At 32.3% G+C, this 72,089-nt stretch overlaps 1 protein-coding gene and 1 long non-coding RNA gene across 2 annotated transcripts; one reads left to right on the forward strand and one right to left on the reverse strand.

Annotated features, from left to right (window-relative positions):
* Positions 1-2,744: 2,744 nt before the first annotated feature.
* LOC123659867 lies at positions 2,745-8,536 on the forward strand. Its single transcript, XM_045595032.1, has 2 exons — positions 2,745-4,028; positions 8,426-8,536. Exons 1-2 carry the CDS (start codon positions 2,745-2,747, stop codon positions 8,534-8,536), a joined length of 1,395 nt encoding a protein of 464 aa, XP_045450988.1.
* Positions 8,537-11,567: 3,031 nt separating this feature from the next.
* On the reverse strand, positions 11,568-27,914 carry LOC123659992. Its single transcript, XR_006744115.1, has 3 exons — positions 27,837-27,914; positions 15,670-15,673; positions 11,568-11,578 (listed from the first exon to the last, which is right to left on the reverse strand). It is a non-coding gene; the product is annotated as an uncharacterized LOC123659992 (long non-coding RNA).
* Positions 27,915-72,089: the final 44,175 nt, after the last annotated feature.

Raw genomic sequence — 72,089 nt, forward strand, 5'->3', positions numbered from 1 at the left:
CAGTTGCTTTTACAGTTTACAAATTTAAGACTAAAGGGAGAAATTTAATCGTTTTTTCTTTATTAATAGTACTCAACGAATTCACATAGATGCTAATTACATTCAGATAAACTCGGCTTTGGCTTACCAACCACGTGTCGAAGAAAATTAATGTTTTCGTCATGAAAAAATAATATAACTTAAGGACATATTTGGTTATAAAAAAGTGACAAATTTAATACTATATTAGAGTGTATAGGTTCGTAGATTACATTCAAATTCGCTCTAAAAGCCAAATATAATAATGCTGTCGCAAGTTTTTTTTTCGTAATGAACGAACAAAATAGATAAAAACACAAGAAAATTATAAGAGAAACTAGAGGTATTATGGCCAGAGCTTCTAAGAATGGGTTGTGTTAACAGCACGAGTAGAGTCGGGCGTGCTTTTGACAATCCTGATATTGCAGCGGTAAATAGGTTACAGTAACCGCTTACCATCACATCCTTAGTGGCTTAAGCTTAGTGGTATAAAAAAAAATTAAAAAAAATATTCTCGTAGAATTTATTTTGTTCAGTATATTCTGTAATGTTTTCCCAAAATATATTTCAGTTGGAGTGCAATAAAACAGCGTGTCATTATGCAAGCAGAGCCCTCGCTTTCTATACGGACAAAATAATTCAATTAGATTGGCGGGTAGGTGTGAAAAGCGATAACTTCATCTCCGTTTTGAAATAGTATTTTTTATTTAATTAAATAAGTTACAGTGCCCAAAAAGTAAATATTATGTACTGACAGTTCACAATACTTCCCAGCAAATATTATCCTGTGTTAATTTACAACATAACAGGCATCTAATACTTTCGAAACTTTTCTTCTGTGGCCCTTTTCGAAATGGAGTCAATAAAAGATTTACTGGCCTCTATGTCTGAGCAATTTAACAGGACAATGAGGGACTTCCAACAAGATTTACAAAAGGCGAATTCACCGGTCACTGCGTCCTCTATTGCTACAGACTTCGCTGCTTTTAAAAGCTTCGTCATCACAGCTTTAAATACTCTCCAACGTCAGGTAGAACTATTTACCTGTGAATTTGACCGACTCGAAATGCGTTCTCGTAGAAAGATGTTGCTGCTTCATGGTGTGCCTGAAGAAAAATCGGAAGACACCTCGGCGCGAGTAACCAGCCTTGTCGCGGAACATCTCGACATTGATCAGTTTTCCACAACCGCTATCAAAACATCTTATCGACTGGGTCGTAGAACTGAAAAGAAACCTCGCCCGATTGTTGTGAAATTCGCAGATGTTCTTGTGCGGAATAGGGTGTGGTTCGCAAAAACCAAGTTCAAAGGTACCGGCATTACGCAGTCCGAGTTCTTGACCAAATCCCGACACAGTGTGTTTATAGCGGCGAGACAGCATTTCGGAGTTGACAAATGCTGGACGCGTGATGGAGTTATTCATGTTATTGCTCCGGATGGATCACGACATAAGATCGAAAGAATGTTGGATCTCGACAACATTATCGCGTCATCGAACACAAAATCGCCAGTTCAAAGTGTTGCAGCCACCAGTAACACGTCGGACAGTAAGGCCCCACCTCTAAGATCTAAAAGAGTGGCTAAAAAGTAGTTGTTCACTTTTAATTTGAGTAAATTTTTAATTTAATATATAATCATAATTGGCTATTTTTAGAACTCACACTTTATTAGATACTACATATAGCTTATAATGTGTTGATAGTTTTTTACATTCACTTTATATTTCATACAAATAAACAAATCTAGTTGTAGTTAGTTTATAACTTTACTTTTATATTTTTTATTTATTATTGTTGTTCTTTTTGTCCCTGTTTCAATGTGTAAGCGAATAACAAAACCATAACAAAACATTTTTTACCACAGACTATCTTAACATATAGATAATAATAAACTATGTTGTAACAAATTGTTGTTGTGAACGTAAGGCTTTTAAGACTTTGTAAAATATTAATTTTAATCATAATTCGTTTTCGTAGGCTTAGAAGTAAAATCTTTTTTTTTTGCCTATTGGTATTTATTAATTGTTTAATTTTAATAATTTAACTCTAGTTAAAAGATAAAAAGTAACTAAAATTATTTCATTTTGCAAATGTTCTCTTGCCTGTTATTATTGTTTTGAATTTTTGTCTTTTATTTTTACGTTTTTTTTTTCTTTCTTTTTATTGTTGCTTATCTACTATTCCATTGTAAGCCTTAGTTGCCGTAATACAACTCCTTCTGTAGCTGGTGAGTATGTGAATTGAGCTTAATAGTATTTGTATTTCTTTTTATTACATAGTATTTTTGTTGTTATAAATATTTTTTTAAATATATATATCGTAACTATATATATTATCTTATTGTATATATATATATATATATATTTTTTATTTTTGTAATATCTTTAGATGACTATGATTCATAACAAGGACGATCCATCTGACACCTTTTATTCTATTTCATCTTCTAATGAAACGGATAGCGATGACAGTTTTCTCAGTATACCCTCACTCAGTGATGACTTATGGCCAGTTTCAATACTCTATCTATCTCTAAATTTGCTTACTAGAGATAGAATTTTGACGTTAACTCCATATAAATTGTGTCAAAAATCTATCGCTAGTAAGCAAATTTAGAGATAGATAGAGTATTGAAACTGGCCATTAGATGCACATTTTTGTGACGCGTCAGGGCCTTTTAACCTGGTTCACATCAATGCCCAGAGTATACCCGCTCATTTTCCTGACATGTTGGCCTCCTTTCAAAATAAAAACTTACATGCTATTTTAGTCTCAGAATCCTGGTTGAAACCATGTCTCCCTTCGTCATCATTCTGCTTACCAGGTTTTCACTTGATTCGAAATGACCGTTTAGGACGACCTGGCGGAGGTGTTGCCATTTATTTACGATCTCATATTCCTTTTACTGTTATAGAATTTTCGCAACAACATAATAGTCCTGGAGCAGAATACCTTTTTATCGAAGTCCTATTCTTCAACACTAAGCTCCTTCTTGGTGTTTTTTATAATCCTAGCCTCACCATTGACTATTTTATGTCTTTTGAAGATCTTCTTGAAAAGTTTACTCCTTTGTTTTCACACACAATTATTATGGGTGACTTTAATACTTGCCTTCTTAAAAATGACTCTCGAACTTCACGCTTTACATCTATAGTAAAGGCAGCTAATTTGAATATATTGCCATTATCTGCGACTCACGCATTTCCTAACTGCTCACCTTCTCTTCTCGATTTAATTCTTGTCTCTTCTACTACTCATGTCGAAAAATTTGGTCAATGTGTAGCTACTGCCTTTTCCTATCACGACCTTCTCTTCTTATCTTATAAACTAAGACCTCCTAAAGCTAAACGAAAAATTCTTATGAGGCGCAATTTTAGTGGAATTGACTTTGATAGTCTAGCCGAGGATGTATCTAAGATTGACTGGTCCGGAGTGCTTAATGCTTCTTCAATTGATGAGAAGTTAAATTATTTTAATTCCCTTATAACACAACTTTATGACAAGCATGCCCCTATTCGACCAGTGCGATTAAAACATCTACCGGCCCCATGGTTGACTGACGAAGTTAAACGCCTACAAAAGATAAGGAATATAGCCAAAGCTAAATACAGAGTCGATCCCAACGAAACAAATCGTGAGAAGTACAGGAAAGCTCGGAATCGCTGTAACAGGTTGTGTAGGGATGAACATCGACGCTACATCTTTAAGTCTGTCATAGAGGAAGATGACTCAGCCCGAGTTTGGAATTTCCTCAAATCACTAGGAGTTGGCAAGCAGCAACGAGATATTAACTCCCAGAACTTAAATTTAAATTCACTTAATCAGCATTTCTCATCTTCTGTTACATTTGATAACATAACAAAATTAAATACAATTTCTCAAATTTCAGCTTCTCCAACTCCTGATACTCCCTTTTTTCAATTTAGTCAATTCACGAATAGTGATGTTAAGAAGAATATTTTAGCGGTATCATCTAACAGTGTTGGTTCTGATTGCATTAGTCGTCAAATGGTAATTCCTATTATAGATTATTTAGTTCCTATAATAACAAATATTTTCAATTTTTCTATTAGTAGCGGTACATTTCCATCTTATTGGAAAGATGCTATAATCATCCCATTGCCTAAAAAACCCAATTCTACCTCTTTCTCCGATCTTCGCCCTATTTCTATCCTACCGTTCCTTTCTAAAGTTCTCGAGCGCCTTACTTATAATCAATTTAACCTTTTCCTCTGCAGATACAACCTTTTAAACCCATTTCAATCAGGATTCCGCGCAGGCCACAGTACGACTACTGCATTAGTTAAAATCACTGATGATATTCGCATGGCAAAAGATAACCGAAAGCTCACTGTTTTGACATTGCTTGATTTTAGTAATGCTTTCAATAGTGTAGACTTCGACATTTTGCTTGCCATATTGAATTCTCTTAACATATCTCCTATAGCGATTGACTGGTTTCACTCTTACTTGCATGGGCGCCGGCAACGTGTGCGACTTAACGACACTTTTTCTGACTGGGCTAATATCAATGCCGGTGTACCGCAAGGTGGCGTGATGTCTCCACTCCTCTTTTCAATCTTCATAAATGCTATTACTCAATATATTTTTTCTCCCTACCACCTGTATGCTGACGATCTCCAAATTTACTTACACACAAGCTTAACAGACCTACCTAATACGATTAACGCTTTAAATCAGGAACTCGAACGTATCAATGGCTGGAGCAAAGACTTTGGTCTGAAGGTTAACCCATCAAAATCGCAGGCTATAATTATCGGAAGCCAACAGCTTATTTCACGAATTGATTGGCCGAATTTGACACAAATAACTTTTGCCGGTGTAGTAATTCCTTTCAGTGAAAAAGTAAAAAACCTGGGTATAATGTTTGACAAATTTATGTCGTGGGATCCACAGATCTGTGAAGTTAGCAAAAAAATGTTTGCGTCTGTCGGTTCATTAAGAAGGTTGCGTAATTTTCTTCCTACTCCTACTAAAATTGTTCTTGCCCAATCTCTTCTTCATCCTATCCTTGATTACGCTGACACTTGCTATCTAGACCTAAGGGAGGATCAACTAAATAAACTTGAGCGACTCCAAAACCTCTGTATTCGGTTCATATTTGGTCTTCGCAAGTATGACCGTGTCTCTGAGTTCCGTGCGAAGCTCAAATGGCTTCCTATACGTTTGCGCAGGAATACTCATATATTATCTCTCCTATATTCTATATTATTTAATCCCTTCCTTCCTTCTTATTTGAAAGAACGCTTTGAATTTCTCTGTGACTCACACAATAGATCACTTCGTTCTAGTGAAAATCTAACTCTGAAGATCTGTAATCACTCTACTGCCTTCTACAGCAAGTCTTTTAGCATTGAGGCTGCACGACTATGGAATGCTTTGCCATTGCATATTAGACGTGCTACATCACTGGATTCCTTTAAAAAGATGGTTAAAAAACACTACTTAAGACTTTGAAATACTGTCGTCCAGTTCGTCATTAGTCACTGATATTTGTATATATTTATATATTCTTATTTGTTCTACGACTGTTACTTAATAATACTTAGTTATGTATAATATTATGTATGTATGTGTGTGTATATATGTGCTTATGTTGACATGTATTTATATGCGTAGTGTGTGTACATATTATTATGTAATGTGTTCTGTATTTTTTTTTTGTATAGTTAATATATTTTTAATATGTGTATGTATGTATATGGATGCATGTATGTGTGTATATTTGGTTTTCTTCCTGTTCTATTAATTTTAATTCTGTACACCCTTTCCGCTTTTTTTCACATTATCTCCTCCAAGCTGGTTGTCTGGAAGAGATCGCTGTTTAGCGATAAGACCGCCTGTTGTACATTTCTTTTTGTGAATCGTTTTGTAAATTGTAACCTTTTTTATGTGTACAATAAAGAGTAAATTAAATTAAATTAAATTAAATTAGATTTGAAATGAATCGATTTACATGAGTTACTACTTTTTTAACGTAAATTAATCAAATGTGCATTCATTTTCAGCAAATTGATTGAGTGACGCATTTAACGTGACGTTGACCACTTCACGAGTCTCCCAACAATATTTTAATTACTAAAGTAAAATTTAATTATGAAATTTTGTACGCGAGACTTCTTTAAAAACAATTTGACTGAAAAAATAATATTGAATTTCGTATAAATTACGTATTTATTTAGTAAATTCTTAATAAGTTTATATCTATTATATGTTTTACTAAGCATTTATAATAATAACTTTGTTATAGATCGTTGCTGTGTGGTTACGACAGTAAGAATATAGCCACCCCCTCTCTTCCCGTGGGTGTCGTAGAAGGCGACTAAGGGAAAACGCAGTTCCACTACCACCTTGGAACTTAAAAAGTCGACCGATGGCGAGATTGCCATCCAACTACTGGCTTCAAGTACACAGACCGAAGACGGGCAGCAGCGTCTTCGGTGCGACAAAGCCAGCTCTGCGGTCACCAACCCGCCTGCCCAGCGTGGTGACTATGGGCAACATACACGATTTTTGGCGCGAGAATTGTGAAGGCCTATGTCCAGCAGTGGACTGTATTAGGCTGAAGTGAGTGATGATGAGATTGCGCTGTCACGTGTCATGTTTAAAGTGAATATTGTGTCATGACTTTGTTATTGAAGTATAAAATTTTCAAGTACAATCGAATTAAGAATATATTTATTTTTTAATAACAGTTTATCATTAGAAAAAAATAATAAATTAATTGCGTTTATATTTATCAAACGAAATATTTAACTTTTTATATTTTTATATTCCTAGAAACAATATTGTAAAAAATATTCATCAAATCATAATAATTTTAATACTATATACATAATTAAGTGTACGAATGTGTACTAACTAAAAAATATACAGAATTAAAACCATTAACATGATACATAATTAACAAGTTTTAAAGAAAAAATGCTTACATCATCTATTAAGGAAATGTGCATTCATTAGTTTAATCGCAAAATGCCTCCTGCAATGCTAAACCAGTTACAATAAACAACGAACTAAACAACAATAAATTTACTTAATGCTTATAAGCTTAAACTGTGAAAGTGGGTTAGTTTGACCGATATGAAAGGAATGTAGAAAAATGTGATTATTTAGAGTCCAGACAATATTTACTTGCAGTTTATGATTATTCCCCTTTAAAAAATACATGCTGATTTTTATTTTATTTTAGAGATCCTTCGACAAATGGTCTTTACTACGTCCTATCTTATTCACACATTTAAATAATTCTCAAGAATCGTAGAATTAATCTTAAAATAATCTGTCATGAGGTGATCAAGCATTGATATAATTGAAAGGCTATGTCTGTCGTGACACTATAGATTAGCTAAGTCTGGTAATTATTTAAATAAAATACATTTAATTATTTATTTATTCATAATTTATTGTACACCACAACTACATTTTAAACACTAAACACATTTAAAAACATTTACAAACTCTGAAGTACAATGGGCGGAATTATGGTATTTAGCCATTTTTTTCCAGACAACCCAATTAAAGAAAAGATAAATTTAATATAATCTCGAGACAGGGTAGGTGGTGCAGTTATATGATAAACTTACATGCTAATACATACACACTACTACTTATACAGAATACACATATAAATACATATATACATACATAATACTTAACCTTATTATATACTTATAAATAAATAAGAAATAATCATTATTATTATAATTGACAAAATTAATATATTAATAATATGTGTATATTACATATTAATGAAATTATAGTTCCTGATTAACATTGGAGACCAATGCGTAAATTTATAATCTACCTAATGTTAAAATACAGCGGTTTTTAAATTGTATGTTGATTTTTTACCATGACTTGTTGTTCTCACCTGATGATAAGAGCGCTTACCGTAGTCTATAGAAGCCTGCAACACCGTAAGCATCGCAAGCGCGTTGTCGACCCTATCCCTAATTCTCCCCAGGAGCTGTGGTCACCTTACTCACCAACAGGAACACAACACTGCTTGAAAGCAGTATTATTTAGCTGTGATCTTCTGTAAGGTCGAGAACCCCAGTCGGTCTGCTGCATATTTTGAACAGGAAATTTCCTGCTGTACCCTACCCGAGTTAAAAGCAGATATTAGAGTACTCTTAGTAATATAATATGAATAAAATATATATGTACTTATTTACTCCCTTCAAAATCAAGAATCACAAGAAATGTAAATTCTTTTATCCTATAAACAAATGATTGTGTTTCATGCTCACCTTCAACCTAAGGGATCAAGTCACCCATCCCTTATGTCGTTACGGTGATGAAGGAACTGGGCATTATAATAGCATACATTTATTTCAAGTCATCGTATACGATATTTTACCATCGAAGAATATTTGCTTATACAGGGTGTCCCAGAAAGAATGGATAACCCTGAAGCGCCTAATAGTACGGCTATCAAGCGCTCTAATAAAAATACACAAAACATTCTAAGTGGTGCCAAAAATATGAGATATTAAAAAAAAAATACATATTTATTGACCTTACTCTACTTTCATGTCCACCACGGCCGCAAATTAATGAAATTTGTTGTGTTTTTGGTGTTATCTTTTTCCTCATAGACTATACTATTAGAAATGCAGTAAAGAGTATGAGTATCTATTGTACTTTTTCGGAAAAAAAATATCAACTTCAATTTTTAACATAAAATTTGATAAGAAAATAATTTTGACAAAGTTTGAGAGCCTTTCGTGAAAAAAAAAGTACGAAGACCTAAGCGGCCAACTATTTCAAAAATATGCGCAGTTAATACAGATTACAAAATGGTATAATACATGATTTTATCTAAATACAGAAAATTAATAAAAATCTTATCTTGTCTTAAATGGTGACAATGACAAGGACGTTTTAAAAAGAGAACTTTTTATCGTAGTAAAGATCGTATAATATCGGTATTTACTGCCTGAGTGTGGCCCACGCGACCCATCTTTTGTTTATGAAACAGGGACAGGTAGAGTGTGAGCGAGCGAGAGAAGAGTATAATGTTAATACATTGTACCTTTTGTCTCTCGAGGGCATATAATAAAGGCAATTATTTAGTGCGTCTCTCGACTTGTTCGGTATCGCATGTGTATTCCTTTTGGAGTTCTCTGTGATTTTAAAATCAGTGTTATAACGACGGCTTCTGGCTATTTTATTGGACTCTCAGTTTTAATAAGTGATTTGGAATTTTTTTGGTGATTTTACGACGACTTGGCTTGTATCTAGACTGGTATTGTTTATTAAGATGCCACGTATTCAATATACGGCACAAGAATACGCAAACATGCACTTTATTTATGGTGAATGCAGAAGCAACGCAAGTGCTGCTGCAGCCCTTTATAGGGAAAGATATCCTACCGCGCGTCATCCAGATTACCGCCTATTTATCAGAGTCCACATGTGTTATTCGGAAGGCAGAATACCTGGCAGCGGCATTGGTGGTATGAGCGCTGGAAGAATAGCTAATATCAATACACAAGACATTGTGCTTGACGAAATTGAGCAAGACCCGCCCACCTCTACTAGAGTAATAGCACGACGTACTGGAATCTCGAAGACGACCGTGCACCGTGTACTTAAAATAAATAAATTTCATCCCTACCATATTAGACGCGTCCAAGCTCTACAACCGAGAGATTACAATGCAAGGTTGTTTTTTTGTCGACAAATGCTTGCAAAAATAGAACAAGATCCACAATTCTTCGACAACATTCTGTGGAGCGATGAATCCACTCTTAAAAAAGACGGATACTTCAATATACATAATCTTCACAGCTGGCAAGTCTCGAACCCGCATTTAATGCGAGAACAGAGATCACAATACCAGTTCAAAATAAATTATTGGACTGGTATATTAAACGGAAAAATCATTGGTCCATTTGAACTGACCGGAAACTTATCTGGACAAAGTTATTTAAATTTTCTACAAAATGACCTGCCAAATTTAATGGAAGACGTGCCTGAGGAAGTGAGACAATCCCACTGGCTACAAAATGATGGTTGTCCTGCACATTATGCTGCAAACGTCCGTGTGTATTTAAATGCCACGTATCCAAATAGATGGATTGGTGGTTTGGGTCCCATTTTGTGGCCTCCGCGATCCCCGGACTTAAATCCACTAGATTTTTTTTACTGGGGCTGTCTAAAAGAACAGGTGTACTTCAAGCCTATTTCAAGTTTGGAGGAATTACGATGTCGTGTGCAGGAAGCCGCTTCAATAATAACTGAACGGCGCTACGCACGACTTCTTAGAAGAGCATTTATTAGAAGATGTCGAGCTTGTATCAGAGTCGGTGGCAGACAATTCGAACACCTTTTATAAAATAAAGATTGATTTATGTACAACTTAACGCTTTTATTTTAACAATTTAAGACAACATTATTTTTTTATTTCTTCAGTCGAGTTTACTCTTTTTGCATCTTAACGTTAAATAAAATCATGTATTATACCATTTTGTAATCTGTATTAACTGCGCATATTTTTGAAATAGTTGGCCGCTTAGGTCTTCATACTTTTTTTTTTCACGAAAGGCTCTCAAACTTTGTCAAAATTATTTTCTTATCAAATTTTATGCTAAAAATTGAAGTTGATATTTTTTTTTCCGAAAAAGTACAATAGATACTCATACTCTTTACTGCATTTCTAATAGTATAGTCTATGAGGAAAAAGATAACACCAAAAACACAACAAATTTCATTAATTTGCGGCCGTGGTGTACATGAAAGTAGAGTAAGGTCAATAAATATGTATTTTTTTTAAAAACCTCATATTTTTGGCACCACTTGGAATTTTTTGTTTTGTGTATTTTTATTAGAGCGCTTGATAGCCGTACTATTAGGCGCTTCAGGGTTATCCATTCTTTCTGGGACACCCTGTATACTAGTATCTTATTGGTTTGTATTTATCAAACGAAATATTCAACTTATAACATTATATTCCTAGAAATAATATTAAAAAAAAATTCTTTAAATCATAATAATTTGAATACTATGTACTCTGCATTTAAAATTAAATAGCTAGGTTCACTTTCCTACACGAAACATTGTTCTACCTGTTTGTCTTTTCAAATAAATTAATGATTATTAGTAATACAAAGTTGAAAAAATTTTGGTCGATTTAAATATCTATCTATACAAATAAATAAAATTGGAGTGTCTGTTAAAATATTAAAATAACCGATTTTTTCTAAATGCATACGGATGTATACACGGTACATATACAAAATAACATTTTGTACAATTTTTGTCTGCCTGTCTGTCTATCTATCTGATGACTGGGCCCATTTTTACGGGACATTAGTGTGTAGTAAGGAGTGACTTAGGCTACTTTTATTTTAGAAAGTCATTTGTTTTATAACTCTTCTAACTGAACAATAACTTTTTTTGACAAATTCCACGCGGACGATGTCGCGGGTACAGCTAGTTCATATATAAAATCGCGCTTTCAACATAGTGCTTAACACTTTAGGAAAAAAATTAAACAATTTAATTTTATTATTTTATTTTATTCATTTATTTAACTTCATTATACAAATCACTACATAGTATTAAACAAAGTCGCTTCCAGCTGTCTGTATGTTTAGATCTTTAAAACTATGCAACGGATTGTATGGATAATACATGCATAATATAGTAGAGGAGCACTGATAGTTTTAGAGGCTTCTAATGTGATGTCATAAATAAACACAACATTTGCACTTACATTGCATATATTTTTCAGCCGGGGCAGGGCGCTAGTATATACATAATTACGCAATAAGTATATACATAATTAAGTCTGCACTTAAAAGTATACATCATTATCTACAAGACTTTTAGAATTGTTAGTAATATAGTTGAGGTATCTCTATATAAGTGTCCCTTTTATTTATTATCGACTCGTTCTTAACTAATTTTTTTCATTCTCGCATGACTAAAAGCAGTTGATTTTCAATTCGTGACCACTCTGACAGGTGTGTTTACGGAACGCGCTTCCAACTGTTAAAGTTAGATTGAGTACAGATGTCTTTACAGACCAAAATGTTGGATTCAATTACAGTTCTTATGCCTTATGTTACAAGAACTGTTTTATATTTCATGTTAAAACTACTTGTAGTCGCACTGCGAACTGTTACGTCTATACGCTTTGTTCTTTCATGTCAACGTACTCTATATAACTGTGAAGATGTTAACTTTCTGGTGTGAGACTATCTTTCAGATAGTGAAATTACACGATGCTGTAAAAGTGATTATTTTTGTATTTATGGTAGATCAATAATTAATCACTATCATCACAATGGTGGAATTCTCAATGATCGCCGTAAAACAAGCAATGTGTTATAATTGAAAAGCATTGTTTATCGTTATATCTGAATTTGAAAATAATTTTAACGGCATTTCTATTAGAAGGATAAAAAATAATAAATTCCAAACAATTTTTACAATTATTATTTATTAAGAAAATATGTAATTTTCTTTCAGTAAAGCTGAAATTCGAATATTATGTGGTTCTAAAAAAAAGATATTGTATTATTTTCACGAAAATAGATGGTTAATTATTATATTTTAAACAGTTGAAATTATTGTATGATTATTATTACTTATTATATTCAAGCAAATGAAAAAAATCCAACACCTATTTGTTTTTACTACTTAAGGGTTTTATCCTAGTAATGAGAATAAAGCGTTGATATTATCTACTCTACTAAAATAGCGGTAACTTGATTAAATCCTTAAATCTTGTAGAGAAACAGTTCTATTTAAAGTAGTATATTTCAAATGGTAGTATTTTTATTGACATAGAATTATCCTGTAAAAACCAATTGCTCGAAATAGCTAAATAAGCTAAAGCTAAGTTTACATTTCTGAACTAGACTAGCCAAACCACCAAAAGTTAAACGTTAAACGTTAAAAAATTTTCGTAATACTGAATATAATATAAAAATAGTTTTGTTTTTGTAATGAAATTTTATACGAAAATAAAATCAACCATTTACCGTAAGTTATGCCACGAGTATCGTTAACCTATTAGCTATTTATGCACTCAAGGTTATTCAAACAAGTACTTAGAATAGGAAATTGATTGTTATGCATGCATGCTATCATGCACTTATACACGCTAGAGTTGAGTTGAACCTCAATATCCTGGCAGGGTTAATAGACTGTAAATAAAATGAACTAAAAAAAAATGTTTAAAAATCAAATTTCTTCCAAATGGAACGCTTCGTTATTCCTTTTTTAAATATCATCCCAAGATCCAAAATACGCTTACGCTTCAGCCTGTAATATCCTACTACTGGGCATAGGCCTCTTTCCCCATGTAGGGGAAGGATTGGAGCTTAATCCACCACGCTGCTCTAATGTGGGTTGGCGGATATATTCCTTACTATGAGTAACGATCGCTATCAGGTGTAAATGATAACAACTGGGACCGACGGCTTAACGTGCTCCCCGAGGCACGGTGAGGAGACCCACTTGAACTGCACAAACACCCAGACCACGGCAAACACCTGTATGGCCAATACAAATGTTTGTCACGTGTCACAAGATCCAAAATATGATTCATTAAATAAGGGTACTCGTAAGTGACCACGTAAGTAGTAATTGTAGGAACCACAAATACAAAACAAATGAAGTTAATAAAAAATAGTCTTCAAAATATTTCTACATTACGTTATATATTATTTTGCGGCATTGTCTTTGTCAAGTCGTAGACGTGGACAAACTTATAACTTCCATCGTATTTAAAAATATATAAATATTTACAACTACATTGCTATAAAATAAATAAAGGATTACTTGCGACTATAAACTGTCTCGGGAATACAAGAATGTACGAGGATTCCAAATTTACGTAGATATTTTGATAAACAATTGTTTGCTGTAATGACTTAGGACCAGACTTACCAGTCAGGTAACAGTTGATAACATTGTCACTTGAATTTACAGCTGTTTTATTATATCGTAAAATACTCTTGAAGTTTTATTACAATTGCACTACTTTCTGTTACTTAGTTGCTTCTTTAATTAAAATATATAACTGGACTTAATATTTGTACTGCAGAGTTAAGTTATCAATTATGTACCTCAGCAGACTGTAAATATTTCATTGCTGGACTAAGGTCACTCGTAACAAGGTGAAGGATGTACACTATACTACTCTGTTACTATATCCCTATATATATGGGATATATATGTATAGGGATGTCTGGCGCGAACTTGGGGAGGCCTATGTCCAGCAGTGGACTGCCATAGGTTGAAGTGATGATATATATATATATATATATATATATATATATATATATATATATATATATATATATATATATATATATATATATTAGTGAATATGTCTGTGAATCTGTGTTGTCTCAGACTTTCAGAATATATATTTGTACTCGTAGTTTTGTTTTCACTTTTAAAAACTAATATTTATTATACAAAAGCTAAAAATAAAATAAAAAAACTAAAACATTTAATAAATTGGATGAATTACTAATGTTTGGTAGTTATTACATTAAACGATGTGAGAAGAAACAAATATTCCAAAATTTTAGATGGTATTAACATAACCTATACAAATAAATAAAATTGGTGTCTGTTTGTAATATTAAAATAACCGCTTTTTACTAAATGCGTATAGATGTATGTATACACGTTATATATACCAAAATAACATTTTTAACAATTTTTGTCGTCTGTCTGTCTATCTGTTTGTTCCGGCTAATCTCTGAGACGGCTGGACTGATTTTCACTAGCAGATAACTGATGTAATAAGGAGTAACTTGGCTAATTTTATTTTATAAATTTATTTATTTTGTAACTCTACGAACTGAACAATATTTCTTTTTTAATTCCAAGCGGACGAAGTCGCGGGCACAGCTAATATTTTATATTAAATACTTTATAAAATATAGGACATGTTCAATTTATCTACTTTTGCAGAATAAAAGATGCACAATAATCTTGATTTAAACGCTGGCTGTAGATGATTAATCCAGAAAGCCACGACAAGATGGCGGGTGGTATAAACACCTGTGTACTACGCGTCAGAAAGAGTCGCGGTGGACAAAAGCATGACGTTGATATATGTATTTCTAATTAATTCTTTTTAGCGCCGTTATATATAGCTGTATGTTTAATTGTTGTCATATATATACGCTACGCTATATATAGGTACGTTAAGGTTAAGATGTTTGCCCCCCTTTTTAGAAAATACCTTACAATTACTCCACATAAAAAAAAAAATATTTTTTTATTGATAATTGCTTGTTCTACCGGCATCTACAGCTAAAACAGTATTTATTGGTTTTGTTTTTGTAAATTAATTAATTATTAAAATTATATATACCTACCTATATGACGGCTTTAATTTTGAAACAACGGCAACATGATTGATGGTCGGTAAATTTTTTGTTCAATTTTAAATCAACTCAAGTATAAATACTTTTTTGTAATTTTGTAAAGTGATAATTATTATACATATTATTATACTTATTTATTGCAAATTATTCTCACGGGTATCTCTAGTTAATTTTATTGTATGTCAAACAGTATTATGATAACTTAGAAAGATAGAAGAGATTATCTCGTTAAATATCTGATTGCTTAAAACCTTAGCACAGGCAAAAACAACACTATTTAAGATTGTATATTTTTTGGTTACAGCGTAATAAGATGTCTACCATTTCGTTATTTTTGCGGCGACGTTAAAGGAGCTAGGCCAAAAGGAGGCTGGCTAGCCTAAATAAATCCTCTTGACAAGTCAGTCTAGTATTAAGCGTTTATTATGTTTATGTATATACCTCTCAACTGGATTAGTCTTCTTGGGTCAACTCGAGTATGACATGCCTGAACGAACTCACGGAGAAGTAAGGTCATTATGTGTGAACGATTGAAATGAGGATTTAATTCAACGCTAGTAAGTATTGGTACGGCTAATTACTGTTTATATTTGAATTACTTTGTTTTTTGTATTTTATCAACGGTTTATGTAACGAAAATAGAGTGGGCTTCGATAAAATTTTACGTTACAATTTATAAATATCTTAATAGTTATAAATATTTTGTTTTGGTCTTTCAAGATACTTATACTATATACTTTGAAAAAAAAATAATGAAATCGGTAAAATTATAACGTAAGAATGTATTTTTATATATTTATATCTACTACTACTTTACATGTATACTACTATCTATACATGTATTCTCTTTATTTCTCAAGTCAATTTACAATCATATTCTTAATGAATATGTAAGTATATAATTACCTATAATATTATATCATGTACTTGTATTAATGTATGTATGTAGTGTATGTGTGTATGTATGTGTATGATGTGTGTATGTGTCTATGTAAAGGTATGTATTTATACTTGTAAGCATGTAATATATTACAGTTATTTAGCTATTACGTTGTTATTTTTTACACTGTGTTCCCCGCTATATGACACTCCCTCATGACCATTGGTTCACTGGAAGAGATCTCTTCTAGAGATAAGTCCACCTTTGCTATCAACTTTATGTGTAATTTTTCTGTCCATTATTTTTAGTGCAATAAATTATATAATAATAATAATATATGTATATAAGATAAAATATCTCATTCATTTACGACTAAATGTCTTACGACAAAGAGACTACGTTTTGACAAAATTATTCATGCTACTAAGAAAGACGATCCTTCAAAATAATAGATGGCCCTTTGTCTTACCTCAAGCATCTTTAAAGTACGGAGCATTGGAATTTCGTAGAATTAATAAGCCGTTTATTGTACTTTAGCAAAGACTTCGAGTTTACCGCAAGAATAGTCTAAGGAACTCAATCTTGGGTATCTAAAGCGTGCATTCGTGGGATCTTTGACTATGCAAATTTGTTATCCTAACGTAGTATTCATGATTCATAATTGATAAACGAGAATAATGAATTCAAATTGAAATTATAATCTTCTAAAAATTTCAAAAATGTATTCGTGACCGATGAAATTCGGTGTTCAAATTTGTTTCTTTAGAGTTATTGTTAAGGATTTAATCGGCATATTATTTAGAGGTTCTTAAAATTTTGTATGTAATAATAATGTATATTGTAATTGGATTATATAATTGGTCTGATGTTCCGAGGAATTTACACGGTCTCAGACCTAAAACTAAACAAAGACAATTTTCAAGCTTAAAAGCCGTAAAAGTTAAAAGGGTATTAATGTTTTCATTTTAATAAGACATTCATAAATTGTTTCAAGTTCTTTACGAAAAGTTGAATACAAAAGGCCTTACAAGTAGGCAACAATATTAAAATAATATACGACGAAATCAGAAACGATCTTAATTATTTAAACTTTTAATTTTAAAGGAAGATTTTCTGTATCGGTATCAGTATACGCTTCAGCCTGTAATAGGCCTCTTTCCCCATGTAGTAGAAGCATAATTATCACAACACAGAAGCATACACACACACAAAAGAAAAAATAATGCTAATAGCATTATTTTTTTATTTTGTGGAACTTAAATCTCCTAAAAGTAAGGTATTTTGCCATTTTCTAAGTACAGCCTTCTTTTACACTTGAATCGAGTTAAAAATGAAATTGAATCCAAGTAAATTAACTACTAACTAGATAATTTTGCGACAACACATCGCTTTCAAATGCTCTCTTACTTTAAAACATTAGAAAGTTTGAAATGGATTGCTCGCTGATTGTATACTTATCGCTTCTTAATAGTCTAGTATAAAATGCAGTGTTATTATATATTAGATTAGATATATAATATTAGATTAGCAATGATAGAGAGGTAATTAAATTATATATTATGTTGTTGCAATTAACAACAGTAAATACTGTTACAAATGTAAAATTCCGGTTAGCTTTCGGTACCGAAATTTATGAAATATACATACCCTAATTCCTCGATTAGTCTTAAAGACGTCTAACGAACAAAGTAACATATTTACATTTCAAGAATATCGCCTTTTATAAATTTAATACATATTTTCTCTTACATAGTTGACTTTTATGTAGCTAATGGAACCGGTTAATTAAAAATGATTTGATTACTTTTTCAATAATCTTTTAATGAAAGGATTCACCTTTTAATGCTATTACATTAATGAATTATACATTAACGAAGGATTTGAAAGGAAACAACCCAGATTTACAGTAACAATCCGAGTAGACGAAATGGCTGGGTGCTATCGGGAATGTAATTAACTGCTTACAAAATACAAAATGTAATTTTTACCGTGGATTTCGATATTCATTGATTATTATTTTTCAAACGTCATTTGATTAATTATGTTTGTTGATGTTTTCATTCCATTTTTATTAGTTTAAATTAAAAAGGAATTAAAATTGATACTATTGGAAGGTGAAAAGAATTTGCGTTGTTTTTACCTGTAGTTTTTCAGTATTAAAATGATAACTCTATATCTATCAATATAAATAAAAATAAACACACTCAACGGCCCCCAGTAGCATTTTGTCCTGTTTTGGGAGTCCGGAAACACACACACAATACACAATCACATCGCTAAGACCATGACAAACATCTATATGGCCGATACAAATGTCTGTCGTGAGCGGGGATCGAACCCGCGACCGCCAGCGCAACAGCCAGTGCTATGACCGCTGCACCAACGCGTCGTCAATTGACCTTCGGAATGTATATACGCGCATAACTTCATACTAAATTAGATAATTTCTTTTTATGATTATTATTATCAAAATGAGGTTAATAAAGTGTGCATGAAAGAAAGTTTAAAAAATCTATACATGTACAAAAAAAAAAAAAAAAAAAATAACGCTGTAAAGTTCACAGAATAGAGTCGAGTGCTTTTAAAATGAAGTTTGGAAGTTTCCGAAAACTGTACACATTGTAATTTTATCCTTATTAATTAGTACTTATCCTTATAAAATAAAAAAATAAATAAAAAGAAATATCCTTGTCCTATATATAGTAAAATATACATCTCATTAAAAATGCCCGTAATTAAAAATAAAAATTAAATAATACATTGAGTAAAAAATTTAAAAGCCATCAAAATTGGATGATTAAGAAAAATATGTAAACTTTAATAGTAATTGTCTTTCTCTCTCTCTCTCTCTCTCTCTCTTATATAATTTTTTGACACAATCGTAATAAAAACTATAATAAATCGGAGATAAATTAATACGAGATCACGAATATTTATCATTAAAGCGCTACAATACTTTTTGTTAGATATTCCTCAGAAATCCAAGAGATTAATGAAGGTGGCAATAACGTCCAACCATCCGATAAATAACGAAATAACGCACGCTCTCTAACGACTAAGATTAATAAGGAACATCATGCCACGCCAGAGGAAATAGAATTATAACAAGTGGTCTACGTTAAAAATAACGAGTTAAATTTTAAAAATATAATTTCGTTGACATAATAACAAAAGTGAAGAAATTTTCTTGAGCGGTTTTTGAGATTCGTGTTTCAATTTTACCAGATTCACTTCGCAGTGTAATACTTCATTTATATTTTTTATTATTTTTTGCTTTGAAGAGAAGATTATAGATATTTTTATTTATTAAAATTCTCGGTCAGATATATTTTTCTGAGAAATATATCGCTTTAATTATGAGTGTGTTTCGTAATTTAATAATTATATTATAAATAATATAAGTGTCGAATTTAAAATTATTTTAGCTAAAATAAAAAAATAAATAAAAAAAGTTTCATTTTTAAATTTCAATTAAAAAAGTTGGCATCATTTTTGTAATTTTCATGTCTCAAATGTTTAAGCATCTCAAATATTTATAATTAATTTATGTCTCCTCGAAAACGATAAATAACCGATATTAATTACACCGATAAGTAATACAACATAGGTAGACGAAAAAATTAGTCAAGTAAACAAGTCAATTATTATTGTTTAAATTATAATTTAAACGAGACCACATGATAAGCACCACCTTTCGTTTGAAAAAGAATTAGCAAAATTGTTTCATCTAGTAACACGTTATGAGATATCTATAAGAACAACGTAGATCGACGAAAAAATAGAAAAGTAAATTCCCATTATTAACGATAACACAAAAAATAGAAAATCGTCAGATCTTAATTAAATTTAAATGGGACCACATGACCCGCACCACCTATCGATACAAAAAAATCGAAATCGGTTCAACCATTCAAAACTTCTGAGTTTAAAATACATTAAAAAAAATACAGTCGAATTGATAACCTCTTCCTTTTTTGAAAGTAAGTTAAAAACTGGAATATTAGTTGTTCATGCTATTCGAACACCCGAGTAACACCCAGTCGTAAATAATAATAAAATGGTGTTATTATCAAAAATCAAGCTATAACAGCTTGTAAGCAAAGAGTTGCTGTAAACAGCTGTTACTATAAATCATCTAACACGTATTTATGATTGATTACCTTCGTTCGCGACTGAATTAACTTTTATATGTTGTTTACGAAAACAAACATTTTTTGTGTTACTCATTTTTGTTAACATGCAAAGCAGTTACGGAATTAGGGCGCTGAAAAATACCTTCAAAGGTATTTAGGGCACTATAGATTGCCTATTGGATATAACAGATCCAAGTCTGAGGTTAATTTTTATTACATCTATAGTGTATAGTTAGTTACACCGCGTTCCTATTTGGTGAAAGTAAAGTATCTGAAAAAAAATGCGCGTTAAAAAACAAAAATGTTTTCCAACAAAATCTCAGTACTTTTCGTTCACGTTTAAATTGAAACAACATTGTTTAAGTCTTCATATTCAGAACATCACATTTAATAATGAATAATAATAAATATCTTATATCATCACATCCAGACTCAGCCGGGAATCTACCCACAACGCGCGGAGCAGAAAGCAGGGACACTACAAACTGCGTCAACGTGCCACTCAAACATGTCGATAACCTTTTCCCATATAAATTCCCTATACTCTACGTGACATTATATTATAGCTAGAATTCTTTTGAAAGGTTCGACGGATATGAGTCTGGGATTAGAGAATGTTGTACTCCGATCTTTTTTAAGGTTCACCGCTCATGCAACTGAAGTGAACGGAGTGCATTAGCTCATGCATTTTTCACGTAGCCGTCGACTGAGAGACTAAGAGAAGGGGTATTTTCGAATTTCTACAGTCAGAGTTCGCTCCGTTATGCCATTACCGGTAATCCGATGCCTTGGGCCGCGTGAAAAAATTATGTGAGAACGCTTCACATTAAATCTGATTTTAGGTTTGTATTTCGAGGTGTATTCGTTTTGCATGATTGAGTTCGTGTTCCGTTTTTTGTTGTTTCGTCTAACGTATTTTAATTTAATTTGCTTTATTTTTAAGAATGGCGACGAAAAAAGAGATCAGACGTATTCGCGATTAGGATTTACATTTGTGTATTTTTTTTATATAATTAAATTTTATTTGTTATAATATATAATATGGTACAAAGGTCTAATTTCTATACTAATTGTAGTGTTTTCAAAATAGTTTCTAATCAGATTGCGAATTTCTTAAAGCATTAAACCTCTAACAATCTTCGTATTCATTACATTGGGTATTTCATGCTTATATATATATATTATACATACATTAAGCTAACACTACTAAGATAGATTTCTTTTTGTTTTGTTCCTAACAAAACAAATACCTTGGCTTCTATTATATTAAATATATAAAAGGCCTAAGTGAAATATTTCGTTTATATTCAACATATTTTCTTAGTCTGCATTAGGGAACTCGACGACCCTCATAACTCATAGTTAGATTATTGAAACAGCCAAAATACGAGTATTTATATAGGTTGGAATGACATAAAAATATTTGTCAGTTAGGTATTATTTGTAACTAGTCTTTTCCCGTAGTTCAATATTTATAAAACCGCATAATAAGTATATTATAATAAAAAGTTAAGAAATATTAACAATATTCGGTAAATAATTCCAATATTTCAAATAATTCTACAACTTGGGGAGACCCATGTCCAGCAGTGGACTACAACAGGCTGAACTGACTGACTGACTGAAATAAGTCTACATGGTACTTACACCATAACACGGCTATTTTAATTTCTTCGTAGCCTTAAATATTACACCAGTAAAAAGCATGATAAACAAAGTTGTCTTATACATCATTCATATGAAACTGATTAATTTTACAGGAAAAGTATTTGTAAAATATACAATTCATAATGAGAAAAATAACCTACTTAAGACTTACATAACTTAACCTATAACATAGATATCGGTATGTGTTCAAAATAACAGCAAAAAAGTATAAGTATGCTTAATTCATAAAAATATTTTCGCGTTGACGAAAATTTGACTTATATTAAATATTGAACAAACAACAAAATGAGTAACATTTTCTCTTTTTTCAATATTTAACATTTTACTGACTTAGGTAACCAATTTAAATAAATACTCAACTTTTGCTTACGGTTCTCATTAAACGCCTAAAAATACACTGTAATGAATCGTTAAGTATAAGCGATTGCTTTTAATAATTATCAGGCGTTTGTTATAGAAAATTGTTATGACAACAACAAATACATTTTCTGTTTAAAATTTTATATAAACATTAATATTTTTATTAAAATATAGTCGCTTCAGGCTATAATATCCCACTGCTGGGCATAGGCCTCTTTTCCCATGTAGGAAAAGGGTCAGAGCTTAATCCACCACGCTGCTCTGCTGCGGATTGGCGGATATACTCCCACCCAATGAGTCACTATCGCTTTTTTTTTTTATATGTCACTAGGTCGGCAAACAAGCTTACGGCTCACCTGATGGTAAGCGATTACCGTAGCCTATAGACACCTGCAACACCAGAAGCATCGCAAGCGCGTTGCCGACCCAATCCCCAATCCCCCCAGGAGCTCTGGTCACCTTACTCACCAACAGGAACACAATACTGCTTGAAAACAGTATTATTTTGCTGTGATCTTCTGTAAGGTCGAGGTACTACCCCAGTCGGGCTGCTCCGTATTTTGAGCAGGAAATTCCTGCTGTGCCCTACCTCAGTTAAGTAGCTATCAGGTATACACGATAACAACTGGGACCGAAAGCTTAACGTACTCTCCGAGGCATGGTGGGGAGACTCCCAGGGACTAACAACCAAACCGGAAATAAATCTACTACGAGCGCGAATGGAACTAGCGACCGTCGACATTTAGGCCCGCCGATACGACACATGCACTATTACACCAGAGCGGTTATCAAAAAAAAAAAAAAAAAAAAACGATTTGGTATCAAATATTAATTATTTTCTAAGCCAGAATAATATTTATGTTTGTACGAGACAATGATTGAAGGTTTAAAAAAATAAAAAATAAAAATGAGTTGATCTATGATAATAATAAAACGTTTATTTCGGACAAAAATTCCATAAAATTCAACAGTATCTTACAGTAATCACAGAACAAGCAAAGAGAAAATAAACAGAAATAAAAAACTGAAACATTATAATACAAGAAAGCAAAGACCACGAAAAAAAATGTAATTAAATAAATAGTTTATTAAAACAACAATGCTTGTACGAGACTTTTAAACATTTCAAAATAAAAAAAAATCAAAATCAAAATATTTTATTTAACTGTCATACACTGCTATTAAGCAGTTACTATTTGACATTAATCATATATATTAGTAGGTAGGTTAGTTAATTATTCAATTGTTTTTATACTTAATTCGCAATACTGTCACTGTTTAGATTGGTGTGATATTTGAATAAAAATGAGTAAACGAATATAATAATAGTAATAATAATAATAATGATTTATTTTCCATCACAGTCATGTTGATATAATGAAACCTTATCTTATTAATAATATAACTACAATACAAAGTTTGACAACAGTTTTCTTTGTTTCCCTACTCACATGGAACACTAAAAAGCTAAGTTAAACAAATAAATACCCCAAAGTAATTAAAGTATCAAATTCCAATCAATTTTGTATTAATATTAAATTGCGTTTTATTCGAGTGTTATTAAATGGTTGTCCGCATATAATAGAGCTATTATCGATACAAATATGAACATTCGTAATTACTCTGGTAACGTTCGTTTAATGGTATTGTTTGAATAAAATTATTTTTTGAAATTAAATGTTAATTTGTATAGGTTTAGGCATTTGATTTTATTGTGATTTCTTGTATGTATAATTGTTTAATCATTTTATAGTACATTTTATTTATTAATAGAAATAGTAAAAGATGATTTGAGTGTGTCACATTTTTAAAACAAAATCGAATTTTAAACCAAGTTCAAAAAAAAATACGAAAAGCTAAAAACCGTTAGCAAACAAGCATACGGTTCGCGTGATTATAAGCAGTTACTTTTTTTTTATTTGTTCAAAAATACAAAAAACACATACTTAACACTTATACATAAGCCTGCCACGAAAACTCACAAGAGCTTATCCACATATAGCAGCATTAGAACATTGTAGCCTATGAAGTCTTGCGACTCCCACTTTCTACGCAGCGCACAACTAGAAATAACTCATCACAAGAAAAACAAAACTTCTTGAGAACAAAAAAAAAAAGACTCCAGAATAAGTTAAATAGCATAGGACACTACTTGATGGATGGATTCCTGTTAAATATTGTAAGGGTAAAATGATTATTGACCTATTATTTTTAGTATGTACTGATATAAATGTCTATTGGTCTTAAAAATATAAACGATGTCAGTGCATCGAAAATAAATTTATTATTTTATTAAAATACGAAGTTTTAAATACGATCCAGCCTGTAACATAATGACAAAAACCTTTAAAGAACTAAAAATCGTAAAAAATTACATGTAAAAAAAAATGCTGGAGCTGGGTCAAGTAAGTATACTCGTATTTCTTATGTATTTCGCTATATTCAACATACGCTGAATCTCAATCACAAGTTCATTGAGCCAGTAGACCCTCCTAATTCTACTTAAAAACCGGTTCATACCGCGAAAAATTGCAACGAAAAAATTGTTTTTACAGAACACTTACAGAGATTTTTTTCGTCGACCTGTATAATTGCAATGAAAGCCGTAGTTAATACATTGCGCCGTTAATTCAATGAAATAAAAAATGTATAATAAACAAGTTTAAGAAAACAGTTTACGCCTTTTACACGAAAATAAAATCGGATAATAATGTTGTTTTATACAATGTAATGCCGATAATCCTAAAGTAATAAAAAAAAAAAAAAACAATCTAGACATAATTCCCAGCGACCAAATGACTGTTGACAGATTTAACGTTGTTAAATATTTAACTGTAAGAAAAATGTAACGAAACAGCAGAAAGATGGCCGAAACTTTTAATCCCATGTTGATGGACATTAATGGACGTATTATAACATTCTTTAGAAAATGTCTGCTTTGATACGAATTCTGGAAATATTTTCGACGCTCTGCAGTTGTTTTATTTCATATCATTTAATTCTATGACTACAAATAATATTTTAACTGTTTTTTCTTGTATGATCAATTTAAGACAGATTTGTGGTCAATATTTATATCACATATAATTTAGATTAAAAAGTTAAATAACTTCTAAAAAAATGTCTAATAGTTTTAATGGACGTGAAATTGGACTTAAAATCAATCCATAGAATTTGTTAGTTTGACGTGACAGTTTCGGTAGATAGATTTTGTCATTTATCAGTTATTTATTAATCATCAATCTTATCTTAATATATATAAATCTCGTGTCACAATGTTTGTCCTCAATGGACTCCTAAACCACTTAACCGATTATAATAAAATTCGCACACCATGTGCAGTTCGATCCAACTTGAAAGATAGGCTATATTTTATTTTGATATATTAATTATTATATTTAAGAAAAAAATAAAGAAGCGCTACAAAGTTCGCCAGGTCAGCTAGTAATATATATAAATCTCGTGTCACAATGTTTGTCCTCAATGGACTCCTAAGCTACTTAACCGATTTTAGTCAAATTTGCACACCGTGTGCAGTTTGATCCAACTTAAAAGATAGGCTATATTTTATTTTGATATATTATGTTATTATTATATTTCAGAAAAAAATAAGGTAATACGAAGTTCGCCAGGTCAGCTAGTTTTATTATAGATATACTGGTTGACCCAGGAAAAGTTGTTTTACCATACGGATAGGGAACCATTTGATAATGGTTTACCTAGATCCCAGGTGTATAAAAAGTAGCCTCCGATCTATTCTCAGAATTAAAGTCATAAAAATCCGTGAAACCGTTTCGTAGGAGTTCGATCACAAACTCTGGGATACGAGATTTTATATATATTATTAGATTTATTTACAATAACCATCTTTGTTTAGTCGTTGACTGTAATATCATTTATTATATAACATAAAATTCCCTTACAACAGTGGAAATGTCACGTCTAACGCACAATGCTGACCTTTTGTTTCTGTCATTTGCAAAGTTATAAGAAAGGAGACGTTTTATCGTACTTTTTTGAAATTCTTTATCCTAATTATTAAGCAAAGAAAGAAATTCTCGTCAAAAGTATGTAAGCTTTATCCCTTTACATTTGTTAAACGGCTTTTAAAATAAAAATATAATCATATTTTTTATAATATTTAAAAGAGAATGGTAAAGTAAGGATTATATTTAATGGATGACATCTGTGGTTATTGCTTAGTCCACTGCTTTATTGTTAAGCTTTACTGAAAACAGAATATTTAAAACATTTTTTTTTTGTTCAAACGAATATTTCCCGAGCTAGTGTTCAAATAAAATAATTTAATATATGAATTATATCATTGAGAATAAAAATATCGTTAATTAAAAGCTTTATATATGTTTTAAGCTTCTGCAGTAACATTAGGTGTGTTTGATAGAAAAACTTTAATGTGATCTCAAATCTTATGCTATTCTGTAGTACCTAACTTGGCTTTATTTCTATTCTATTAGTACATAATTATGAGTAGAGTTTCTTTTTACATTGTTAAATTGTGAAAATCAAATATCTTGAAATATGATTTTTCATTTTGCTCGTAATGAAGGGCTTATAAACACGTTTTAAGTAATTTTAGTAAATAACTTTCAACTTCAAAATGTTATTCTTATGATAAAGCTGGAAACTCTTTACTTCTAATCAATATATTATAGTACAAATGGCGTTAATTTAATCGTCATGAATTGAGATACAAACCAGATCTAATTCAATAAATGATTCATTAAATGATCTAGGTTAATTTATCACTCTAATAGTATTACCATATGGAAAAAATGGATATTAAGTAAATAAGGCGCAACCTAAATACTCACAATATTATTTAAGATTATTTTTATATAGCCATTGTTTTAATTTAACATGAAATGTTTGTTTATTGACTGCCAAGCAAATGTTGACATTTATCCATTCAAGCGATTCCTGGACAAATTATTCACATCAAAACAAGATATTTCATTAATAATTCAATACGTCGGATAGGTACTCAAGTATGTATAAGGAAAACAAGTAAATATTTCTAGTTCTAGAACTTTCATCTCATGTCTGAATTGCAAACGATGAGTATTCGGAAGTTTGAAGTTACAACAAACATTATAAAGTCAGCTTATGAATTGGGCTTAGATATGAATAATACATGAAATGATGCGAAGTCTTATTGATGTTACCTGACATCTTATCGTATTATTGAGACGTAAAATGAGATGGTAAATACTATGTTTGTCTTTGGGAAATTGAATTTTAAGTAGGTAATGTAATATTATAGTAAGTATATTTCATATACGCTCGGTCGTCACTTCCTAAGGTAACAATTTAATGTGTATGTTTTTTTCTCATTGTAGGTAAATTCAATTTGTAAAAATCATAAAGTTCCCGCAACATCACTTGATGATATATATAGACGGCACCACAGTTGCTTAAACCGAATATAAAACCATCATATCAAAAATTTCAATCTAGTGGTTACATCGTTCCATAGCTTAATTGGCTAAAGCACCGACACGGTAAGTCGGAGATGAAGGTTCGATCCCCGCTGGAACGGTCGATTTTTGATATGATATTAAAAATTGTTTAGAATCACCTGATGAGTCATAAGAGCCTGAAAATTATTATGTTTTGAACGATTCTGTAAATGCTGCAGTAGAATTTTGGATACGCTGCTTAAATAAACGGTTAGAAAAAAAAAAACAAAGTTGTAAGGCGAAATCTTTGGATCTGAATAACCAGAGTTTGTAATCAAACAACAATTTAAAAAAAATTAAAATACTCATCTCCGCATCTTCGTGCCCACCACCAATGAGCTCACAGGTACACTCTGATAGAACCAGAAACATTTATAAATATTATCACCTACTACTTTTTTATAAACGATAATAATACGACAATTCATGAATTCACATTAAACATATACAATCCGACAAATTGAAATTTAGTATTCTAAAATCACATAAGGTGTGAGAGAAAGGGAGACAGAAAGAAACAGAGAATGAAATATTGTTATAATATTTATTGTTTTATACCTTGTATATGTAAAACGAATACTTGTTCTACCAATTCAGTAAGGATTAACAAGGATTTCATAGGATAAATAAATTCAATAACAACATACCGCGAGTTAAATATTTTATAAAACCTCAAATAACGAAATTGATTTTCGTATTTGAATTTTAATTAGCCTTACTTCTCGTTTGTTTGATCGCTTAATCTACTTTTGTTTGTTTGTTGATCGTTCGTTTCTCTGTTTTTTCATTTCTATTTCGTTAAATTTTTAAATTTATGATTTAAAGAATAATTGTAAGCATGCGTGTATCCAGAAATAAATATAGAATTTAAATAAGTACTTGTTACGTAGTAGAAAATTATTATTATTATTTTTTACCATCACTAACTACACTATTTCAACAATAGCTTGGAAACATTTTGTCTATTCTAAAATTTAAATTATACATCTAAAAATTCTATTACTAGCCTCGAGTCGTTGTGCCACAAATGCTCCATTTTGCCCCACTGTGGTGCCCCACGGTGTACGGTCATGGGTGTAAGAATTCATACAGCAAAAATGGAAACACAGCTTCCGTAGAACGGAAAAATGTATAACACTAAGTAAGCATATAATTATAACGATGCGTTTTACGTCAGCAGTCGGTGTATTTTTCTGCTTTGTTCGTATAAAGCATTTACATAGCTCTATTTTGTCAATTTTGTATATTTTTTTTTTACAAGTGATATACATCCACGGGCTTATGAACCCATGTCCTTTTTTATTCTAAAAACATGCAATTTTTATTTTTATTTTTTTCTATTTCAAGGTAGGCGTTACTCAGCAACATCGCTGTTCAAGTTAGACTATATTTTTAATGTCTCCAAAAGAGACGTGAGTCCACCGACCGGTTCTTAATCTAATGTATGGTACAATTTGTTTTTTTTTTGTATTATTATTATTTCCTTATAATACTACACTTATATTTAGCTTAGCTTATATACTACTTTTGTATACTAATTTTGTATACTACTCTAGTTCTATAGACTTTGACTCTCTAAATTATTTTACGAATACGATAATTTCTTACCAATGTGTCCCAATGACCGTAGGTAATTAAGAATTTTATCGCCCAGTTACAAAAATTTTCGGACAATGGCAACTGCGTCTCCTCTTGTATTTGTGGCCAGTGCCACTTTTCGTATTGTCTTAAAGAGCTTTTAACAACAAATCACGCGAAATTCACTTACTGGAATAGAATTAAATCTAAATATAAATATTAAAGAAATATGAGGGTCTCAAATCCCATAGTCACATATAAATGTCCATACCCACCTAAATCTTTAGAGAAATCCAGCAAAGGGACCTTAATAGATCGTGTTCAAACAATGATAAACCAATATTATATTTAACGTCTTATCCTTAAATAAAATAAGCCTTTTTTTGTTTCATATTTTTCTCTAGACAGAAGCCGCTTTATATAAGCCACTATTCCTTTTTTATAAAAGAGAAATGTTAAGTTTTTTATTTTTCAACTAAGTATACAATATATTTATTTTCTTTTCAGTCTACACTTGACCTTTTTATTCACCAACCATTTTTGTCAGTTCTTTTAAAGTTGTTCTATTCTATATCTTTATCTAAAACACATTTTATAACCTGCGTGACACACATACAGATGAATAATAGATACGTTTATTAACAGTTAAAAAAATCTTATTGTAAAATAGGTACGTATAATTAATTTCTAGTAAGTAAGTACATCAAAAAAATTAAATAAGGATTTAACAAATAATTTTATATTTGCTTAAGATTACTTATTAATACTGGCTGTATGAAGTGTTCCTTGCGCGATCGCCGTTTAATTATACTTATAAAAAAAAACGGAATGACGCTAGAGGACTCGAGTTTGAGTCACTCAACAAGACGGCGCGGGAGAGGAAGAACGCGCCGAGAGACTTGCCAAGATGGCGTCGAAGAAGACAGACGGAGTTCGTTAAAAGAAAAAGTTTTTTAATGAATTTTCATTCATCGCATCATTTCGACTTTAATTAACACACTCAATTCGACTGTACTTTTTTATGTATGTTACATCAGAACTTTAGACCGTGTGGACCGATTTCGACAATTCTTTTTTAATCGAAAGGTGGTATGTGTCAATTGGTCCCATTTAAATTTATTTGAGATCTAACAACTACTTTTCGAGTTATATCTAATAATGCGTTTTTACTTGACGCTTTTTTCGTCGACCTACGTTGTATTATACCGCATAACTTTCTACTGGATGTACCGATTTGAATAATTATTGTGTTAATATTTGTGTGTGCAGGCAAACGAAAACAAACCGACTTCAATTGTATCGACAAGTAATACAACGTAGGTAGACGACAAAATAGTCAAGTAAATATGCCAAGACAAACCCAATAAGGGTTTAATGGCATTGTTACTGTTAAAATAAAAATATGTAAAAAAAATACGCATTATCAAAGATCACTCCAAAATTTGAAATCAGATCTCAATAAAATTTAAATGTGACCACATGATAAACATCGGCTTTCGATTAAATTAAAAATCATCAAAATCGGGACACCCAGTAAAAAGTTATGGGGATTTTCGAGGGTTTCCCTCGATTTATTTTCGATTTCTCTATTTTCCAACAAAAAAAGAATTGTCAAAATCGGTTCATAAACGACGAAGTTATCCCCGAATATACCTTAAAAAATATATATATTTATATATATACACTCAAATTGAGTAATCTATTCCTTTTTTGAAATCGTTTAAATAAAATATGTTAAATCCAAGATAAAAAGGCGATTAACGAGATGGTTAAGAGTGTGTAGGTCCGATATCAGTAAACTATTGTGAAAATCAAAATTTCATCAAAACTCGGACCAGCCCAATTGAAGAAGTACGTTAACCTTAGAGAAGTTTGCAGGCAAATGGTATTATAATACTCTCAAGTACTACTACGCCATATTATCATTCTAATATTATAAAATAACAATTGAACTTATTCTATTTAACCCGGCGTCAGTATGTTAGAAAACTGTAGCTCTAACAGTCAGATTGGGTCTAGGAGACCCGAATTAAAAACCATCGCAATATCAATAATTAAAAGGGTTTCTTTGTAAAATATTAAATACTTAAAACGATTATAAAAGAAGTAATTTTAGGCAAAATACACACGTTAAATTATTATTATTATTATAAATGATAAATCTACACATGTGTAACCAAAGCGTAATAAAATACTCGTGTCCAGTACCCAAAGGTTATCTAGAAGAAATCGCTATTTAGCGATAAGATCGTCTTTGTACATCTTGTATTGTATCTTTCTTTATATACATACATACATATAATCACGCCTCTTTCCCGTAGGGGTAGGCAGAGACCACTTCTTTCCACTTGCTACGATCCTTACATACTTGTTTCGCTTCATCCATTTTCATTATTCCCTTCATACATGCTCGTCGGTTTAGGGTACTCTTGACCTGGCCTTTTTTCAAGACGTCCCCGATTTGGTCTTGAAATGTCCGCCTAGGTCTACCCCTTCCAACACTTCCACTCACACTCGCCTTATACACTTTTTTCGTCAGTCGTTCTTCATTCATTCTCTCGACATGACCAAACCATCTCAGCATACCTTTCTCAATTTTTGTCACTACATCTTCTTTCAGACCACACCGTTTCTTTATCTCACTATTTCTCATCCTGTCACTCAGTTTAACTCCTATCATACTTCTTAACGCTCTCATCTCAACTGCATTTATTCTGCTTTCATGTCTCTTCTGCCATACCCAACTTTCACTTCCGTACATGAGTGTCGGAAGCAACACCCCCTCATGCACAGCCAAACGAGCCTTTTTAGACACCTTCCGACTGCTCATAAAGGAGTTCAAAGCTCCGTTCACCATGTTTCCTGCATTCACTCTTCTTTCAATATCACTCTCACACTTTCCATCTCTTGTAAACTTCGAACCCAGATACACAAACTCATTCACCTGTTCAATTTGTTCATCTCCAATCACGATATTACAGTCTGTCACTACCTCATCTCTTTCAAACACCATCACTTTCGTCTTCTTTACATTCATCTTCATTCCCTTTCTAACAAAAGCTCCACTCATAGCAGTTACCATCTCCTGTAACTCCTCGGCCGAGGACGCAAGTAGTACTTGGTCATCAGCATAGAGAAGACATTTGACGAGTAACTCACCCATTCTCAACCCACTTTCATTCTCTTTTAACTCTGTCAAGCAATTGTTCATGAACAAGTTAAACAGCCACGGTGACGCTACACATCCCTACTTTCTTTATATGTGTCTGTATTTTGGTGTACATTAAGAATAAATAAAATAAATAAATAAAATAAATAAAATAGATGGCATCTGACTCATATACACAAAATCTAAATTAAAAAAAAACCTTTCTATGAGAGCTATAGTGCAGCTAAAAAATACACCGTATTTGTTTTATAATTCATTATTATCACTCTAGACTATCCGCGTCGTCTTTGCAGTATAATATTACGTGCTTAGTAAATGCATATTTTTTACAGTATTTGACGTAGATAAATCAGAGGCTCATTGTCACTATCATCGAATTCATCTCAATCGTTGTCACTTTCTTAGCTGGAAACACTCAGGCAAACTTCGTCGTGTTTGTTTTTGACAAAAAAATGTTCGTATTTCGACTTGAATTTCTTCAAAATAGATAAAATCTGCCGTCATTCGCTATAAATGTAATGTGTATAATGTAATTCGGTCTATAAATGTAAAATTTCTGAAAATGTCAAATGAAACGATATAAAAAAGTGTGGCGCGAAATTACGTCATCAATTGATGGTTGGGTCATATACACCTTTCTGGTTTTTAGCCACGTTCATCCACCGCTGAAGGTGTAATACAACTGAATGGTAACGTGAGGAGCAGAACCTATATTCCAACTAATGAGAAGCAGGGAAACCGCACATAGCCATTTTACGAAATACGCACGTTATAAAATGTTGCGGGTCAAATTGACCTAATTGTGCGCTCGCCGGATTTATGTATTTTGACATTATGTTTAAGTTAGTAATAAACAGTATTAGAATACGTCAATCTAAAAGAAAAGATTTGAAGTCATTCGGAATAATATTACTACACAGAACTTATCTCATATAAAGTTAATGTCAAGGTAGTTAGATTACGAATGTTAATGGACGGCATAAACGTAGAAATTTGTTTATAGTCATTGTAATCATTAAAAAACCCCCAACTCTTCCCGTGGGTATCGTAAGAGGCGACTAAGGGATAACATAGTTCCACTACTACTACCTTGGAACTTAAAAAGCCGACCGATGGGGGGATAACCATCCAATTGCTGGCTTTGAAATACACAGACCGAAGACGTGCAGCAGCGTCTTCGGTGCGACAAAGCCAGCCCTGCGGTCACCAACCCGCCTGCTCAGCGTGGTGACTATGGGCAACACACATGAGTTCACGTCATTTTTGGCGCGAACTTTTGGAGGCCTATGTCCAGCAGTGGACTGCGATAGGCTGAAATGATGATGATGATAATGATGATGAATCATTAAAAAAAACATATGTGAACAGAGCCTAAAACAGAAAAAATATGTGATAATATTTCATATACAATATTGTATTTACATTTCTAAATACTATTTATAACAACAGAGGTACTCTGTTTTGCGGACTGAGAAATAGGTCAGCATCGTTTAATAATAGTGAAAGACAGTTAAAGGCGATTTTCATGAATGTTGCAAAAGGTTTTTTAAAACTTTTCTTTCATTAAAACTTTAATGGCTAATTTTAATTACATTACACGTTATATATCTTTTATAACATTATTCACTTTTATTTAGCAGAATCAAATAAATGTGAAAAGGTGGATTGTATATAAAAAGCTGTGTGGTTACGGCAGTACATAATATAGCCACCACCTCTATTCCCGTGGGTGTCGTAAGAGGTTACTACGTGATACCACAATTCCACTACTACCTTGGAACTTACAAAGCCAACCGATGGCGGGATAACCATCCAACTGCTGGCTTTGAAATACGCAGGCTGAAAATAGGCAGCAGCGTCTTCAGTGCGACAAAGCCAGCCCTGCGGTTACCAGCGTGGTGACTATGGGCAATACACGTGAGTTAATATTTCTTTTTGGTTTTGCTGTCTGTCCTTGTGGGTCTCCCCACCGTGCCTCGAAGAGCACGTTAAGCTATCGGTCTCGTTGATCGTTACTCATATTATAAAATACATCTGCCAACTCACAGTGGAGCAGCGTGGTTAATTAAACCCCGACCCTTCTCCTACACCGAGAAAGAAGCCTATGACCAGCTGTGGGATATTAAAGGCTCAATCGATCATTCAAAACAGAGTCAGAGAGATAGGAAACACGATTGTAAGATCGATTGTAATATTGGTGATTGGATGTGTCGAAGAAATTTGAAATTTATTGAATTTCTAATCACGTGTCAGAGGTTGTTTAAAATAGGATTGTATTTAATTCTACAGCATTGTATTTTCAATGTTTAAATAGTAAACGTGGCAAAGTAAATATGACTTTTTATTAGGGTTATAAATACAAACTCAAACGTATCTGCGCAAATCAAACAGACAACTTTGTGTAACTTTAAGTAAACCACTAAACGATTGTTCTCTCATAAAATTTTGAAATAATATGTATGAAAAGTTTGCTGTGTGTTTTTATTTTAAACATAAACTATTCATATTATACGTGGCCTTTTACACGCGCTATACACATATTATATCGGTTATATCGGGTCGAAATTTCTTTTCACCTATCTGCCAGTGAAAGTCCCGTCAAAATCGGTCCAGCCGTTTCAGAGACTAGTCGGAAAAAACAGACAGACAGACAGACAAAAATTGTAAAAAATGTTATTTTCGTATATTAACCGTGTGTAAATCCCTATGAATATAGTAAAAAGCGGCTATTTTAATATTACAAACAGACACTCCAATTCTATTTATTTGTGTAGATTTAAGTTGACCCCTGAGAAAGCGCGCTATAAGCATTTGCTCATCACGCACCTATCCGTGTTCGAAATTTTTTTCTTAGTAAGAAAATCTTTTGCAGTTTCTTTATTTCATATTCATTTGAATAATCATAAATTAAGTTATAATAATGTACATTATTAATCAACAAAAATTAGTATATTTTATGTGGCCAATAATGGGTGTCGAGAAGGATTTGGTTGAAATAAAAATTAGACCTTATATCCTCAACACAAAACACTTAGAAGACCCTGAGAGCCTTTTAATATACGCAGCCCTTTTATAAGATAATCATAGAACAATATTCAGATGAAACAGGCGATGTATTGCATATACGTATTAAATAGTATATTAAAATTCAATTACCTACTGTTGCAAATCGTAAAACTAAAATATAAAATATTTTTTCCACTGAGAACAAAATAGGATCTTAGAAAACGTCGGAAAGTTAAGTTCGACGTGAATTGTTATACATTTAATGTAAAAGCTCTCTACAAGTTATTAAATATTTTCTAGCGCTACAAAATATAAAATTAGTGATTTATCAATAATATTTTTGTAACGACTTTCCCTTTTTCTTAAAAAAAAATCTTCTATATTGGACAGCACCTCTTTTAAACCGTATATAAAATTTGAATTCAGTTTCATTTTTATTTATTGATTTAATTATTAATTACGATGCAGCCTTTAACATCCCACTGCTTGACACGGGGCTCTTTTTCCATGTAGGAGAGGGCAATATATTTCCTACTATGAGTTACGATCGCTTTTGGGTGGGATCGCTACGATGCCAACCGTGACCAAACGCTACTTGGTCTCTGAGGCACGATGAAGATACCCATCCACAAGGACCACCAGACCGAAAACAAATATTTGCACAAATAAAGATATTCAACCCGAGCGCGAATAGAACACGTGACCGCTGTTTAAGCGCCTACACAGACTACTACACCAGAATGATTGCCACTCAGTTCATTCACGCTTTGCAGTATTAAAACCATTTATTGTGCCTTAGTCGAAATATAAGGTTTTCATTATTTATGCTTCCAAATGACACATTGTTACGTTTTACACACTTATCTCCCTCATTAAACATTAGTAATGAAAATAAAGGGAAACTTTATTTGAATTTATTAGTTATTGACCTAATTTACTTTAAAAAGGAATAACTGTTTGTTGTAAATGGTTGTTGTAATTTGTTTTATTACCAATGATAAAGTATCAAAATTTCTACGTTTTAACTTTTTTGGTAAAATTACACATGTTTGAAACATTTTTTTCTTGTAGAAGCTCATTACTCATTGAATAACTGTTTCTGTATTCGGTTCAGAACCAAGCGTAAGGTGACAAAGTTTAATTTTTAACAGGGTAACGGCAATGAAACGCCTCGAGAAATTTGTTTTTGACATAGTTTTATAATTCAACGGTCGCATTTTTTGCACTACTTTATTTCTCACTAACGTAAACTTGATTTTTTTCAGGATTCTTAAAAAAAACATTTAATTAGTATTAATAAATACTACTTAGTAAATATTTGTAAAAACTTTTTTTTTAAATTTAAATCGAATAAAATTGTATTTAGTTTTATTAAAGAATTAAGAGTCACTACTGTTTCCGTTTTTTTATTTTTTCAAATGCAGACAACACTATATAATCAAAAAGAAACTTTAAGCATGCATGTGAAAAAATAATTTGTGCTAAAGAGTCATATTAAACTCGGACTCGATCGGTTTCCTACATGAGCATTAAAAAGTAAAATTGACATACATTTTTTATGCTTTATCTGTTTAATATACATGATTCGTTCCACCACTTGTCGTAAATTTTCCCCTCGGCAATAACGTCTTAAATGATTTAAAAATATTTTATAAACTTCAGTCCCTCGATAATTTATTGATGGCGATGTAAAAACCTTTTTTTAAGGACGATAGCAAGAAATTACTTTGTTGTTTCCATAATGTTACGTAATGACTCTTACATTATGTATTAATAATTTCTCATGTAATAGCTATAAGATATATATATAAGATTTTAGATTAACATGGTTACTACTATTACTAAAACTTTTCAAAAACGGGATATTTCCTATGTTTTTTATCTTCATTTTAACGTGTTAAATTTTATTCAAATATGTAGTTGGAGTGTGATGTTTTGTTCTCGAATAAATAATTGTGTTTGCTCGCAAATGAAAAAAACAACGAAAAAATAGTAAAGTAAATAAGCGCTATCAAAGATTACTCAAAAAGTCATATACATGTCGAAATATCGAGCTTCGCAAAACAAAAATATAAAAAATGTTCAATATCCCTTTTTTGAATAGTTTTAGCTATTTACTAGCCGGGAAACGAACACAGAGAGAATGATGGATCAATAGGAAACTGACTTTTGCATTTCTGACTCTAGTAGTCACTCTGCGCTTTTCTCTGTGAGAAGGTGGTTAAACGCCGGTTTTTTTTTTAGTTAGTAGAATTAGTATTAGATTTAATTACGAATTAACTGTAGTCAATAAAGTTAAGTTCTTCCACAATAATTAGTATTCACTATAAAATACATGTATTATTAATATCTATAATCAGAATCTTTGTAAATGGTTCTTGAAAACATCTACTCATATAACTCATATATAACGTAAATTAAATGAAATATGAAAATTTCAAAGGTTAAGTAATTTTACATCCGACGAGACATAATACGTCTTGTTATTATGATGGCTGCTTTTTGTATATACCTTCGACATTCACTATTATTCATACTCCACACTTAATATTTATTATTTATACGATAATACGGTAGGTATCTGTTTAAGAATGCAAAGCATGTATTTCCCTGAAGGTAAATATGAAAATGTAATAGAAACTAGATTTTTATTCAAGCGTAACTCACCATCAGCAACTCAATTTATAAGGTAACTTCGTTTCGAGCCGCATTCTAAAGGGTATTTTATTTTGAATGTCAATGTTGTAAGATACTGGTTCCTATATTGGGCCCGTCTTGGGATATTATAGAAGGCAATGGCAACGATTTTATTTTCCTCTAGATCCGCTCCCGTATTGCAATTTCCCCTAAGGGCTTCCCCTACCTGCGGCAAATATTCAGAAACGAATGATGTCGTGAACCTGTTTCGGCGGCAGTTTAGCATTTCGGATGAAAATTCGCTTTCTAAGTTTAAAGTGAAATACTGAATTGAGTTCGAGAAATTCAATCGCGTGGTCGGCGCCATCACCATTTCACGTCTATTGCTATATTTATTGTTCAATCTAAGTTTTGTTGTTTGCAATTGAACGTACAAGCAGTTGGTGAAATAATGGTTTCAATGTGCCAAAATCTAATGCAAACATTTTGTTTATTTTACTACATTCAATTGATAAAAGATCATTAAATTTGCCATGAGGCTATATATTATACGATTACTGTATCTATATATTAATGTGTATGTAAATGTTTATATTTATTTATTTTTACTGCGTACGTATGTGTATAATGTATATGTATATATAATTGTCATATATTCTAATTTTTTTTCTTTTACTTATTTAATTTTATTTACCACCTGCCCATCTGAAAAGCAATATCCCTTTCATTATCAGGTTGTTTGGAAGAGATTACTTTTTAGCAATAAGATCGCCTGGTTGTACAATTTGTTACTATAATTGTTTGTAATGTAAATTTTGTTCTTTATTTAAATGTCTAATAAAGTATATTATTATTATTATTTGTTACGCATCAACCTTTATTATTGTATATTCTACGAAATTATAGAAATTAATGTATAAAATTATTGAATTATTATAAAATATCTAACACACACACACACAATCTACTAATCTACTAACTAAATCACATGACAAACATTTGTATTGGCCTTACAGGTGTTTGTCGTGGTTTGGGTGCTTGTGCAGTCCTTGTGGGTCTCCCCACCGTGCCTCGGAGAGCACGTTAAGCCGTCGGTCCCGGTTGTTATTATGATAGGGATCGTTACTCATAGTAGGGAATATACCCGACAACCCGCATTGGAGCAGCGTGGTGGATTACGCTCTGATCCTTCTCCTACATGGGGAAAGAGGCCTATGCCCAGTAGTGGGATATTACAGGCTGAAGCGAAAATATCTAATGATTTAGTTACATTGATATCTACGTCTATTGTTACTCCGTTGTGACGAATAGCGTGATGATTATAATTATGATTCAGTGAGTGAGCGATATAGATTGTGTGTAGTCAAATATACAATGGTTGGTCGCAGTTTCGATTCTGCTCGGGGCGGATATTTGTACATTTTTTTTTCTGGTTGGGGTGTATGTCCTAATGGGTCTCTTGACCGTATCCCTAAGATGCCTTGAAGCTGTCGTTCCGGGTTATTGTCATAGACAACCTATAGCTATCGTTACTTATATTAGAATATATCCGCCGAAGTTTGTATTTTAACGATAATTATTCAAAATTGTGCTTTATCAAAAACTAACACAAAAGCCTTCGAATATTATTATTAAATACATCGAGCTTTAAAGCATCTTAAGTAATTTTAACAAGACAAAGCTTTAAACGACCACTTGATTGTTAATTAACGGTGAATGAGTTATCGAGTGGTTGATTGAGTATTTGTATTGTAAACATCAATTGTAGTTAGCAAATTTCTTCTTTATTATATTTGCGCCGTCCTTTGTGTTGATTTTAAAAGTGAGGGAGTCAAACGCTTCACGTTGGACGATGAATTATTCAGAGTAGAACGGAACCTGCGTATTTACATAAGCAAATTGGGTACGGAGCTACCGGGCCAACTAAGCGGCGGCAACGTCTTAGCAATATTCAAAAAACTAAAAAATGTATTCATTTTTAAACTTACCAACTCTTTGAAGAAATTATGACTTGAAACTTTTCTGTTCTTACTAATTGTTATTAGTTTTTTTTTTTTTTTTTTTTATAAAGGAACTTATGATGTCGTGAATAATAAAGTTAAGTTAAGGTAAGTTTATTTTTAACCGACTTCAAAAAAGGAGGATGTTACTCAATTCGACCGTATATATATGTGTGTGTGTGTGTGTGTGTATGTTCGGGGTTAACTCCATCGCTTATGAACCGATTATGATGATTTTTTTATTGGATTGGAAACATCCCTAGTTTAGTACCATAGTAAGGAAACTAGGATCTGATGATGGGATTCTAGAGAAATCGAGGGTAACTCTTGAAAACCCGCGTAACTTTTTACTGGGTGGACCGATTTTGATGATTTTTAATTTAATAGAAAGCCAATATTTATCATGTGGTCAAATTTAAATTTCATAGAGATCTGATAACAAATTTTGGAGTAATCTTTGATAATGCGTACCTATTCACTTGACTATTTTTTCGTCTACCTACGTTGTATTACGTGTCGATACAATTGAAGTCGGTTTTTCTTCGTTTGCCTGCAAACACAATTATTATAACAAATATTTGATAATAAAATATATTCTCGTTTAGGAATTTCGATATTACGAATCTATATAAGTAGACTCCACATAACTAAGTGATACGTTTATTTTATATCGAAAATATTATGCTCTCGCTTTATCTTTTTTATTTTTTTTTGTTACACTAATCTTAGTCTAGTCGTGTAAATCATATTATGAAATATAATAATCATTGAGTTCCAGACATTATGTTTATTTAAATTATAAAAATACTAGCTGACCCCGCAAACGTTGTTTTGCCATATATGTTATTAACCCCCTTATAACTTAGGTGTATGAAAAATAGATGTAGGCTGATTTCAAGATCTACCCGATATGCACACAAAATTTCATAACAATCGGTCCAGCCGTTTCGGAGGAGTATTTTAACTAACATTGTGACACGAGAATTTTATAAATATAATATATATAAAATAATTAAGAATGCCGATTTATGAAAAATGATGTGGTTCATTTTAATCCAGGCACGTTTGGTTTTCGTTGGACCTCCACATTAAGCCATTTCCTCAAATAGCTTTTGTCGACAAGCTGAAGCACTCCTTACCGGCCATCGATCTTCGAGATCAGGCCGTTGCGTGCGAACTCACTTAAAACGGCCCTCGATTGTGAGTCAACACTTTTATAAAACCCTTAAAACTTAATCAGTGTCAAAAAAGACACAATGCCATAATACAAAAGCTTTTAATAATGTATTTTTTATATAATTATTCGTGAAGGGTGTGGTATTTTCGCGTGTATATTATTGTGATAAAGCAAAAATTTTATTTCTTGCGCTAGTCTTATTAATAACAAAAACATACAATTCTGACGGTAGCTTTTCAAAATATTCTATTTAATTAAAAAAGGGTTGTGTGTAATGACGTTTTTCACATCTTACACATGACAATCGATAGATTGAAATCTCAAACTCAAACCACGATAAATATCTGTATGACATACTCGTACAGACATCATCCTTTTTCTTTCCTTCTTCTTTCTTTACTTATTCCGCGAAATCGGAGGGAGCGTAGATGTGCAACTCTTTTTCCATTTCAATAAAACCTTTTTAAACATACAATTTTAACAACTACACGAAACCCAAAGAACATTTCAACATATCTAGCAGTTTTCGGAACTGGCTAGCAAACATTAACTAGAGTCTAAGATAAACCTAATTCTATATTCTCACATTAATTAAAATACAAGTACTATTTGCTTAAATTATATAGATACAAGCATAAATTTAACATAAATAGTTTTAAACAGTTGTGTATATACAGGTCTACCAATATTTCCACAGTTTCTTTCGTAACCTAATATCCTATACAATGTTACAACATAATTATATCACTTTAAAATAAACCACAAGGTGTTCCAAATTTAAAGTCACCACAACATTTCCATATATATTGCTACCTCATAAATAAAAATAGGTCATAAATATCTTTAGATATGGAAAGTTTATTCGACCTACAAGGAAATAATGAAGTTCTTAAACAAACATGTTGGCGTTCTCAGATGTGAGGCTTTGAAGTGTTTGCAAGGTTTTCCGAATCAATAACACGTAACATAACAAAGCGGCTTTCTTTCGTTACCGACGGAGCAGGTCCCAATATTTTTGTAACAAGGAATGGAATACTCTTAATATTAAAAGTAACTTATATGATATAGCTTATGGGTACGTAAATATTATATTACTATCATAGTTTTATATACATACTAACTGACCCCACAAACGTTGTTTTGTCATATATGTTATTAACCCCCTTAACCCCCCTTATAGTTTAAGGGTATAAAAAAAGATGTAAGTAAATTCTCAGACCTACCCGATATGCACACAAAATTTCATAAAATTTGGTCCACTCGTTTCGGAGGAGTATTGTATCTAACATTGTGACACGAGAATTTTTTTATATAAGAAGATAATTAAATTTTTTGAATATCGTGTACAAAGACTTTTTGTTATTATCACTGAAATATAACTTTAATATTATTTTCATTGAATGCTCTGCTGTAGAGTTTGTCTATAAAATTTGCACTATCGAGCAATAATATTATTTTTTGCAGAACTTCTTGGAATTTAATCCTAGGTTTATGGACATACGGCTCTTTGAATTGTTACCGAGACACAAATTTCCTTGCGACGAAAACATCGAAATGTGATGAAACAAGAAAATTTTCATGTTGAGTACGAAAAATTTTTTAAGAAAATTATAATAATAACAAAAAATAAACAGATTTTAAACTTAAAAGTCCGATTTTTGAGGCTTTTTATACTACTTGGCTTGATAAAAAAAGTTAATGTAAAATGCAACCGACTAGCTGACCTGTTTCTTATTAATTATCGTATAGCTTAGTCGTTTGAATTGTAAAATCTAGAAACATAATATAAATAAGACAACACAAAACTTTTACGCAACTTATAAGTAAGCTGTCAAGTAGTGAATTATGAACATAGAATTAGTAAATGAAAACCTTTTTTTTTGTAAAAATTAACTCACCCGGCGACACTGTACTACCATGTTATTCACGGATAAAACGTTTTTCGACCGACTTAAAAAAAGATAGAGGTTATACATTTGACTTTTTTATGTATTATTTCGATGATTCTTTTTTTGATGTAAAAATAGTGCTTGACATGTGGTTCTAATTAAATTTAATCGAGGTTTGACAATTATTTTTTGAGTTATCTCTAATAATACGTATTTAGTACTTGATTAATTTTTCGTTGACCTACGTTATATTATTTGTCGATGTTTTGAATTGAAGTCAGTTTTTTTTGCGGGGAAAAAAGTTTTACTTTATATTTTAAATAAATCTTGCTCAGATAGAACAAAAAAAGAGATTTAATAAATTTAGTGCAGTCGTTCGTAAGTTACAAGCATATATGTATACATCGCTTTTTAGCGATAAGGCCGCCCTTTGTGCCGGATGATACTCTGTTTAAGTCCATAATATGTATTATTTCTGTTTTGGTGTACAACAAAGTGTATTGTTATGTTATGTTATATTATAAATTTTACCGATTCATTTTTATCAATAAAGATTTATATAAACTCCGCGTAGAAACCGCGAATGTTATTTAAAATAAATAATCAAATAAAAAAAATGCACTCAACAACATTGTTATTAACCCCCACAATACAACAGCTTTTCCTTTTATTATACCTACATAGCTTAATTACGCGCTTTTGCCTATAATTTCCCACTGCTGGGAATAGGTCTCTTTTTCGATGTAGGAGAAGGATCAGAGATTAATACACCACACTTCTCGAATGCGGGTTGGCGGATATACCCCCTTCTATGAGTAACGATCGCTATCAGGTACACAAGATAACAACCGGGACCGACGGCTTAACAGCTCTCCGAGGCACCGCGGGGAAATCCACAAGGACCGCACAAACACCCAGACCACGGCAAATATCTGTATGGCCAATGCAAATGTTCGTCATGTGCGGGGATCGAACCCGCAACCATCAGTGCAACAGCCACAAACCAGTGCTGTGATCGTTGCGCCAAAGCGAATAATAATTACATAATAATTACATTTACACATATTAATTTCTAAAAGGAAAACATATAAATCAAATACTTGGCTGTATTTTATAACGATGTTCGTATTTATGTTCGTTAGTCATTACTGCAACTCATAATGAGAACTCGGGTTCACGGATTGAAACTTAGGCATTGCGAATGTGATGGTATGGCCTAGTTACGTTATCAAGTTGAGCGTTGTTTCTACTTTAACCTTAATAAATAGTTATGTGGAAATTCAGTTTTAATAATGAATTATTTACAATTTAATGCAAAATTTATTAAACACGAATAGAGTGCAAACTTTTTTAGAATGTCAAAACGTTTATGTTAGAATGTCAAAATAATATTGATTTTGTTAGGGCAAATATTTAACTTTCCTACACCCGCGCGTTGGTCTGTCGACTCCAATCCGCCCAAAGCTCTGGTCACCTTACTTACTTTAGGAACACAATATTGCTTAAAAGCAGTATTATTCAGCTGTGATCTTCTGTAAGGTGTACTTTTGTAGTTGGGCTGCACCAGATTTTAAGCAGGATATTTCCGGCTGTGTCATATCTCAGTTCAGTTAATTGACGAAATTAGCAAAATGGATGGCCCTAAGGCAACCATGATAGCAAAGGAGGTTTTTGTTATTGGCTTACTAATAGAAGTCACAGATCTCGATATAAATTTTTATTGATTCTTGGTCAAACACAACTATAAATTTTCATTAAAACAGAAATCCCACTGGTCCTCTATATTTTTCATGTTTTAAAAGTTGTAAGCAATAATAATTAATAGTTATTATAGGCAATAACTATAACGGTAATAATTGATACAAAATAGTCAAAGACGATAAACGAAAAAGGTCAGGTTGGAATACTACAGGGATCGAAGGCCTTTTTTACTAATACTCGGCATTGACATTAATCTGTAAGAAACTAACTAATCTTTCTTTTTAATAAAAGTTTATTTTATATAGAGGTTGAGTATTTACAACCCGTTTCTTTTTCATTTCAAGTTTTTCTCTTTAGATTGTTAAAATCAATTTTCTCCCTTTAACTAGGAAACTAAATTGAAACAGCAAGTACTCTTACTTAGATGTTACTTACTTATACTTAAATCTTTATCTATTTCTAGACAAATCTCTTTTCTGATATAGGAAAATAGTTGACATTCTAATCACGTTTTCCTATGTTTGGTGAATAATTTCCCTCATAACACGATAGGAAGACCCTCGATGACAATCAAACCAGAAACTGATATTAGTGCAAGCACACGCGTCACGTATGTTATGAGTGGTATCAACTAGAAACGGATGAATAGTGTGATTTATGATATTATGAAAAATTGTGATAATGGATCACTGACCAGAGTTCCATTATCACTGTGTGACAGTGGTATCTACAATATCAAAATTATCGTTGAAAAACATAAACATACAATTTAAGATCACAACAAAGTTATGTACAGCTAACACAAGTATTTGTCATGATTGGTGGTCGAAATCGTGACATTAGTTAACAGCATTAATTTGTCATTGGCTATTATTGAATTGCATAAGCAAATATATATACCTATATATTTGATACAGTGGTAATTAGTCGAATAAAAACATAAAACCTAGAGTATATACGTATTTCCAACGATATACCTCTATCTATATATCTCTAGACCTGAACATAATATCATCTGCTCAGGGTGATATTTTTAAATTTTTTGTGTCACATGTAATCTACATATTTTTCAAGTATTAAATACAATTTATCAATACTAAGGCTCTTACTCGTTTACTTAAGAGTACAAAATTTGTGACCTTCGTTAGGACCGTATAATCCCCGGACTTGGACTCGAGTTAGTATGAAGGGACGAGGCTATTGTAGGAGGTGATGTACATTTACCCTTAGAAGATTATGTGACGCGCTAGGTTGTTAATTTTAGATATTCCGCCTTAAGACCCCTTTGATATGGATATATCAATTTTCCTCAAAGGTTGCCGGGGTTGAGATTAATTTCAATGGAAACAAGTTTTCTGTTATACTCCGACGCCTTTGTTAATAGAGTAATATGAAACAATCAAGTATCAAATGTTTCGGTAGCTATCGTATATCTCGTCCCAATATTCCAATTGTGTCGTTGCTATTACCATTTATAAATAAATAGCACGCTATTAAAAATTTCAGTCACATCATTCTACGCCAATCATTTTATAAATGTTTTTGCAAGGCTATATTTTAACGCGTTACAAAGTATTAAGCCTTTGATAAACAAGCAATATCCTAGCATAATCGAAAAATTCCAAACACAGCCCTTTCACAATTTATCATTGCGCTCTTTGTTATGGAGAGGCTAGGTGCAAAAAATTCAAGATAAATTTGCGAGTCACCTCTTACTCATTTGTCAAACAATATCCGGCGATTTCATTTTATACTTTTTTGACTTTTATGCTTTGCGCCGTAAAGGTTAAAATACCCTGTATTTTATGGAAAAAATTATGCTTTCACAGCATTCTCTCTGACTAAAACTCTAATGCATTGAAATGTAGTCCTCAAAATTGTAAGGCTTATGATTCTATACTATTTATGTGCTTTTTTTTTAGACATAACTACTTTGTTAGTTATATATACATGTGCCTCTAATGTTCACAAATATTCGCACAACAAGATACGGTGATTTTTATCCTAATAAAATTAGTAAAATAAAGTTAACGACCATAATAGCATATAATTATTTACTTGTGACATACCATTAAATAATTCTGCAATATACATATGTGTAGAGCAGTAACATGAATGCAACGAGAATTACCACAGAGTTTGCTAGCCTTCACAATAGGAAATCTGAAATGTGCACTGAATCGTGCCGCCGTACATTGTACAATGTATTGGAATAGATAGTTTGGATGATAAATTTAGAAGTATAATATATTGTGAAAGAATTTTTTTTCTATTAACAGCATTTAATAAAGTAAATAACGTCTGTTTTGCATAAAAATATTAATAATCAAGGACGTTTTTGGAACCATCAATTTTATCAAATATAGGAGAGTATTTCATATACGGCCACTAAATTTGTACTAATTTTATTAATGGTACTTTTGTTTTGAATATACTCGTATTGTGTATCTATCATAAAACGGCAATACATATATTGCATAATATACGAGTATAATAATTATTATAATGTTACTACCTGACTCTGCAAACGTTGTCTTGCCGCTAAACGCTATTTAAAAATAGGGGTTGGTGGTAGAATGGTGAAAATTTAGTGTTATGTGTATTTTTCAACGCCAAATCATAATAAAATAAAAAATAAATTACTATCCTTAACATTCAGGGATATGAAAAATATATGTTGTTCGATTCTCAGACCTACCCAATATGCACACAAAATTTCATGAGAATCAGTCAAATCGTTTCGGAGGAGCTTAACTACAAAAACCGCGACATGAGAATTTAATATATTAGATATATCTATACAAATAAATAAAATTAGTGTCTGTTTGTAATAATAAATAGCCGCTTTTTACTAAATTCATATGTATGTATATACGCTACATATACCAAAATAACATATTTTATAACTTTTGTCTGTCTGTCTGTCTGTTTGTTCCAGCTAATCTCTGAACGTTACATATACCAAAATAACATATTTTATAATTTTTGTCTGTCTGTCTGTCTGTTTGTTCCAGCTAATCTCTGAAATGGCTGGACCGATTTTCACGGGACTTTCACTGGCAGAGATGGCTGATGTAGTAAGGAGTAACTTAAGCTACTTTTATTGTAGAAATTTATTTATTTTATAATTTTGCGAACTGAACAATAATTATTTTGTTAAATTCAACGCGGACGGAGACGCGGGCACAGCTAGTATATAGTATAATATTATAGTTAAAATATGCATGGATAAAAAAGTATCACTACATAATTGTGTTTGCTCGCAAACGAAAAAAAACCGACTTCAATTACATCGACGAGTAATACAACGTATATCGACGAAAAAATAGTCAAGTAACTACGCGTTATCAAAGATTACTCAAAAAGTTGTTATCAGATCTCAATAAAATTTATATGTGACCACATAACAAACATCAGCTTTCGATTAAATTAAAAATTATTAAAATCGGTACACCCAGTAGAAAGTTATTGCGGATTTTCAAGAGTTTCCCTCGATTTCTCTGGGATCCCATCGTGAGATCCTGGTTTCCTTATCATGGTACTAAACTAAGGATATCTCCTTTCTAACAAAAAAAGAATTATCAAAATCGGTATATCCAGTAGAAAGTTATGTGGTATAATACAACGTAGGTCGACGAAAAAAGCGTCAAGTAAAAACGCATTATTAGATATAACTCGAAAAGTAATTGTTAGATCTCAAATAAATTTAAATGGGACCAATTGACACACACCACCTTTCGATTAAAAGAAAATTTGTTGAAATCGGTCCACACGGGCAAAAGTTCTGATGTAACATACATTTAAAAAAAAGAAGAAAAAAAAATACAGTCGAATTGAGCACCTCCTCCTTTTTTGGAAGTCGGTTAAAAATAAGATATATACTAGTATAATAGAACATTATACGCCAAATACTGACAGTTCTTTTTTTATTTCGTCTTAAATAACTTTCTGTTACAGGAATCGTTTCATATTGTTCTCAGCGAAGCTATTGCTTTTCTTAAACCATTTTTTATTCACATTTTCTTACAATGTATGAGTTGATATTCATTTTTTCGACTCGCTTCCTGTTTTCATATCAAAGGCATACTAGCTTACTTCCTATTTGAAATCTTATATTGTAACTAATGCATCGCGTCTGAATGGAGTTCTTAATAAAGTTGTTCGTCAACAAGTCGCTTGTAAAAAATTACATTAAAATGATTACGCGATCGCCGGCTGTGATGTCTTGCTTAGCTTCTTTTAATCTACCTTCATCTAAAAAATATTAACTTCTCCAACCACTATTTTTATTTCTTATTTTTTCACTTGTTATTTAAATATGTATAATAGTAATTGTTTGAAGTAAAACTTCTTTCACGCTTGACTTGGGGAGTAAGCTGGTGAATACGTGACGAGAGCGTTACGAAAAGTGTGATCGGGCGATGCAAATCGCACAAGAAAGAGTGAGGTGGGACGAATAAACTTAAAAAGACAGATTATTTAAATGTTCGAAACTAAGTTCGTAACTTAATTTGTGGGAAATTTCCAAAGCTATTATATGCTCATAACCGTAAAGTCTTTTTATGGCTAATAAAGTACATGTTAATATTCAATACGAGGATTTTATAAGAAAAGTTTTCTCGTTAGTTCTAACCAAAGTTGAGGAGTGCCGCTACATGCTCAAGTTATAAGCCCTCACACGCCACATGTTGGCCTTTGCAATTAGTTATTTTCAAGACGTGACAAAAATTTTCGATGGTTTTGAAATATTTCGAATTTATTAAATTTTTCTTTCACTTGTTTTGATTAAATAAATAATGTGCACGCTGGGAAGAGGACATGGTAGGTTTGTGGGTCAGTTGTAATAGTGATAATATAACTAGTTAAGGCTTTAATAAAAACAAAAAAATTGCATCTTTATTTATTAAACGCGTTTATATGTAAATATGGTTTCGGGACTATGGATATTGGTATAACACGCTATGTGTATACAAAACGTACTGACGAAACCATCGGTTACTGATTTAAGTTCAAGTCAATTGTGAAAACATGCTTTTTAACAAATCTGGAAACACTAAAACATATAAAGTACAGCTTTTATGTATCATAGATATTTAATCATAATAATAAATAACTTTATTGCACACAGCAACATATAACAATTACATAAGAATAAAGCTTAAAGGAAAAAAATAATTACATCGCATGTGTTAAGAAAAAGAAAAAAATATATAAATAAAAAACAATTTATAATATATTTATACCTTATTAATCTAAGAATTGTTATCTGATCAGTGAAATTAAATACTTTTATTTTTAAGAGGGGTATAATTAATTAAATATCTCGTAACAATTTATGTCCCTATCGATATATTATTATACAAGTATAATACTCATATTTTCTTTTCCCGAGAGCTCCGCACCGGTCGATGTCACAAACAAGAATGCCCAATCGAAAAGGAACACTCGTTTTATAGACGACGACAAACAAGTATGGCTCCTACCCACTTGTTATATTATCAAATATTACATTTATTTATTTACATTGTACACCAAACAAGAAAATTACGTAGTACTATGATATGGGGATTGTCTACGTTGCATTTCATTCTATATTTACTGAGTAAAAGTGTCAATGCAGCAACGGCGTAATGTTCTCACGGATTTAGTTCTAATAATTATTTTTTGTAAAAGCGATCATTCCATATTCCCACATCGAAGTGGAATCATCGTTTATAGGTTTAATTGTTTTAATTAAGTCCGTTTTAAGCTATTGTATTACAGTCTGGGGAGGTGCTTGTAAAACTAATCTTATAAAACTGGAGAAGGCTCAGCGTGTGTTATTGAAAGTTAGTTATTCTAAGCCATTTTTTTACCCTACCAAAGATATTTATCTTTTATCTGACGTACTCAGTGTTCGCCAACTATATATACTAAACACAGTGCTCAAACAACATTCTATGACTCGCTATGATCCTTTTTTAAATAACAACAAACGATGCAAATTTAAAGTCTGCACCTCAGATACCCGTTGGTCCACCGCTTTCTCAAGGAGGTTTTTTGGTTTTATGGGCTGTCATCTATATAACAAGATAAACAGGTTGATCAACATATATCCGCTTACTAAATATGAATGTAAAAAAGCTATAGTAAAATGGCTTAAAGATCTAGACTACAATGAGACTGAGAAGTTGTTACTGGTCCTCAGCTAATACTAAGCACTCTAACACGCGTATACACATATTATGTTCTTTGCCACACATACATGTACATATACTAAGACCTACATACATTAACACATTTACTACATACACTTACACATTCATGCATTAAAAAATACATACACTAACCCATACATACACCATGACACTAAAGTGTGAGTATATTTAATAATTTTATTGATCAAATTCGGTCCGGATGTGGAGGGACTGGCAATCTGTAATACAGGTCTCCTAGTACAGTCGCCAGTCTCTCACACAGATTGTGTTTCGTTATGTTGAAATTTGTATTTTGTTTTGTGTGAGAGAAAATAAAATAAATATTTATTTATTTATTATTATTTATTTATTGTTTTAATTAAAATATTAATAAAGTTAGTTTAAAAGTAATTTCGGTTTTTTTTCGATCTTCTGTCTGTCGCAAACGTAATTGGCGCAGTCGGTAGGATATTCGCGGGAGACTTCAAGACCATATCTCATATCGATAATCGCGTCGCGAGTCACCCGGGTGGCTATCAAGCACCGTTCCGGATATCCTGAATCTACGGACCTGCTGCAGACCAGAGGAAGAATCCGAAAATCGACTCACGGAGAAAACCAGAAATGCTGTATATGTAAGTACACTTGAACTATTCTCGTGTTGCTCCTTTAAATCTTAAACTTCAAGATTTATCATCCCAGAGCCTCTAGTTCGCGGGAGCCTGAATCGCGCCAGGCCCGCAGACAATTAGCAGATAATAATAGAGATATCGTAGAGTTAGATAATTTAGAATTAGAAAGTTTAGAATTAAATAGTTTAATAATGACGCAATATAACCCAGACGAAATTTTCAAGGCCCTTCGCCTTGTCCCGGAATTTGACGGAAACCCTAACATCCTCACTCGGTTTATTAAAATCTGTGGCTCCTTAGCTGCACAATACCTTAGCAATACACCCGGTAGCGAGTTTTCAAATCTTTGTTTAATTAATGGAATTCTAAATAAAATAACTGGGACCGCTGCATGTACTATTAATTCTAATGGTATTCCCGAAAACTGGTTAGGCATAAGAACAGCCCTCATTAATAATTTCTCAGATCAGCGTGATGAAACCGCCCTATATAATGACCTCTCCATAGCAACTCAAGGCAACCGGACGCCACAAGAGTTTTATAATCATTGCCAAACTTTATTTAGCACCATTATGACTTACGTGACTTTACATGAAACTATACCGACCACAATTCAGGCAAAACGAGATCTTTACAAGAAAGTTACGATGCAGGCATATGTACGTGGATTAAAAGAGCCGCTAGGTTCCCGCATACGATGCATGCGCCCAGACACTATAGAAAAAGCTCTTGAATTCGTTCAAGAGGAGTTGAACGTTATGTATTTACAACAACGTGACTCCCAAAAAGTTCAGGCAACCCCTAAAGTACCTTCTACATTACCCCCAATGGCTTTTACTTCTGCAAGACCGCATAATACCGCTATACCTAATTGGCCAGCTCCAATGAGTCAGCGCCCTATCGGACCCCCACCGCAACCTTTTAAATTCCCTATACCCGGACAGCATCAATCACGCATGCCAACTAACACACAAAGAATGTTCGCTGCACCTCCACCTAATTATAACCCCCGTAGTAACATCTTTAGACTACCACCCCGAAATAATCCACCTCAAGGTCCTCAACCTATGAGTGGTGTTCAACGTTTCACACCTAAAAATTTACCTTTAAATAATAATCCACAGCCATCGAATTATTTTAAACCGAGGGAAATGAATATCAATGAATGTGCAACATATGACGACTCGTATTACAGCTATTATCAACCGGAGTACAATTACTATACTGACTATTACAATACTGAGCTTGCCCCCGGATTTTCCTATGACTTTAATAATTTTGATATGACTTCTGACGATAATTCCTGTGACTCTCAAAACCAAATAGCCACCGTTGACCAAGACCAGCAGGATTTTCACGAGGTTTCGACATTACAAAAACCAAAATAGAGTTAAATCTTCAGACTCAAAGACAACTTCCATATATACAGATAACGAATCCTCCGTTAAAATTTTTAATAGATACCGGTGCTAATCAATCTTTCATCAGTCCCGAGGCTGTAGAAAGATACTTCGCAGACTATCCATTAAATTTCGATCCGTTCGAAGTAACAAACATACACGCGACCACTAGAAATGATTATTCGATTACTTTGCCATGTTTCACAGAATTTAATGACGTCAACAGTATCAAGTTATTTGTATATCGTTTTCATGACTACTTTGACGGGCTAATAGGTTTAGATTTGTTAAGCAATTGGGAAGCTCGCATAGACCTAAAAGAAGGAAAATTATTAACAAAAAATGCGTCAAACCCTATCAAAATGTATAATTCGTGTAATGTAAATTTATACGAAGACATCATCCCCGCGGGAACTTCTAAAATTGTCCGTGTTCCCGTCAATATTATAGAAGGTGATGCTTTTATTAAAGAACAAGTGCTGTGTAACTGTATCATCCACGAATGCATTACTTCCGTAAAAAATAATCGTTGCTACTTAGAAATAGAAAATCCGACATCAAATGATATCATATTCTCGCTCGACCGGCCGGCCCACGCAGATTTATTTAACGCTGAGTGCACGAGTACTCAACAACTAACGACTCGCACACAAAACGTTATTTCACGCTTACGTACAGACCACCTAAACCCTGAGGAAAAGGCTAACCTCGTAACTCTTTGTTCCCGTTACTCTGACGTATTTTATATTGATGGTGAAAGATTAACTTTCACAAATAAAATTAAACACCGAATTAGAACTACCGACGAAGTACCTGTACATGCCAAAAATTATCGTTATCCATTCGTACACCGACAGGAAGTTAAAACTCAGATAGAAAAAATGTTAGACCAGGGCATTATACGACCTTCTGAATCCGCCTGGAGCTCACCTATATGGGTTGTACCCAAAAAGGTAGATGCCTCCGGAAAACAAAAATGGCGCTTAGTAGTAGACTTTCGCAAGCTTAACGAAAAAACTTTAGACGACAAATACCCAATTCCCAATATTAATGACGTTCTTGACAAATTAGGAAAGTGTCAATATTTTACCACCCTTGACTTAGCAAGTGGGTTTTACCAAGTCGAAATGGATCCCCAAGACATATCGAAAACCGCGTTTAATGTTGAGCATGGGCATTTCGAATTTCTTCGGATGCCTATGGGATTAAAAAATTCTCCTTCCACGTTTCAACGTGTGATGGATAACGTTCTCAGAGGCCTTCAGAATGAAATTTGCTTAGTATATTTAGATGATATTATAGTTTTCAGCACATCCCTTCAGGAACATATAATAAATTTAGAGAAAGTTTTTCAGAGACTTCGAGAGTCAAATTTTAAAATTCAAATGGACAAGTCTGAATTTCTAAAGCTTGAAACAAGTTATCTCGGTCATATTATAAGTAAAGATGGTATAAAGCCTAATCCTGATAAAATTTCCGCTATAAAAAAATACCCCATTCCCAAAACTCCTAAAGAAATTAAACAATTTCTTGGCCTTCTCGGTTATTACCGAAAATTCATCCCTGACTTCGCACGCGTAACTAAGCCACTCACTCAATGTCTTAAAAAAGGAAAAAAGATTGTTCATGACACTGATTATGTAGATTGTTTTGAGAAATGTAAAACTTTATTAACAAATGACCCTATCCTTCAATACCCCGACTTTACAAAGGAATTTAACTTGACAACTGACGCCTCTAATGTTGCCATTGGAGCCGTTTTATCACAAGGTCCTTTAAACTCTGATAAACCCATCTGTTACGCATCTAGAACCTTAAATGAAAGCGAGATGAATTACAGTACAATAGAGAAAGAACTTCTTGCCATAGTGTGGGCTACAAAGTATTTCAGACCCTATTTATTCGGACGAAAATTCAAAATTTTTACAGATCATAAACCTTTACAATGGTTAATGAACATGAAAGAACCAAATTCCCGACTTACGCGTTGGCGTCTAAGACTTAGTGAATATGACTTCACTGTAATATATAAAAAAGGAAAATCAAACTCAAATGCAGACGCTCTTTCCCGTATAGAAATCCATACAAAAGAAACATTGTCATTAATAGAGGAAATTGACGAACTTAATTCTTTACTCGGTAACCCATCGGAAACTATTCTTGCCCAAGCTAGCTCTTCTACGGAAACCGTTCACACAAGTGTAGAGAATCCAATTTTAGAAATCCCAATAACTGACGAACCTCTCAATAAATTTAGCCGACAGATATATTTCAACCTTGTGACCGACGTTAAGAAAAGACCCGTAGTTACCAAGCCCTTTGACACTCATACACGTATTAGTATCCAATTATCTGAATCAAATTTAGAAGAAGATGTGATAAATGCTGTAAAAGAGTATATTAGTCACGAGTTAATCAAAACTGCCATTTTAATAAATCCTCCTTTAGCTATGTATTCAATTATCCCGATCCTGCAAAGTAAATTCAAATGTTCCTCCTTCAATCTTGTTTTAGTTAAAACAGAATTAGAAAATGTTAAGGAATATTTGCGTCAACAAGAAATAATTCGTCATTATCACGATGGTAAAACTAATCATCGTGGAATCAATGAATGTTATTTAACTTTGTCTCATAAGTATTATTGGCCAAAAATGAAAGAACATATAACAAAATTTATTAACGAATGTACTATTTGTGGCCAAGCCAAATACGACAGAAACCCACTTAGACCACAGTTCAATGTTGTTCCACCCGCTACCAAACCATTTGAAATAGTTCATATGGATTTGTTCACAGTTCAAAATGAAAAATACGTAACTTTCATTGATGTTTTCACTAAGTATGGCCAAGCTTACCATCTTCGCGACGGTACAGCTTTAAGTATACTACAAGCTTTATTACAATACAGTACTCACCATGGCATACCGGTTACTATAATTACTGACAATGGGACTGAATTTACTAACCAGTTGTTTATGGAATTTACCCGACTTCATAAAATTAACCACCATCGAATATTAGCTCATTCACCTAATGACAATGGTAACATAGAAAGATTCCACTCAACCCTTTTAGAACACCTAAGACTTCTCAAATTAAAACATAAAGACGAACCAATAGTCAACCTTGTACCTTATGCTATAATAGCGTATAATAGTTCTATTCACAGCTTCACAAGATGTCGCCCCTTTGACTTATTGACTGGACACTTTGACCCTAGGGATTGCACAGACATAGACATAACGCAACAACTTTTACAACAATATACTCAAGTTCATAGAGACAAAATGAATCAGGTATACGACATCATTAATTCCTCGTCACTTTCAAATCGTACTGCGTTAATAGAGAAAATAAATCAGACTCGCGAACCTGAAAAGGAGTACGCACCCCAACAACCAGTATTTATAAAAAACCCCCTTGCCAGTCGACAAAAGACTGCTCCAAGATATACACATGACACAGTGTTAGCTGACTTACCCATTCATATTTATACCTCCAAGAAACGTGCCCCCATAGCGAAATCCCGACTGAAACGAGTTCCTAAAACAGCTAATTTGTTACAGGATCCTCCTTCTAACTATCCTTCCAATGACACAACTTCAGGAGATAAGACTTGAGAGCCTTAATGACGGACCAGGACTACTACCTTTCAAACTCGGATCTATGAAACTAACTACACACTATCATACATTTATACAGTATGTAAAATTGGACGACCTCGAAACTAATATTCATTCATTACAGACTCAACTGCTTGATTTTCGAAATCGAATGAGTAATGAAACCTATAACTTATACGAGATTCAAATTAACTATCTTGCTAACAAGCTTGGCAATGTTTTAAAACAATTACATTCTCTAGAGCCTAGTGGAATAAATAGAATGAAAAGAGGTCTTATAGACGGGTTAGGTTCTATGATAAAAAGTTTGACTGGTAACTTAGATCACGATGATGCGTTGAAATATAATGAGGCAATTAGAGTATTAGAAAATAATCAAATAAAGTTGTCATCTGAATTTAACAATCATATTAGTCTGAGCAAGGAATGGATGTTAAAACATGGAAATGTTATTAGACAGATAGTAGATAACCAGAATAGAATAAATAAAACCTTAGAGTTAATATTACAAAATAAGGCAATACAAAGTTTAACAAGATACGCAAATTTTGCCCAACTTTTGTCATTAATTAGTGAAAACATAGAAGACTTATCTTTAGAATTATTAAGAATAGAAAATAGTTTAGCGTTTATCCATGCATCTAGTACACATCATTCAATGATAGACATAGATGTATTAGAATCTATGATTTTAAAGCTAAAGTCAGTTTATTCAGAAGAGCAAGTGTTAGATTTAGATCTTAGAGAATATTATAATGTCATTAAACCAGGGTCATATTTTGTGAATAAACAAATAGTTTTTATATTTAAATTTCCAATTTATTCTAAAATAACTTATGATTTTTATAGACTATCAGTAGTACCGAATAAGCACGACCAGGCTCTTATCCCACCTTTTCCCTTCCTGGCAACAATCGAGATGTCGTTTGTGTACATGGAGGCTGAATGCCCGAAGTTAAAAAACTGGTACCTCTGTGAAATAGGAATTCATCATCAGCTTCACACCAAATCAGATTGTATTCACGAATTGATTACCAATCAAGCCTTACAAGAATCCTGTGAGTTCACCACAGTCACCTTAACTAGAGAAGCAATGGAGAAACTTGATGACCAACATTACGTCCTGTCCTTTCCTCGACAAACGAAAGCGCAGCTAATCTGTAACCAGAAGGACTATACATTGCTGCAAGGAAGTTACCTAGCTACAATTCCCGTTGGATGTCGATTCAAATCGGAACAATTCACTATAGTAAACGATTATAACGAAATCAAGGGACAACCTCTCAAATTTATGAAAATACCCTATAATGCCGAAAAGCAGGCTACCAAAGCAATTCACGTTAACCTGAAGACCATTGATCTCCAGGGACTACACAACATCCAGGACCAGCTTATGATCCAAACTCCTATCCAAATTGACGAAGTACGGGAAAACACTTTATACCATACTACAATTCCGTTCTACAGTATACTATTGAGTGCAAGCGTACTTGGAATAATCGTGGCAACTCGACGTTATCTATGGAAACGTAACGACGTGAAAAGGAAGCAGCAGCCTTCGCCCGAGATCCTGCAAACATCTAGCAACCCTGATAATATTCCGGCAACATTTTCACTAAACGTGCTAAAATAGTCGCCGTTCTAAGGGGGGAGGAATTACGTAGTACTATGATATGGGGATTGTCTACGTTGCATTTCATTCTATATTTACTGAGTAAAAGTGTCAATGCAGCAACGGCGTAATGTTCTCACGGATTTAGTTCTAATAATTATTTTTTGTAAAAGCGATCATTCCATATTCCCACATCGAAGTGGAATCATCGTTTATAGGTTTAATTGTTTTAATTAAAATATTAATAAAGTTAGTTTAAAAGTAATTTCGGTTTTTTTTCGATCTTCTGTCTGTCGCAAACGTAATTAGAAATAAAATAAACAAGCAACATTAACAATAATTAGCAGAAAAAAAATATACAAAAGCGGCCTTATTGCTTAAAAGCAATCTCTTCCAGGCAATCTTAGGGCAAAGGAGATGATATATTGACGGTGTAGGTGTACAGTTTAATTTTATAGAAAATGTTGTGAAACAACTCAATAAATAGACATACATAATATATAGATAAATTGTTTACATATACATACATTATAAATTAACTATTTCTTTACTTAATATAAAACAATCTGACACATGCAATGGGCGGTCTTGTTACTAGATAGAGAGTTTAAACTTTAATTCTTCAGATCAGAAATGCATAATAACCTTAGTAGACACATTGATAATTATAAATGATTAATTTTAGGGTAACCATTTCTGTAAATTAAAAAAAAAGAGTCTATTCCTTGCCACTAAAATTGTTTCTGGTTCATTCTTTTGTCTATTACTTGTCTATTATCGTGTAGTCTTGTAGTTTTCTTATGTTAATAAAAGTTAATTTCAACTCAATTACAATTAATTAAAACCAAAACCCAATAAATAATTATTAGCACATAACAGTTTATAGTAAACATACTTATGACAAAGATGTGTTATATCTACTCGCTAATACAACCGTGTCATGCCCTTTTTAAATATTTTCAGTTGTAGCTTAATAAAAAACAAACAAACCATTATTTTAAAATCCCCTGGGCAGTTACATAAATCTGTAAATAAATTTAAGAATGTAATAAATTTAAGAATTCCCGAGTGCTATTAAAAATGGACAGGGTCCGGGAAAAAGTACGGAGGGAAATCCTAAGCGCAAAACCCACAACTTCGTTTAAACTACATTTTTTTTTCTTGTTTAATTATCAAAGAACATTTTAAAGCTGAATACGGAAGGATAGAAAATAACAGATAAAACGTTGATACAAAAATAATACAAATGGCATCAAAAACCAGTTTATACACTTCTCACAAAATTATTACAGAGTTCTATACGCTTCTCTTAAAATTTAATAAATAAAATGAGTAATTAATTGATTATTCAGGCTTATGATTATTAGTGACATTAATTTAATTAACGTGACAATTGTAATTCACCAAACGTTAAGCCAAATTGAATTCACAATCAATTATAATGAATCACAATTCACGATTCAATTGAGTATGAAACCCCTAAATGACTTTAAACCGGTGCTCTTGGATTTTAAAATACGCCATAATTGTGATAAGGATCATCAAAAAAAAATTAATCTACTTTAAAAAAAATGTGTATGATAGTGTTTTTTTTTTTGTACTGAATAAAATAATCAACTTTTTTTATTGTTCCGTACCTCAATATATGAAATGATATGATAAAATGATAAAAAACGGAACCCTTATAGGATCACATTGTTGTCCGTCTGTCTGTCCAGACACTTTAGTCCAGACACTAGACTTTTTCTTAGGAACGCGTGGAGGTATCAAGCTGAAATTCATAGCAAATACTCAGGTCTACTGTAGTTTGAAGCTGTGTAAATCAAACTTCTAAGTCGACGCAATCAAAAGATATAGCCATTTATGCTGCAATTTTTCGACATTCGCAAGGGAATCAAAACCTACAGGGCACTTCCCGTGAACTCAGAATCTTGAAAATAAGGTACGAAGCAACGTCTTATAGCACATATATAGGAATAATTGCGAAAAGCATAACTTTTTAGTTGCATCATATAATAAAAATATTTTTGATAACTTTGTTTGTACGGAACCCTCGGTGCGCGAGTCCGACTCGCACTTGGCAGTGTTTTTTTCAGTCTGGCGCTACAGAAATTGGAGTCTAACAAGAATTTAAAAAAATCTGAAAACCAACGTAACTTTTTATAGAGACATTGTGATTTGTGTGATGTACTCTTTATTTAACTGTAACAAGTGCAATTCTGTACGTTGAAGACATTTTTTTATACGTTAGATCGATACTGCAGCAAAATCTGTAATCTTATCTTGTCTTATTCATTCCAATATTATATATGTTTTCCTTTTGAAAAAGGAATTAAAACCAAAAATATGCAATCAATCATTTTGAAAAAGGAATTAAAACCAAAATAATATGCAATCACGAACAAAGTTGATAGAACGGCTATAGTCGTCACAAAATAATAGGCCCGTTTGGACATATATCATCGGGACGTAAATAGCGAAGTAACCATACTACTCGGACTCGGTATTCGATACTCACGATAAATCGATTTAAGTTTGTATGAGTCTTTAATCGATTTGATTATGTTAATATAAAGTGCATTTGACAAAAAAAAAATTGTTCAGAAATTTAACTTAAGCTTTAATATTGTAGGTAATTTGAAATAATACAATGGTACAAAAGGTCAATTTGTCTTTTTTTTATATTGTTTCCTATTGTTTACATGAATTTTATCCATTATAATGGAAAAAAATAAGATTTTATCGCGGTTTATTACCAAATCAAAATTTCATTTACAACTTTGAGCGCCAAGTTCTTTTTTTCAGTAAAGATCACGACACAAAATTTTATTACGATTAAAATCGAATGAAGCTCTAAAATTCAGTAATTATTTAGTCACGGTACAGTGTTTAAAAAAAAGACTTAGAACGTAAGAATATTCCCATTATATTCTATCATATTATTTAACGCGCCAAAAAACGAACGTTTGAAACGAAACGTTTTAAAAACACTTTATATTGATAATAATTCCTTTTTTGTTTCTTACAGTTTCGTACCAAGTTAGGTTCTAGGGTATTTGTCACATGTCCAAACCGGCCTCTTATTTTGTAAAGACTATAGTTGTTGAGTACAATTTTTTATTATTATTATAGTGTACAATTCTGTTAATTTTCACATTCAGTAGATTGTAACTTCAAATGGATGTAAGCCTTACAAGTCACAATAATTTAAAACAGCTGTCACTGTAACAAATAAAAATCACTCAATCATAGGCTTTCAAATGGCTAGTCGATTTTAACTGTGGCCACAAAATCAATTACAAAGATTGATTACGCCAGCGTTTGTGAAGATAGGTTTTATTTATCACCCGTTATTTTTGATGCAAATTCACTCATGTCCAATAGTGTAATTGTTTCGACTGAAACGGTAATTAATGTGATTTTGTTAAATTAACTGAAATTGAGTACTGATGTTTGTAAACTAGCAGTAATTCGCGGTATCATTCTGTTTCCATTAATTGTTACATTTCCGCTACGACAACGGCAGGACATATAAATAAATAGGACCTGGGTGACCGAGCTTAACTCGGTATTTTTAGTAAATCGTCTTTTTTGAAAATCATATTTAAATACGAATTACGTATTGATAAAATATGAATTATATTTTTCGATTTTATTTTTTTTAGAAAAAAAAAGAAAAAAAACGATAATCGATCTTGAATACGTGAGGATTCGAACCATGATCTTTTCGGCCGAGTGCGAACGGCCGATTTCCCCTGAGCTATTACAACTTTATTGACATATGCGAAATTTACCTTCTTATTCTAACGATATTGTAGCCATTTTTTCATTGCCTAAAAACAGGGATAAAACGACATTTTCTAAAAATGAATCCTAGCTAGATTTATTTATCTCCCCCGTAATCCCCTGTATACTAAATTTCATGAAAATCGTTGGAGCCGTTTCCGAGATTCAGATTATATATATATATATACAAGAATTGCTCATTTAATAGTATAAGATAGCCACGACAAATCGTATATTAGGCGTGTTATGTACAAAGGTTAAATGTCACATAGGTTTAGGATTAATAGTTCAGTTCAAATAATAACAAGTAAATAAATAGATATATTTTTAACACAGTCACATAGTTGTTTGTTCCTAAGATACACAACTTAATACACAAAATAACACTGTTATAGGTCTTGCGATTACACATGTTACTAAACAAATGTATACAAGCACAAATACTACATATAATATACATATAATTGTTGCACCCAGGTGAAAGTGCAATTTTGTTTTATAACAACTTTATTTACAAGAAACTTCACAACGCTGGCTTAGAAAAAAGGGTCGCCAATTGCGCCAACAACTCGATCACAGTTTCATAGAATTCTTACTAAAAACAGATAAAAAGCATTTTCTTTTCTCATTATGTAAGTAATATGATATTATTTTATGAAAATATCTGGAAATGTTTTCATATTTTTAATTAATTTCAAGGCGTCAGCTGTTGTTTTTACTTATCAGACTAATAACTATTTGAACCTTTGTTTATTTGGCGACCAATAATAGAAAAGGTAACTAAACTATACTTTATGTTTATAATAAGGTGTGTGCTATTGTTAGTTATACAAATTTAAATTATATTGTAACAAAAATTATATATTCTTAAAATCAATGAAACGGGATTTATTGGATAGAAAATTATTATGACATTAATAGATTTCGGCCAGGTGGCCGCCACGGCTGGCGCGTGGGAGGCGTAATATGTAACACTAATTTTCACAAACTTTTTGCAATATTGGCGGCCGTGTTTTGCCGATAACTCATCTAGTGTTGATTTTAAATTGTCTTTGGATTATCGACGTAAACAATTGAATTTATATAACACCAAAGAAAATAAGCGAATGGGGTTAAATCACACGATCTCGGTGGCCAGTTAATTGGACCATTACGTGAAATTTTTCTTCCATCAAAAGTTTCTTTGAGTAAATCAAATGTGTGCGGGTTGTGTGGGATGTGGCTCCGTCCTGTAGGAACCATATGTCAGTAAGATTAATACCAGCTAATTAGTGTACTAAAAATATTATAATATATTATACGATGGTCGTTTGGCTGTAATTCCTGTACAAGTTGAACCTTGAAAACTTTCAAGCCCAGACCCTGTCGTAAAATCTTCCATAAAGTGGAAGAATACAACCCCAGTTGCTGAGAGCGGTGAAGAATTGATTGATTTGGATCTTTTTCAAAGCTTTACTGTACAGCAGCTATAGATTCTTCAGTGTGTACTGTTCAACATCTTACGGGATGCACATTTCGTATTTAATAAACATGTAAAAAAAAATCGTTGAATATTCACTTTAAAGTCTATAACTGAAATACAAAATATTTGTATTCAAAGCTCATTAAACTTTTTTGTTGCTTTTTCTTCTCAAAAACTCAAAAAAAAAAAATTAAACTTGGCCGTTTACATAAATGATAGGCACAAAATATTCGTTTTCAGATAACTGTGACTAAATTGAAGGCTCAATTTAATTGGTTGTGTAAATTGAGTTGGTAAATCACATTTCGTATGGATGATGTTAACCAAACCATATGACCCTCGTTAGTATATTTGCCAAACGATGCATTTCAGGCTAAAACAAGTGGACATCGAGCCAAATGTGATCGTAAGTAATGAAGTTCGACAAAAATACTGACTGAATGCGGCACAACAATAAAATTGTTTATTGAATGGTACATTATTATCAAATGATATTAGATATTGGCTATTAGGCTTATTACTTTTGATTCTATCACAGAATGCTTCAGCTTCTAATATCCCACTGCTGTATGCCTCTTTCGCCATGAGAGAAGGATCACAGCTTAATCCACCACGCTGCTCCAATGCGGGTTGGCGGATATATTCCCTACTTACTATGAATACATAATAACGATGGAAATCGACGGTTTAACGTGCTCTCTGAGGTACTGTTGGGAGGTCACAAGGACTGGATAAACATCCAGACCGAACACAACTGTTTGTCATGTGCGGGGATCGAATCCGCAACCGCCAGCGCAACAGCCACAAACCAGTGCTGTGATCGTTACGCCAACGCGGCGTCAATTCTATGATATATTTAATACAAATTCATGATAGTACATGATTATAACCTTATATCCATCCCCTAAGATAACTAACCGAAATCGAATGACTACTTCATTAAAAATAATCAATTAGACATATACTTATTTAGTTAATTTAATATAGCCTTCTTCTACATGGGGAAAGAGGCCTATGCTCAGCAATGGGATATTACAGGCTGAAGCGTAATATATACATAGATGATTAATTAGCGTGATTAATTACATTTGTTACGTTTACAGTTTGGAAAATAATAAAAAAATGTCCGTTAGAACAAATAGAAGAAAGTTTTATTTAATATTGACTTTTTCTGTGCAAGACAAATGTTAAGATTTTCACCTCGATGATATAACTCACTCACTTACTCACTCACTTACTGACTAAAATTGGTACAAATTATCAATCAGTTTGAAAACGGGTCAGATACGCGAAGTAATTGTTATTAACACAAAATGAACGATTCAGGCACTTTACGACTTTAGTAACTTTTTGTAAAAAAATTATAGATCATCCATTTCATTTATAAAATAATATCTACAATAAAACGCGATTAAAATAAGTAAAATATTTGAATGGCAGCGATTAAGCTAAGATATCCTTTATAACAATTTTATAAGCACGTTACAAAAACGCCGCGTTGGAGCAACGGTCACAGCCATGGATTGTACCTGTTGCGCTGGCGGTTGCGGGTTCGATCCCCGCACATGACAAACATTTGTATTGGTCATACGGGTGTTTGCCGTGGTCTGGGTGTTTGTGCAGTCCTCGTGGGTCTCCCCACCGTGCCTCGGAGAGCACGTTAAGCCGTCGGCCCTAATAGCAATCGGTACACCTGATAGCGATCGTTACTCATAGTAGGGAATATATCCGCCAACCCGCATTAGAGCAGCGTGGTGGATTAAGCTCTGATTCTTCTCCTACATGGGGAAAGAGGCCTATGCCCAGTGGTGGGATATTACAGGCTGAAGCGTTACAAAAAACTTGAATAACAGAAAAATAACTGGCACAAATACAACTTTTTCTGTGTGATATCGGTATAGATTATCGAATTTTGTGTTTTACTTTATCGAAATATACCGTGAGAGCATTTTTATTCCATGTTAGCATGTTTCGAACTGAAAAGCTTTGAAACATAACTAACAAAACTAGTTTATCGTACGGAACAGCTATCAACGCCTTTCTTTTGTGATAGTAACGGTAAATTAAATTTTCTGTTGTTACAAATTCTTGTTTTTGTGGAATGGAAATTTTGAAAAAATATTGTTTTTGTGTCGACATAAAAATCTAGTTAATAAGTGTTTTTATTTTATCATATTTTAGCGTACCGAATGACTTAATTGCTCATCGTAAAATAAAGTTCATTAGATAAGTACAGGAGCTGATGATTAGTCGCGCTATATCCGGAACCACTGCCTGTAAGATTATGACATTCAAAGAATTGTTTCTTAGTGTAGTATAGGGTAGAGGAACCTTAAGATATTATTTTAGCAGATTTGAATGATAAATACAAAAAAGTCTGTGAAATGAGCATCCTTATATTTTTAAAAGAGATAAATAATTTTTGCAATCGCACCACAAAGCCGTGACAAAAAGACACGTTACGTTTGAAATATGTGTTCATTGAGGTGAGGCACATAGGGATATAGATAACAAATTCTTTATTAGACCAAATTAATATTTTACAATTTCTTAACCCACCAAACTGCGTGACAGTTTATCGGCGGTGTAAGTTGTTGTAGGCGTCTATAGGCTACTTATATAGTTTATCTATCGAATTTTTCGTAAAAATATATATGTTTATAATATTTATGATAACTAGCCCGCTGTCCCAGTTTGTAGTGGCCCTGCTTTCTGTTCCGCGGGTTGGAGCCCTGGGCGCCTGATTCTGGGTGTAATATGTGTATTTGTATATGTGTTATTTCTATGTATATTTATCAAAAAAATTAGTTATAACAGTCGGCTGTTACCTGTAACAGAAGCATTAAGTTGCTTAGCATGTGAACTGATGACCGTGTGTATGTTATAAGTTATTTATTTATTACTCACAAGAAATGCACATATGGAACTTTGGAAAAGTAATTAAAAGTTTATAAATTTAATTTTCCTAGAAATTCCCAATTTGAATACATGGAAAACATTTTTCAAACACGATTGCAATAAACCTGGTTTTATTGAAATCTGTCAGAGATATCGTTGACAAGAACAAAATTATATAATGTTGAAACATCAATGTAGAGCTTATTTTTATTAAGTGTGCTATGTGTTTCATAAAGATTTTGTGATGTGTAATTTTTTTTTTCAATCTTACACACTTTCTTATATATTATGGCAACCCTGTAGTTTTTTAGTGTGTAATTTCCGAAGGTATATATGAAGATTTATTAAAACTGTAATAAGTTCAATTGTACATTGTAGTTAGACATTGAGTACATACTTTACCATAACAAAATACAGCTTAAAAACAATTATTTTATTTGATTGTAATTATTATACAACAATTGTATGACTACCAAAATATTTTCTTAAATTAAAATTGCTGTCTACGATCGAAAGCTAATTAGAGCTTGCGTTTGTTTTTTACTATTTGAATCTTTACTTGTGTGTCCATAACATTGTACTCTATAAACAAATAATATTTTTTTTTATAAAAATAATTCCTTTATAGAAGAAATTGTTCCAATATCACGGAAAATGCTCAAACATATTTTAGAATTTAGAACGACAACTTCAATTTCGCCACAGCTAGGTGCAAAATTGGAAGTAAGTCGGTATTGTGTTTAATTTAAAATCAAAATTCAACACATTTACTTTTACGGGTTTTTGTAAATTTTCGTAATAGATCTACTAATTTGAATGAATCTGTTGTTTATTCAATCTCTATACTACATGATACATCGTATCTAATACATAATAAAATATATCTTGTACTAAATATGAGACTTACAGCCTATTATGAGTCATAAATATTTTTTTTTAGCTTATACAACCATCCTCATAAAAAATGTAATTACTTATACCATGTATGTCAAAATTACCAACTTATCAAGAGAGCGCAAATACTATGTATACCGTTATATTGACACGGTTCTATTTTAATTTGCTTTGTACTTTGTTTTACATGTTTTCATTGCACGATGCTTGTTTCCGATTCGCCGAAACGACGTGTTTTTTGATTTTGTAGCATAAAAAAGTATCAAAATTTGAAACCGTCAAAAAATTAGTGATAAAATAAAAATATATCTATTAAAAAGGATCCTGAAAATCAAGCTATTATCAATAAAATATTATGAAATTTAATATAAAATTTAAATAAGGTAGGGGGGGGTCAATATTTATATATTATATATACTTTTCATGTTTTCACGTTTATTTTCACATTATACCTATTATTATTATTTTTTATGTCACTAGGTCGGCAAACAAGAGTACGGCTCACCTGATGGTAAGCGATTACCGTAGCTTATAGACATCTACAACATCAGAAGCATCGCAAGCGCGTTGCCGACCCAATCTCCAATCCCCCCAGGAGCTCTGGTGACCTTATTTACCAACAGGAACACAATACTGCTTGAAAACAGTATTATTTTGCTGTGATCTTCTGTAAGGTCGAGGTACTACCCCCAGTCGGGCTGCTCCATATTTTGAGCAGGAAATTCCTGCTGTATCCTACCTCAGTTTTATTGTTGTATTAATATGCTAACATTTAATTCTTAGGGTAAGTCCCTGCGATTATTATTTTGAAACTCCGATATTTCGGCGACAATTTTTATATATGTCTAAGTCGGCAAACAAGCGTACGGCACACCTGATGGTTAGCAATTACCGTAGCTTATAGACGTCTGCAACACCAGAAGCATTGCAACCCTATACCCAATTCCCCCCACTCTGCTCAACTTACTCACCAACAGAAACACAACACTGCTTGAGAACAGTATTATTTAGCTGTGATCTTCTGTAAGATCGAGGTACTACCCCAGTCAAGCTGCTCCACATTTTGGCTGTAGGTGACTGATTGTATTAATAAATAGCAGTACATTCGTGAGTATAAATAAAATTGAAGTGTCAGTGTCTGTCTGTGATTTCAAAATAACTTTATTTTTCAACCACATATAGCTATTTTTGGCATGAACTTGTGGAGGCCTATGTCCAGCAGTGGACTGTAATAGGCTGAAATGATTATGATAGCTATTTACACGATACTAAAACATAAGCAAACGATTTTAAAATTTTAATCTGTCTGTCTTTCTGTTTTTTCACGAGAATGAAAAGGATCTATAGTCACAAAATCGGGATTTAAGCCCCAAACCAGTTTTTATCGCACACGAGTACCTACCGGCAGGATATGAAATAACCAAATGTTTTCTATTATATATTTATGAAATAACTTTTTTATTTATTACATGTTATCTTATTATTAGTAATTGTATTTTATAGTCTTAATATATCTTAATATAATAAATAAATAAAATAAAAATAAATAAAACACCTAGTACTGGCTTTTTAAAAAGAAAAATAAAATACAATTACGGACATCCATTTATTCATAGAACAAAATGACAAGTTTATTAGCTTAAAAATATTTTAAATGTCAATATAAGTGACATAATTTGTTATCAAGTCTGTAAAAAATTGACATATTCAATTTTAATATTCCCTACATATCACATGATAACTGAAGCATCCATATAATATAATTTTATTACTTTCTTGGTTGTTCTTATTTTTTTCAAATATAATTTCATGCGAAATATTTGTAGACATCACGACATTCATATGAGAATTGTTTTCCTTTTCCTGATATGTTTCGCTCTTAGCGATAAGACCACCTTTGTACATCTTTGTATTCTTTATAAGTATGTTTATCGGGAAAAAAAATGTAGCTATACCAGTCGGCTGTTACCTATAACACAGGCATTAAGTTGCTTACTTTAGGAACAGACGACCGTGTGTATTGTGTAGATATTTATAATTATTAGTATTATTTATGGAGCAGCGAGGTAGATTAAGCTCAACTCCCTCTCATACACGGGGAAAGAACCTTATGACTAGCTTTGGAATGTTTAAGGCTGAATCGTGACCGTGATAATTATTATTACATATTTTTCTTTCGATAAAGAATAAAATAACCCCCATACATGAAAAGCATTTGTATAGGCCCTTCAGATGTTTGTCGTGGTCTGCGCGTTTATGTTCGTGTTTGTTATTGTGTGTTAATACAAATGTTTGTCATCTTCGGAATCAAACCCGTGATGGCTAGCGCAATAGCCAGTTCTGTGACCGGCGTGCCAACGCGTAATCAAAAACATATTAATAATAATCAAAATATACACTTAGTATAATTTTTTACCAGGTCTAATAAAATGTGGTAGAAATACCCGGAAGCCTCCTAATGTGCACAGATCTAGTACAGCAAAGTGCGGTAATTTGATGAAGCACTGTATCACCGCAATCACCGCAGGAATATTCATCTTCCGGCTAATGGGAAATTCTATTTCTAATAAATTATTTGGTTACGATTTAAGCAGAATCCCTCGCAATACAAAAGCGTTTGAATTGAAATAGCACTTTTTTGTGTATCGAGTCAATATCAAATAGTATCTATGTATGATATAAGAAATAAAATTTATTGTAAGTTTCTTGGGCTAAAATTAGGAAAAAAAAATAATATTACTGTAATATACGTTTATGAGTGAATTAAAATGGTTTACGAAACAACATTTACTAGTTTTATACTCTTGTATTATCTTTAGGTAGCTGATAAAATAATTTGTACAAAATTTATCTCAAGTAAAAAAAAATCATCTAAGCATTACAGAAAACATTATAAGATGCAAGAACTTGTATTGCAACTGAACAAATTGAATTATTATTAATCTTTTCAAATTCTAATTATTTGCGCGACAAGATTGTAAATACAATTAAGATTATTTTATTGTTTCATACGAGTATATGTATAATTTAATATACACAGTATAATTCAAGTCTTTAAATCTTTATATTGTACGATATTGCTTATTGACACTATATCGTAAAAATAACTGCAGTAGAGAAGAAACTTCACACGTTGAATGTGTATATAATTTAACTTTCTAACCGGTTATTCTTCGTATGTATTCGTAAACGTATTAACTTATAATAGATCTGTTTTGACAGCAGCACTGAAATATTGACAACTTATGGAGGTAAGGGAATGTAACATATTTTTTTCCGCATAACAGTTCAAATAACTGTAGTATAACTGTAATATAACTTATTTCATTGATAAAAGAATATAATGTGTGACGATATCATTGAAAAAAATGAAAACTCTACCAGTATGTCACACAGTTATTAAGTACTAAAATTGTAAAAATTACTAAAAACATTCTGGATTGTGAGATATTCAAGATGCTACTTTTTACCAAAGCTACATAATAATATAGAAAATAATAACCATGTATATAATATGTTTTTATTACCAACGAAAGAAAAATGATTATGTAAAGGCTAATAGGTTGTATTTACATGCCATTTACCATATGAAACTCTTTTGGATTTTAAGAACGAACTGTGGGGGTGCGCGTAAACCAAACCGAAACCATTGAAAATACATGACGTAGCAAGGACTAAGAGGCGTAGCATGCTTATTGATTTATGTTTTTTTTTGTGTGTGTGGAATATTGTATATTACATCACAGTTAATCTTAACATCATTTATTTATTTAGACTCGCTTTTCACAGGTTATATTTCGGAGAGTGTGCTCTAGAACTATATAATTTGGTTCCACCATCACCTTTCTACCACCGAACCGCAAGGCATCGCATGAATCTGCACCGCTATGTGGTTGAAATCCCACGATCTCGCACTAAACGATTTGCTTCCTCGTTCCTAATACGCACCGCTAAAATTTGGAATGCCCTTCCGGCTTCCGTTTTTCCAACGAACTATAACTTGGGTATCTTTAAATCAAGAGTGAATAGGCATCTTCTAGGCAAGCGCGCACCACCTTAGGCTGCATCTTCACTTGACTTCAGGTGAGATTGCAGTCAAGCGCTAGTCTATATATTAAAAAAAAAAATAAGCAAATTAATGTGAATGGCTCGACAAGTACAATATATGTGTACAACGTTCAAAGTAGATGTTTATTCAATTGTGTTTGAGAGGGCATATAAGCGTAATGACGACGCCTTGTGTGCATCTATGTTGCGATAATACGCATAACGTATTACACTCTCTTTAGAGATTTCATAATAATTTATTTATAAAGATTTCACGGCTGCTAGCGGTGAGCAATATAAAATGAGAAATTCAAACAATATTTTAAAAATATATTTAATGTGCTAAAAATATATATGAAACAAGCGGACCCAGCAGGCGTTGTCCTGATCGGAAAACAGCTAACAAATTGATTGCTTACATATCGATTGTAGCGCCACCTGCCGGTCCAATTGAGATAAAACTATATCTCCCAAGTTAGACGAA

This window comes from Melitaea cinxia, chromosome 14 (assembly GCF_905220565.1).
Source record: "Melitaea cinxia chromosome 14, ilMelCinx1.1, whole genome shotgun sequence".
Taxonomy (NCBI): Eukaryota; Metazoa; Arthropoda; class Insecta; order Lepidoptera; family Nymphalidae; genus Melitaea; species Melitaea cinxia.

Bases quoted from the DNA above. Each gene is read 5' to 3' on its own strand.
- LOC123659867 (XM_045595032.1), top strand. From the start codon at position 2,745: ATGTTGGCCTCCTTTCAAAATAAAAACTTACATGCTATTTTAGTCTCA. The intron at 4,029-8,425 runs GTAATTCCTATT...TTGCTTATACAG, and splicing joins ATTGCATTAGTCGTCAAATG to GGTGTCCCAGAAAGAATGGA.